The sequence below is a fragment of the Equus asinus genome, chromosome 21, assembly GCF_041296235.1.
Source record: "Equus asinus isolate D_3611 breed Donkey chromosome 21, EquAss-T2T_v2, whole genome shotgun sequence".
NCBI classification, from domain to species: Eukaryota; Metazoa; Chordata; class Mammalia; order Perissodactyla; family Equidae; genus Equus; species Equus asinus.
Genome location: NC_091810.1, coordinates 98,183,517 through 98,255,605, shown reverse-complemented (window position 1 = coordinate 98,255,605; position 72,089 = coordinate 98,183,517). Strand labels below are relative to the sequence as shown.

The window sequence follows — 72,089 nt, the reverse complement described above, 5'->3', positions numbered from 1 at the left end:
AAAGATGAATAAATGAGTGAGTAGAGAAACAGTATGTGGAATGATGACAGAAACCAATACTAGCATTTTATTTTACCAAATTATTTAAACTAAGACTCTCCTTATTCATTTATAACAGTATTCCTTTCCAAAAATCTTTTAAAAACCCCATTGTGGCTGACTGGGTGTCTAGTGGTTAAGTTCATGTGCTCTGCTTTGGCAGCCTGGGGTTCGTGGGTTTGGATCCTGGGCACAGACCTACACACCGCTCATCAAGCCATGCTGTGCATAAGGAATAGAGGAAGATTGGCACAGATGTTATCTCAGGGCCCATCTTCCTCAAGTAAAAAGAAGAAGATTGGCAACAGGTGTTAGCTCAGGGCCTATCTTCCTCACCCCCCTAAAAACCCTCCAAAAAACCAACAACGTCATGGGATATTAAAAGACAATCGATCCTGCTGGAAGATAAAATAAGAGCTTTTGCTTGTCTTTTTAAAATATTTAGTGCTCAAAAGGTACAAACTTCCAGTTATAAGGGAAATTAGTCCTGGGGATGTAACATACAGCACAGTGACTAGAGTTAATAATACTGTGATGGTTATTGAAAGTTGCTGAGGGAGTAGATCTTAAAAGTTCTCATCACTAGAACAGAATTTGTAAATATGTGTGGTGATGGATGTTAGTTACGCTTATTGTGGTAATCATTTCGCAGTATATGCACACATCAAGTCATCATGTTGTACGCCTAAAACTAGTAGAATTTTATGTCAATTATGTCTCAGTTAAAATTTTTTTCAAAAAAATTTGAACTTCAAGGGACTAAAATTTTAAAAAATTGTGTTATTAAATTTATAGACATATTATGTATCATACTTAAGTCTAAAAATTAAGACATTATTAATTTTTGAGACCTAGATTGGCTCAGGAGCCCTCGCTTGGTCAATGTGTCAGGGTGTGTGGTCTTCTTGCCACAAGGACGAGCTCCTCTCTGTGATGGTTAATTTTATGTGCTAACTTGGCTGAGTCAAACTGCCAGATATTTGGTCAGACATCATTCTGGATGTTTCTGCGAAGGTGTTTTTTGGATGAGATTAACATTTAAATTGGGGGATTTTGAGCAAAGCAGATTACCCTCCATAATGTGGGTGAGACTCGTTTAATCAGTCAAAGACCTGGAAGGAACAGAGACTGACACCATACCACCCCACCCAGAGTGCATTCTGCCAGCAGACGGCCTTTGGACTCAAACCACAACTCTTCCCTGGCTCTCCAGCCTGACATCCTACCTTACAGATTTTGGATTTACCATCCCTACACAATTGTGTGAGTCAAATCCTTAAAATAATTCTCTCTCTCTCTCTCTCTATATATACACACATGTATATGTATAAGTATATGGTTGTATATATCTACATATCCTGTTGGTTCTGTTTCTCTGGAGAACCTTGACTAATACACACGCCATGAATGAACTGAGAATGGGGCTGTCACTCACTTGCTGTTGCCCAGAAAAAGGGGATCTATTGTAATTTATGTGTGCTCAGCTAAATGGACTTAAAACACATTGATCAGTTTTAACTAAAATCACTTTCACAAAATGGACAGGTAGCCTAAAGAAGATTCTCTCTCATATAGAAAACTCAAACTGAGCTTCTATTAAAATAAACATCAAGATGCTTCAAAGATATGGTTTAAGGAAAAAAGTAGTCATGATCCAATTAGATATGAGACATCTGTTATAGAAGTTCAGTTAACATGAAGTCTGAACTTTTCCCTGAGTATATATCATGTTGGGAAATAATAATGCATGATTTTTTTTAAATGATTTGTGTAGTTTGTAAATAAGTAGTAGGGGACATATACAAAATATATTTCAATGAAATGGATGGTTATTCAAAAAAGTCTGGAGACTAATTGCAGATGACCGTCACACAGAATAAGCTTTTTAAAAGTTGACCGTTGATGCCTTAAAACCAATCTTTGTTCTTAGAAGTGAGAACAGCGGTGACCATTAGAGGGGGTAGGTAGTGACTGTGCATGAAGGGGCTTCTGGCGCTGATGTTGTTTCTGGGTCTGGATCTGGTTCCCTGGCTGCGTGCAGTGGTAAACGGTCAGTGAGCTGTGCTCAGTGAACATGCACTTTTTCCTGTATTGGCTAAACTTCATTAAAAATGTTAACAAAAAATGCCTTCAAACCTGGAAGATGTCTCCCTATACCAGTTCTAAAAGCAGAAATGAGACTAACTGGGATATAAACCAATTGTGACTATGAAAGGAAAACATAAGGAGCAGCTGCTTTATAACCATCAAGGAAATGGGCCAGCGCTTCCCACTGTTTGGAAATTTTGCATGTGCAGCCGTGAAGGATGTTAGTACGCCACTTTCCTGGAATTCCTTTTCAGATTTTGGTTTTAGGGTAGTGCTGACATTATAGAATGAGTAGGGAAGTATTTCTTTCTTTTGAATTTTCTCAAAGACTTTGTTTAGGGTTTGTAATATTTCTTTCTTGGATATTTGGTAGAATTCCCTTTCATGGGAAGATTTTAGACTACAAGTTCAATTTTTAATAGATATTGGGCAATTCTGGTTATCTCCTTCTTGACTGAGAGCTGGTAGACATTCAATGATTTTTTCCCTTTCATCTAAGTTGAGTTCATTAGCATCAAGTTGTCTATGCTAGTAACATTCCTTTATCACCCTTTTTAGTTTGTGTAGCATGTGTAGTGATGTCACTGAAGAGTTAGTCTGTGCGTCTTCTTGATTCTTCCCTCAAGTCTAATTTCCTGAGCTTGAGATTTAGGTCTCATCCTATCAATGTAATGGATGGTCCCACTTCTCCTTAAACCTAATCCTCAAATCTAGGCACACAGTTCCCCTTCCTAGTCCTTGCTTGTTCCCTCCCTTTCTCTGTTACGTCACCTCCACTTTTAGCTCTGTCTCCTTCACCCTTCAGGTTCTCTCAAAAGTGTCAAGCCTGCCTTTGCCTTCCCTTCTCCAAGAAGCCTTTCCTTCCACATTACTTCAGCTTCCCTCCATCACCATCCTCTTTTATAGCTCTTGGACTATCAGAATTTTCATCCTTAATTATATATGGCTTTTGTTGTGTTGCTCCTTGTCTAATCTTGCCTATTGGATGAAGACTCTTTGAGGAAACGAGTAATTTACACTCTTTATGCCTCTGTGTTATCACTTCCTGTACGTCCTGCCCCAGTCAAGGGACCAGATAATTCACTGACCTGGGTAACTAGGTATCACCTTTGGGAAAGTGACAGTAATTTATTAACAGCATCAGAAGTTATATCTGAAGGGCCAACTTCCCCAACTCTAACCCCAGCAAAAGATTTGCATCCCAAATAGAAATACTGAGGTTAAGGAAAAAAATTGCTATGTTAAAGCTATAGTATAGTTTTTGATTTTCATGATTTTCATAACGATCAGAGTGTTTAAGTGACGAGACTCATTTCCAGCAGGGACGTGACCCTCATTTGCCCAGAATGTTCTTTACACGCAGAGGAAGACAGGTAGTCATTATTCTTGCATAGTGTGGGTCACACTAGACTCCCTCAGGTGTCCTACCGAGCCAGTTTACCAAAAGGAAGATAGAGATCTGAATGTTGACACTTTCATTACATTCTCAATTTCCAGGTCTAGAAATGGTATTCTTTTTTAGCTATGGATGTTCCACATTAATTTTATGTGCAATCATGCCAAGACTTGTCAGATAGCAAATATGTATGTGTCAAACTGAATAAATAAGAATACAATTATAACAAAATGACCATTTTGGGTTTTCTGAGCATCCTCTTAGTTTCCTAGCTATAATGTCCATGAACAAAGACTCCTAGTAACAATCAAAATATTTACGAATACTTTAAAATTTATCATCAGTGTCAGTTGGCAGGTTTAGACACTTTTGCCCCTAAGTTAGAATCAACAATCACGTCTTCTGCATTTTATATCAATAGTTTTCTGATTCAAGTCGTGTAAGGTGCCCACTCAACTACTGCACTATAAATCGCAACAGAATGATTCATTATGTTAAAAAATACTGGGTGTACACCAATTTATCTGAGCGATTTTTAATATATAAATATTGTGCTGCATTATAATATGAGATGTACTTTCCCCCTGGTGTTAAAAGTAGAACAAGGTAAGAACCCAACCCCTTGATGTCAAAATTACAATTCAAGGCTGTCCAGGGCATTGAACCATTATATTTAGATTTTACGTGGAAAATTCCTCTGCAGACAGCATTCAGTTAGTGTTCAAATAGCCTGGGTTGCTCCACTGAGAAATAGTTAAATATGTTTGGGAAATATTTCATACTAAATCTCTCTCTTGAAGATTCTTAGTGAGCATTTGTATATTAAAGATCTTAGATATTTGCATGAAAGGAACCTGTTTTATGGTATTAAACTTTGCATTTTCCAAATATCTGAGTAAGCACAGACTCTCTGTGCTCTAGGATCAGTGTTTTATAGGACTTGTCTGGGGAACCTTGAGCTAGCATATTCACCTGAATATTTATTTCTCATCAAATGAATACAAGGATCTAACTCTCTTCTACTCTGACCCGAGTAGTGTGTGTTTATCTGAGACCTGAACGCATGAGAAATATGCCAGTAAGTAAGTTTGGGGCTTTGCAGTCTATGACACGCATTTTACACGTGTTTTGTCTGTTGGGATAATAGTCATCCTGTTCAGTTTGCCAGGTTTCTCCCTCTACCCTAGACCTTGTGAAGGGTCCACCTCGTCCCTTCCTCCATGAGCTCATGCTCACAGTTGCACCAGGCTCTCAGTGGCTAGTTTGCTCTACCTGACTCTAATGCCAGCAGAGCTGCTAAGAGCAGAATTAGACATCAGACCCAACCCAGACCCATCCTCTCCTATGGGAGCTGGGAATCGGGCTTCTAGGAGGTTCACTTAGTCTCTGTGTGGGACTGGGGCTGCACCACGGTGACAATATGTCATGTGAATGAAGCAGAGAAAGCTAGTTTGAGAGGGAGTGTGTTGAGGCGGACTCTTGTTAGGATCCTGAAGTTTTTCATTTCCTGACTCCTGACCCTTTCTGTTTTCCAGCTACACTACCCTTGAGTTTTAGAAGACACCATCTATGTATTTACGTATCTATCCAAATATTTGTCTATCTTCTATCCACATCTCTCCCTATCTATCTATAAATACCCATATACAAATTGATGGTTCCTTCGTTCATACATTTTTTTGGTGAAGCTAACTCAAGTTGTTTAAATTTCTTAGCCCCTGAACCATGACATCACATAACTCAAATCCTATTCCTCTCACTCCTCAGTTTATAAACTCAAGTCAATCCAACATTTCCAACCATTTTCACTTTTACTCAATTCTCATTAAATTTTATGCGCCACTCTTTAGAAAATGTCCTTAACTAGATTTAGCTTCCTGAGATGTGACCAGAGTAAATGCACCCGGGGCCATATTCGTATTTGTTCTTGAGGTGGAAGATAGGACTGAAGTAGCTATAGTGCTTTACCAGGAATCCTGGGTCAAGGCAGGTGCAAGAAGACTGAGGTCAGGAGCTGTGAAGGGTCAGAGACCCTACCTGACAACTAAAAGGTTAATCTGCCACAGCTTCATGGATGCTGGTAGAAGAGACAAGCCTCCTGGGTTTGAGACTAAAGATTTTATCACTGTCAGCAACATCAGTAGCCAGAGTATCAAAATTATTTTGTGTCAGTACTTTGAGCCCCAAATCCCACAATATAACATGAAAAGGGTCAGGTGACACCTGCGTACATAGTGGGTTGTATTATCAGGGAGAATTCCTGAGCTTAGAGAAAACTTCTGTTATGGTCAATAAGCATTTCTGCTTTTCACTCTGCTGGGAAACACTATCCCTATCTCCCAAGACTGTTTGCTACACAAATATCCTGGAAGTGATAGTCCAGAACCAAGGCACTCTTTGCTTGGAGGATGTGCAGTCACACGAGACCTATGGAGAGCTGTCCTCAATACAGAGGACTGTTGGTTTGGGATTTCTCCTTTGAAATAAACTCTTACAGAATAAACAGGCAGATCAATGAGGCAGAAATAAATTCTTCCCTATATAAGGATATAATTCATTTTTACTGCCTGAACTAAAAGTTTTATTTGCTATTGTTTCTGCAATGCAATTCTGACACTGACTACCCAGAATTAGCACGGATTTCACTGGTTAAGGGCTCAGTTCTCCATGATCCTCCCCTCACTTCAGACACCAGCTTCGGGATTCTCAGGCCACCGGCATTTCCGACCAACTACAAATTCATGGGTTCCCACCACCACTTCAGGTTCAGTAATTCAACAGAATGACTCACAGAATTCAGGAAAGCACTATACTTACAATTGCAGTTTTATTGTAAAGGATACAAATGAGGACCCGGCAAAGGGAGAGATCCATAGGGTAGAGTCTGGGAGGGTCCCAAACGTGAAGCTTCTGTCTGTTTGGGGCTTGCGGCTCTCTTGGCACATCAGTGTATGACAACCAACCAGGGAAGCTCGCTCAAGCTTCAAGCGTCCAGAGTATTTTTTGGGTTTTCATTAGATGGGAATGGTTGATTGAGTCCTTGGCCACTCCTTTCCTTCTCAGAGGTCAGGAGATGGAGTTGGTATCACGTGGATGAAGTCTCAGTCCTCTAATCCTGTGGTTGGTCTTGGCATGACCAACTGCCATTCTGAAGTTAAGGAGGGGTCCTCCAAGAGTTGCCTCATTAGCATAATTCACGTGTGGTCAATGGCTCCGCCATGAATAACAAAGAGGCTCCCATCACTCAGGAAATTCCAAGCCTTAGGAGAGTCCCTCCCAGGAACCAGAGACCAAGATCAGACTAATTCTTCACTGTAGAACAGTTTACAACGTATTTTCTCAGATATATGCAACAATAATATTGTAAAGTAAAAGAAAAAAAGGAAAAGAATATGGATTGGAAATTCAATAAACCAATAAATCACCTGGTAAAGAGCACAGGGCTTTTCAATCACTTATTTTTCCAACCTGGACAATGAAGTCTTTCCAACCTGGACAATGAAGTCTTCAAATTTCCCCTCTGCTGTTTCTTCAAAGAGCTCCTCCTTGTCCAATCAATGCTATTCTTAGGCATTTCGTATGTTTACTGTTATTGTGAGTTATACTGTCATTTGATTTTTCTATTATTGTTAGTGCATGGGGCTCCTATTAACTGAGCATATGTTCTCTATCTAGGAATTTCAATAAATTTCTAACAATTTTTAAGAAATTCTTTTTTCTGCTCCTTATCCTTGAACACAGTCAGAATTTCAGGAACAGTGTTTAATAATAATGGGTGATAGTGAGCCACCTTGTTTTCTTTGTGATTTTTATAAGCATTCCACCAAATTTCGTTATTTCTTTCCTGGGCTTTGCTCTTACGCATTTTACATCTTGAGCTTCCGTGTAACATTTCATTTAATGACTCATGCTCCAGACCTGGGCTTCTCAGCAGAAGCACTCTTGGCGTTTGGAGTAGAGTAGTTTTCATTGTGCTGGACAGTAGTGCACACATTTAGCACCCTCATTTCTCATACAGAATAGCAGTAGCGTCTCTATGTAGTGGTGGCAACCCCCAGAGCTCCCACACCCCCGTCCGTCCCCAGAGGGGCAGTATTGCCTCTTTGAAAATACCTGCTTTGGGAAATGCGGAAAGGCATCCATGTCTAGTCCTGGGAGAAAACCCTCCTGCAGGGGCATCAGTGCAGGGTGTGGGGACAAAAGATCTTGAAGGAATAGCAACTATTCTGAGGCTTATTATGCCACTAACAGGATAGTGAAGGTTCTGGCATCTAGATTTTCACATTTTTGACAATTGAAAGACAGTGACCCTTTAGAGAAGCACCTCTGTCTGGACACACCAGCGGGTCAACCCCGGGGTGTCTTGACGGCAGCCTTTCCCCCACCTCACCCTCACCTCTCAGCCCTGCTGCACTGTCTGCTTGGGGAGGAAGGTCTGCGACCTGGTACCTGGAAGGTACCGTTTGTGCGCCTCCTGGTTTCACAGGCAAAAAGAACTTTGAGCAATGGTTTCCAACAGTTCCAATTTTCCTCCACATCAATGCACTTTCATTGTCCCTGAGCTGAGGACTGCAGGGGGCCTCAACCTGGTATCAGCTCCATTACTTAACTGAGCAAAACACTAGTTCCTAGTAAACGGTTGTCCTTTATTTGATTTCATTTTCTGGTGCTGCTCTGATCTCTCCCTCTGCTTTCGTGCTCCCCTTTAACCGTATAGGGAGGAGGGCTTTTCTTCTCCCTCTACCCATCTTAGGCTCATGGACCAGGCCCTGCAAATAGACTGACCAAGACAGATGAACCAGTTTATGAACAGGTGCCCTGCACATGCACATGGGGGTGCTCAGTGATGAGGAACTCAGAGAGGTGGCTGGAACCTGGGCTTATTCAGCATCTTAGGAAAGGAACAATACCTTCTTAGAGAAGTAACAAGACAAAGGAGAAGGACTTTGAGTTTCTAGATGGCAAGTTGTGGGAGGGTAAGTGCCTGGAGGGCTAATGGAAGATAAGGGCTGGTTAGTAAGGTCTGTTACATGGATTCCTCTGGAGCTGTGTCTGAGCTGATCAGGGTGGAGAGCTGTCTCTGGTGATTAACTTCTGTCCTTCCCGGTAGAGGTGGAGGACAGGCATCTGCAAATTTATGTCCTGCTTTCAGGCAAATGGGGGAGGGCAGAGGGCCTTTCTTGTACCTGCTTCTTCTCAATGGCCTTTAGCCCAAAGTAATCTTTATGCTAAAGTGGCATATTTTGGGATGGCCCATTCTGCTGCCCTTCAATAAGGGTTGAGCAAGAAACTCAAGTTCCTGCGTTGTCGAGTTCAAGGAAAACACACTCTGCCTGCTTTCCTGCTCTAGGGGTCAGTTCATTTACTCATTCGCGCAGGAAATATTGGGGGAATACCTACTGTAAGCAGCATTTTTCTAAAAGCTGGGTTCACAGCTCTGAGGCAACCTCCTCGTGGATGGATTAGAGGAGGATTAATCTGCTAAGATAGAAACAGTCTTCTTCACATGTTGATTATTTATTTATTTATTTTTTAAGGAAGTTTAACCCTGAGCTAACATCTGTTGCCAATCCTCTTTTTGCTGAGGAAGACTGGCCCTGAGCTCACATCAATGCCCATCTTCCTCTACTTTATATGTGGGACGCCTACCACAGCATGGTTTGCCAAGCGGTGCCCTGTCCACACCCGGATCCGAAACAGCAAACCCCAGGCCGCCGAAGGGGAACACGCAAACTTAACCACTACGCATAGGCTCTTAAATATATTAGATCAGCAATGATATAGTATAATATTCTTATATTTATTCACTGTATCCTCAAGCCCAGTGCTGTCAGTTTCAGCTGCAGGGCGCGTCATAATAACCTGTTTATACCCATATTACATGAGGGATCCCACTAGGCCTTGCCTTGTCTGACTGTTGAATGAATGTGTTTTTAAAAATCAACATGTGGGGCTGGCCCGTTGGCTAAGTGGTTAACTGCGAACGTTCCGCTTTGGTGGCCCGGGGTTCGCGGGTTCGCATCCTGGGTGTGGACACGGCATTGCTTGGCAAAAAGCCATGCTGTGTAGGCATCCCACATATAAAGTAGAAGAAGATGGGCGTGGATGTTAGCTCAGGGCCAGTCTTCCTCAGCAAAAAGAGGATTGGCAGCAGATGTTGGCTCAGGGCTAATCTTCCTCAAAAAAACCCCAAAGTATTGTATGTGTTAGAAAATGATGTCTTTGCTAGGACAGACGTATCTGCGGTGACTGAATGATACGGCGTCTATGTTCTGCAGGCCTAAGTCAGATATCTGAGACTGATCTTTCAACAAGCCACGTCAGCTGGCGCCTTCAGTAAATTTATTTTTTTCTTGCATCATGAGGACCCTGACTTCTAAGACCTTCACCAGAAAGCTAAAGCCAGTTGTTTTCCTCCATTGATGTTTTTCCCATAAGAATTACACTTTAATATTTGGCTGATTATTATTTCTGGCTCTGTTTAATGTTTAGTTGTTAATGATAATTTTAAAGTTGTTTTTTATTTTGATCAGCTCTTCTGCTTGCTGGCTGTGTTTTGAGCTCTCCTAGCCCAGCGCTGCTTATCGGCTCTACTTGTTCTCACTTATCGATCTGGTGAGTCAACGTTAACTGAAGAAACGTCTTGTTCTAGTTCCACTCGGAGATATCAGACCTGAACTTTGTGCTCCTGGACACAGAGGAGCACGAGGGAAGCACGGAGAGACAGCATGGCCTGCTCTGGAGCCGGACTCCTGGGTGAAGTCTGTCTCTCTGTGACTGGAAGCTGGTTTCTGGACTTTGGTTCCACATCTGAAAAATGGAATTAACAGTAAAACTCAACTCATGGACTTCTTGGGCAGATTAAATGTGTTAAAATACACGCAGTGTTGGGAAGATTGGTGACCATAGTAAATGCTATGTGAGTGTTTATTATTACATAGCTTTAAATTCAGTTTTATCTTCTTCCTTAATGTACTTTGAATTCTTTCCCTGTATCTTGACTTGTATCTGTATAGTCATTCTGGGTCCCAAGACAGTTAAAAACAATTGCGGTTTTGTTAAGAAAGATCAGCTTCTATTGAACTAATAGAATATATTTTAGAACCCTGCAATGTTGGGAATTACTAGAGAGACTCTGTTTAAATACCTCCAACATTTTCTTTCTCGTACAAGTTCAGGAATGAAGGCTCCACTTACCAACAAGGTATGTTTTTCCTGAAGCCGTTCCTTGTGAGTGACTGTTACGGGGTCTGCCTTTTCTCAGCGAGGAAGCAGGTCACACCTAGTTCATGGCTGGATGCCCATTACAACCTGTAGATAGACTGGCTGTAAATTTCTCCAACACTCAGTGTTCTGGTGACTTCTACAGGGTCATCCGACCACAGCACATTAGCTAATTGGGGTCGTTCTGTGAGACCTTAAAATATTTCTGACACACCAATGAAATACATTTTCACTATGAAAAACATTTTCTGTGCATCCGTGGTAGAAGATAGGCAAGAACAGGCTTTTGAACTGAAGACAAAATCTAAGGGAGAAAGTTTTCAGAACAAAAACAGGTTCTTAAGGAATTCTTGGGGAGAGTTCAATTCCATTACTTAATTATGATTTTTGAAGGGCATACCACTGCCAAGATATGAAACAACCAGGAGGAATATTCCCGAGGTGATGACAGACTGTTCCAGTAATAGCTGCAAATGATATCATTTTCTTCCAAACCAAACTTCGCAATATTTTTAAAGGGAGGCCTGGTAACACTTCAATATCTAGAAGAAAATAAACAGGTAGGGCGGCCTCCTGCCTGGTGACGGATTACAGCCCAGGGGCTGCAGGAGACTGCGAGCTGTCTAGATAGGCCATTCGAGGTGCGATGTTTCAGATGTGGAAGGAGTGTCAGGGTGTAGGATAAACAAAACACGTTGGAATTGTGGTAGGTAATTAGAGCTTTAAAAATTAATGTATCTCCTTATGTTCATTTAGCTAAAAATACGAAATGTTTAAAATTATAAGACATTAAACAAAACAATAATCTGGGATTAAAGTGATAATGAGACATGTTCAAGGTGAAGAATGTGAGAACGTAGTTGATTTTACAACGAAACTAAAGATTCTCGCAATATGAGATTGTGTGTTAGAAGTTTCCAGTCAATGACAGCGTTTATATTATTATATTAACTAACATTTTTGAGCTATTCGATGCTGATTCCGTCTTCCAAAGTGCAGTTAAAAGAACCGTGTCTAACTCAGCTTTGAACATCGGAAGTCTTATCCTCAATGAATGATAGTAAACATTTCCCGAAGGCTTTGCATCCACGTTATTTGGGAAAAAAATACAGATTTGACTTGATTAGGCAGAAAAAATTGTTTATCCAAATCAGGTGAAATAGAATCTGAGTCATGAGTTTCTTTATCAGTGTAATGGCTGGTTCTGCTGCCAGCATGACATAAAGTCGGTCACGTGCTTGTCCCTGCCGGCGGGGGCTGGAAATCTTGGCTCCAGGTCACTGAGGAGGGTGCTGTCCCCTCACACAGGTGTCTCTTGTGGTCAGGACAATGGTGACAGCAGCCAGTTACGGGGGCACAGAGGAGCAGCCTGGGTTTCCTCTGTCAGCTCCCAGCTCTAGTCCGCAGACCCAAGAAGCAACCCAAGCACGGAAGGCAAAGAAGGGGCAGAAGGCTGAGCCTTGTGGCTTTTCATTTTGAGAACTATAATTGGCTTCATTTGACTGTGATGAGCTTTGAATTTGCATCATCATTTTAATGGAGCAAACACAAGACACACACACATGCACACATGTGCCCCTATTTGGTTTATGTTCTCCTATTACCTACTCTATTAAATAACAGGTTATATCGTAACAATATTATTAATTTACTTAAATCTGTTGGCTTCCCGTTTAATGATGCAAAATCTCTTTTGTCTTTTCTTACTAATTTGTCCAAGCTTTTTTTTTTTTTTTGAGGAAGATTAGCCCTGAGTGAACATCTGCCACCAATCCTCCTCTTTTTGCTGAGGAAGACTGGCTCTGAGCTAACATCTGTGCCCATCTTCCTCTACTTTACATGTGGGATGCCTGCCACAGCATGGCGTGATGATCGGTGTGTAGGTCCACACCTGGGATGCGAACCAGTGAACCCCGGGCTGCCGAAGCAGAAAGTGTGAACTTAACTGCTGCACCACCGGGCCAGCCCCTATACAATCATTTTAATCTATTTTTTTCTTAACCTATATTTGTGCATTTCATTTAGTTTTCTTTCATACTGTTTGTTTTCTCTCTGTCTTGTCTATTTTTATTGTGGTTTCTTGTTTGCCTTTTTATCTGGTAGTATCTTCTTTCAGCTTATTTCATTTCAAAAATTACCAGCTAATGTATCATATCCCCTCCCTTAGACAATTTTTTTATTACCCTCTTAGTTTAATAACTATCTTCAGGAGACATGGCCCTTGCTGTGAAGTGGGGGCTAGAAAGTTAGTTTGTGCCCTAAGCAGGGAGGCTGATGACTTTGCCTGTGTCTTCCTGACCCTTTAACACAGCCAACCTCCTGCCTGGTTTCAACTGACAAAACATTTTTTGGGGACGTGAATTCAATAGGGAAACTGTGACTTTCACTTATAAGAAGTATTTAATTCAACCTTAGGCTTCAAATCATCACGTGTGCAAATTCAGACCTTGCTTTTTATATTGCTAGTAGTGAAATTTCTCTGTGAATTCTGCCTGGGGCCTCCATGTGCTTGTCCTATCCCGTACAGAGGGCTTGTTGGAACATGTTTTATATATATGAATTATGCTTTCATGTGTTTCTTTTATTTATTTTTAATTATCTACTTTTTCTTGAGGTAGAATTGACATATAACATTATATTAGTTTCAGGCATACAGCATAATGACTCGATATTTGTATGTATTGCAAAATGACCACCACGATGAGTCTAGTTAACATCCGTCACCACACATAGTTACAAAATGTTTTCCTTGGGATGAGAATCATGTATCTATTTTAGAACTGAAGGAACAATGCACAGGATCAAGAGGAAAATGGAGAGGGCGTCCTCTGCAGCTTTCAATAAACCAAACAGCCAGCAAACAAACAAACAGGAAAAAGAAGAACTGACGACTGAGTCCCACACTTCCTTCCAACTGTGAAGTCAAATGACAGTTTCTTCTAATTGAGGTTGTCTTTGTCTCAGCATAACCAACCTTCGACCTCTGAGCACAGCACAGGAGGACAAGCTGTTCATGAGGCCACAGGGGAGTCGCCAGTGCTAAGAGAAGATGGTCTGAAGGAGCCCAAAGCAAAAGCACAAACATGTGTAGAAGCTGCACACCGAGAAGGAGAATACGGTTGGGATCGACGAGAACTGACCCTGGATTTTCTCCCGTTCATATATAATGGTTTTTGCAGATGTTAGTTAATGGTTTTCACTTCTGCATTTGTTGCGATCCCTGGAATTCTTCAGCTCTGGAAGCAAATGTTGCAACAGTTCCCAGAGAATTTCTGGCCTACCCACATCCAGGAAGTGAGGAGTCTCCTGAGGAATCCTGTTCTTGTAATAGCTTCGGTCCATTGTGCAAATTTCCGAGAGTTGAACTAGGGTCAGCAGCAGCTACTGTCTATCTGTTGCCCACTAGGTACCAGACGCTGTGCTAAGCACGCTATATATACCATGCCATCTACGTCCTCCAGCAACCTGTTTAATGGATGCTATTTACCCATTTTCTGATGAGAGCTCTGATGCTCAGTTAATGTACTTCAGGGTCACACAGCCTGTAAGTGACAGAGCTGGCAGTGGAATCCAGGTCTTAAGGACCATATTCGTAACTATCAGTCAACACTGCCCCCAGCAAATGCAGCAAGATTCTGAATACTTATTTAAACTCTGAGAAGAGCAGGCATATAAAGTTGACAAATGTTTTCAAGTTCACTTTGAATCGATTGGGAGATAAGCCAATGCATTTGGAAGAAGTTCTTCATTATCAGAATTGTGATCTTAGCATCACTTACAACTGAGTGACACATGGGACCTTTTTAAGATCTACAGGTATGAATAGCACAGAAGTCATAGCTGCCAACTGAAAAGGATGCAAGATATCAAGTGATAAAGCCAAAATGTTGATCTATGAGAATTGCACCCTGTGTGAAGTATGAAAGTTGCACAAACACAGGGGTTAAATGTCCACACACATGAGTGCTCCTTCAGATTCCAGGCCTGCCCTGGTGTAAGCATCCTGGGGACCTCGCTCCTTTTCTTTGGCCTTTTCCTTACTCTCTTGCTGGCAGTCCTTTCCCTTCTATTTTAATGACAATTTGCTCAAGAAATATTTCTTAAGTAGGAATTTAAAATGTTAGTATAGCTCTGATTAAAATATCTGAATTCATAAACAGAATGAAAACATTTCTGTGTAAAAATCTTGGATTCAAGGGCAGGGTAGAAGATTCTGTTAGCCTCCGGTTTTCAAGTAGTAATTTACCAAATTCCAGCACCTTTTTTCTTTCATCTCTGAAACAGGAAATTATCTCTTTTATTTAGGCCCTTGTTTCTTCCAATCTGTGCGCGGCTTCAACTGTCACTCACCCTTCCTGCAGGTCCAATATCCTTCAACAAACCATTCCTTCAGCCTCACGCTGCTCACGTCTCAGTGGGATGGAGGGCTGAGCTCCGCGGCTCTCTGGCAGGTGGCACCGCTCATGTCGCCCAGCAGCCATTTACTGAAGGCTTCTGTGTGCCCGCAGCGTGTTAAGCACTGGGGTATAATTGCAGGAAAGACACGTGTCCTTTCCTAGGGCACTTACAGGTCAGTGGGTGAGCTTTTCCTGCTTGGCTAACTCTTACTTCCTGGTTCCCACACTCCATCCAAAGCAAACTTTCCTCTGTTGGCCTTTATGTTCGGTTACCCCTGGTTAAACCTGGAGAAGTCAGTGGAGAGCAGTGTGGAGTACTCTGAACAGACTTCCCTCCACCACGCCCTCTGGGGTTTTCCTCTGAAACTTCCTTCTAATGAGCATCCGCCCCTTCAGCAGCATCCTAACCAGCCTGCCTGGCCAGCGTGCTGTGTAATTGCTCTAATTTTACCATGCTGGCATCTGAGGGAGATTATCCTCTTGTATGGAAGGCAGCAGATAATAAATAGTGAATTCATATCTGCATAGGGACGGTTTGCTACTTTTCTTTTCTGCTTTGAGAGCTGAACAATTTCTCTCTTATTGGTGGGAGGTGGTGGTGAAGCAGGGAGGTCCTGGGGTCAGGTTGCAGGGGTCCTGACTCTGACCCTCCCTAGCTGTAACCTTGGGCCAGTTATTGCCACTCTCTGGGCCTCACTGTCCTCTTCTGTTAAGTTGGGTTAGCAAAAGTGCTTACCTGTCAGGGTTGTGGGGAGGGTTAAGTGGGATCCAGCATGTACTGGATCCAGGAAAACACAGATAAGATGGTAAATAATGCTAACTATTATTAAAAATAATTCCTAGGGGGCTTGCCCAATGGCTCAGTGGTTAAGTTCTCACGTTCCACTCCGGTGGCCTGGGGTTCACTGGTTTGGATCCCGGGTGCGGACATGGCACCGCTTGGCAAGCCATGCTGTGGGAGGCGTCCCACATATAAAGTAGAGGAAGATGGGCACAGATGTTAGCTCAGGGCCTATCTTCCTCAGCAAAAAGAGGAGGATTGGCAGCAGATGTTAGCTCAGGGCTAATCTTCCTCAAAATAATAATATAATAATAATTCCTATTCCTTCATGGCTGTTGAGGATTTTTAGGCTGCTTAATTTTAAAATGGTTTATGATGAGGATTTTTAGGCTGGTTACTTTTAAAACTGCAGGTGAGAAGCAGGCTCTGAGGACTGGAATTTTGCTTGCCCTTTTGAGAGACATTTGCGTTTGTGAAGGAAAGGGGGATGACCTTGTAGGGACCTGAAATTGGCCACCACAGGATGTGTCTCTTTGGCATCGGGACTGTTTGGGGCTGATTGCTTTTGATAACAGGGACAGGGAAGGAGGCTCTGAGGAATGGAACTTGCCCTTGTTGGGACACATTTACATTTGTAAGGTAAATCTCTATCTGTAAAGGTGCCTCCCTCTCTGTACCAGGAAGAAGAAGAGAGATGACCTTATCCCTAGAAACTCTTAATGGGGAAGGCAAGAACTTAAGTTGGCTGCTGTCTGGCAATCTCATGTAACTAATTTAGGGTGGTGGCTTCTGACCTTTACTTAATCCGATTTCATTCTTGTCTAAAAGTCATGGGATCACCCAACGACCAGACCCCACCTGCACTCATACCATTTTAACTTTTTTTCATGTTCTTTCCTTTGTCTTGTAAAGAAATGACTCACATATCCATGCCTTATAAAATTGGCCCTGGCCCTCAACTCGAGGCAGCAGCAGGAGCTCTGACTGCCCGTGGGCCCTGTCCCCACGCACCAGCTCTGCCTGCCCATGAGTCCTGTCCCCATGCCAGCGGGGGCAGCAGCAGGAGCTCTGACTGCCCGTGGGTCCTGTCCCCATGCTATTCCATACTATTCTCTAAATAAAAGAGCACTACTGCCAGATCTTGAGAGTCCAAGAAATCTTTCTTTCGACTCCTCAGCTCACCGACCCCGCATCAATGGCCTCAGTGAATCTTGATGTGAAAATAGCCTAGGATTTAAAATTTTCTCTGGTTCCATGTATCAAGATCCCTAAGTAATTATAACAGAAAAAATAAATTCTAATGATTTGATCTAGTATTTCCATTTGGGAAACAATCCTAAGGAAATAGTCCAAGATGCAGGCAAACTCAGGCACAGAAGTATTCATATCAATGATTTGCAAGCATATAAAGCCACTCCCAGGTGGACCTTTCACTGAGACATAAATATATATTAATGTACTAGCAAATATTAAAATAAAAAATCATATATAAAATATAAATAAATATATATAAATAAAATCATATATATTAATTATATATGATTAATTAGAAAATTTTACATGAAGAGTTATAATGACTGTCTATTATTTCATTTACCAATATGCCATCATTTACTATTTATTTAATAGACATTCATTAAAACTCTACGCACAAATGGATGGATCTATACATAAATTCTCTAATGGATGAGAAATGCTCATAACATAATAAGTGAAAAAAGAGATTAGAAAGCTGCATATGTAATACAGGCAGAACCTGAAAGGCAGTGCGCATAGAAAGAGAAATAGCGAATTTATTTGAAGAGTTAACTCTCGGTGCTAAGAGTACGAGTGGTCTCTATATTTACCTGCATTAAAACCAATTTTTTTCCTCCACTGAGCTTATCAATTTACAATCTGAATCAAAAATATTTTTAAAAATTGACATGGATAACCCTGTAGTTTTGTAAAATGCCGTTTGAAAATCGAAATCCAGTGGGAATTTTAATGGTTGTAAGTCCTGTGGGAGATTCTAAAACGTTTGAGTGAGGGGACGGCCTGTTTTTAATAAGCTTCTTATGCACTTTGTACTCTGTGAACATTTGTTTTGTGATGGTTGACATACCAACAGACTGGTTGACAAAATATTCAGACTTTTAAATTTTAGCAAGCAGGGCAAATGGAAAATTTAGAAGATAGCAATCTTTTTCTGATTCCTTCTTTCTCTCTCTTTTTTTCTGAGGCTGTTGGGCCTGATATCAATCAGCACACTACATGCTGTGTATTTTTACAGACCTAGCAGCAGATTTAAAGGAAACAGGAGAGAAACCTTGAAGGACTGTGGGAGGAAATGTGCAGAAGAGGCCATCGGAAGCCATGGTGGAGCCCTGAGCGTGACCGCAGGCAGTGTCTGGGACAGCCGGGAGCTGGGGCGCCTCCGAGGCCACAGAGAGCTTCCTTGGAGAGTGCTGTTGGGCCTAAAAGGAGAGGTAAAGTTTGCTTGGCCCCTCCCCGCATCACCTTCTCAGTCTTAAGCTCACCAGCCTTGTCCTCACCAGCTGAGAGGAGGCTCCAAGATGGCGCCTGGAGTTCTGGAACAACCAAAATGGGTAGAGTCGGAAGATAGTGAAGAAGCTGAAGAACCATTGCTGGCTGTAATTTCTCCAGGGGCCCAGAGCCCTCCTTCTGTTTCTCCTCTTCCTTCCAGGAGCAGGGACCGTCACGTTCAGAGGGCAGTTTTCCTGACCTGGGACCAGGGCACTCTCTCTCAGTTCTTCCATTCTCACTTCCTGTGCAGGAGCTTCCAGCCCTGACCCAGAAGGTGTGAGAAGACAAACAAAGAAAGGAGAATAATAGAGGAAAACTCCAATGTGGCAGGAAATGTCACAACAAAGATTCTCAGCCAAGACAGCAGAGTTCTCTAGAAACTTCCGTGGTGTGAGTCCTTTGCCTGATTTGTGAAGATGTCTCTGCTTCTAAAGTGATTTTCTGCTCCTTTTTGCTTATCATCATCATCATCTGCTATACAGTATCTTACAGTGGGCAAAATACTCCATTTAATCCTCATAAGAATCCTGTAAAAATTACTATTATCTTTGGGATGAAGAACCCAAAACTCAAAGGTTAAATGATTTTAACTGGTAACCAAAAAGCAACTGAAGCTTGCGTCTTCTGACTGTTGTTCATCCATTTGGTCCTAGAATTGATACACACAATGACATCATTTGTCCCAAATGACAAAACCTTGGTACTGACTTTATTCACAATAAAGTATGTCCCAAATTATCTACAATGTCCTTTGGGCAGCGTGGAACTCTAATTGCCAATCTTAAAACACCCAGAATTCTAAGCAGAGTAGGACGGATTCTGACAGACAGCTTTACTTGGGTTCAGGGTACCATTTTAGTCTATTTGTACTAACGTAGCAGACTGTTGGCTATATTCTACCCCGAAGTCTCCTTGATATATTTTCCATAAATACACTGTTTTCCTAATGCTTCACCTTTGGTAGGAAAAGAAGTAAAAATGTTATTTTAGGCCCAGAAGCGAAAACTAAGAAGGTTATGGGCAAAAAATACATTGCCACAGTTCTCCAAACCTTACACGGGCCCAGTAAACATTTCCAGTTCCCAGAGCTCCCTCTGGCTCTCTTCAAAGGACTTCAAGCCCTGTGTGTCACTCAAAAAGACCTCCTTTCCCTGATAAGACCTGGGTGTCAGACTCTGCAAACAGAGAGCTGTTCAGTGTCAGCATTTTGTGGAAGGGGTCACGTTAGCATTTCCTCCTGAGAGTTTTCGCCAGCTTTTCCTGTTACAGCTCCGGCACTCGGCACTCGGAGAAAGGCAGGGCTGTTTGCTATTCCTCAGACCTGGATGAGAAGGAACCCAGCTCCATTGTTCTCAGTGGACAGTAATGCTGCTCGTAGCAACAGTGCAAGGAGGTGAAGATCCCCAGCTTTGGTAGGATTTCCCATTTTCCCATCTATGTTGGGTTACCCAGTACAACGAATCTTAGAAGATTGTAAGATTGTATCACTTTTAGTTTCTACTGGAACACATTTTTATAGGATTTCATGTTTTTGACCCAAACATCTATTGGACACCTTCGGTGCACAAGACACCGTGGGAGCATTTACCTTGATCACGCAGTCGTTCAACAAATACTTATCGAAGGCCACTAAGTGATAGGCAGCGTGCTAGGTCTTAAAATACAGCATCTCCCTATATATAAGCTGAGGGCAACCTGAGGGCTGAGATGTACCAGAAAACACAGGAATTAAGACGATATTGGCTGGCTCTGAGGAACAAGAGGGGAGGGTGTGGGAACTGGGAGTCCAGGCGGCAGGAAATGTGGGCGGTCTCTTCCATCCTGGGATTAAACACCTCTACAGGTGCCAGGTCTTTGCATTTTGACTCAGGATTGAAAGTCCTTCAAAGGAGAATCAAATTGGCTTAGCCTGAGCCGTGGGCCTGCCACCGGACCGGAGGTACTGGGACAGACTGTCTCGGCACACGAGTCAATGAGGCGGAAACTCACCCACAGGGTTGAGAATGTGTTCCTGAATCAAGAGGAGCAGATGCAGACAACCAAAACCCAACACATACACATGGTGCAGGGCAACACAACGCAAAACCTTGCATGTCTAGGTTCTGGAACTTTGAGGGGAAATCTTCACTTTGGATTTTCTCTGGAAGGATTAACCCCCTTCTGCCACCCAGCTCCTCTCATTTGCCCCAGTCTTCATCGAGAAGGAACCTGGAAATAAATGCCCACAAACCCCTTACTGACACACAGCACTAGACAAGGAGGATCAAGAATAGGTATGCCATAGAACTCTCAAACAGCAATGAACACTTTGGCTCCGTGGTCATGTAAATATCATTCGCTTTTCGTCTGTACCTCTGTGCCGAGTTATGCATGTTTTCTAAGTAAGTACTTTTCTTTCTCCATGTAATTCAGAAAAGTGACTTCCCTCACTTGGAGTCCTCATTCTTTTAGGACCTATGAGAGCCACGTTACTTAGTATCCCTCAGCCTCGATTTCCCACTTATTAAATAAGGTCCAGGTGCTCTCTTCTGGTCTAAAAACTTATGATATTCAGACATATAGGTCCTTGCTTCCCATTCAGGAATCTTAACTTTCAATCAGATCGGCCCAAAGGAGTGAAATTGGAACCAGGTCAAGTTGAACCCGCTTCTCTCTCATGGCTCTGTCTGTCTCTCCTGTTTCTTCACGGCCATTTCCATGTTTCCTGTTCTCCGTTATTGAGCTAAAAAAGTGTAAAACGTGAGGGGACACATCTTCCAGGATTGTAAGTCTTGGGGACACAGACATTACCTCCTGAGCCCACTTTTATGAAAGTTGCTCGAATTTCCCTGTAAATGGAGCCACATTTTTCCAGGGCCCGTAATGGTCTGGCCTTCCACCACGAGAAAACGGCCTCTTGCACGTGGGATCTGATGACCTCAGGAGTGTATACTGCCCCTTCTCAGTTCCTAGGATCCAGTCGTTCATTCCTCAGCAAGAGGGGGATTCCGGAGCTGTTCACACCACATGGTACAAACCACGTCTGGTTATGGGTACATCCTGAATTCTTCTGACCACGGGGCAAATCAGGATTCCAGGCTATTGCATTCATTTTTTTTATGACTCATAGAAATTTTTCTTCTTGTAAATTCAAATATAAGTGATTTAGAAATTTTCCTAAATGGATGCTGGCTGCTCCTAGACATCTTCTGTGCCTTGTCTTTCTGTCTTGAAAAACAACGGCAACGGCCTCCTCCTTCCTTAGCATGTCCTTCAGGTCTGCATTTCTCCTTCACTCTCTTATCACTTGAGTAGCTTAGCTTTCTCCACTCAATACCCAAATCCTCACGTCTGAGTAAAATAATTTTCAGAGGAGCTGTGGGAATCCTTGGTGATCAATAAGACTTTTTCAGATTGGCATTTCATAATATTTATGATGCTTGATAACAAATTATGAATGTGACTATCTCTAGCTTCACCTGGCTTCAGTGAATTATGAAAAGATTGCTTGCGTAAATACTCTGGCACCCAACGTCGGTATTAAACTGCCTTTGTTAATAGTGTAAGACTCTAACAGACTTCGGAGGACCAAAACACAGCTATCTCATAAAGATTTCATAACCATGAATATTGTTGAGCCAGGCTTAGGAAAAATGTTAATAACAGTTGCTGAGAATCTAGTCTTTTTTAAAAAAACTTTTTATATAGAAATTATTTCAAACTTAAAAAAGTAAAACAAAATAATAAAACTAGTAAAAGGAACACTAGCGTATCCTTTGACCCAGCCTCACCTGTTGTCACGTTTACCCCTTCGCTGTGTCATTCGTCACTCACTCTCTTGCTGAGTACCCCCTCTCTACCTGCTTGCCATTTCTGACCCCCAACCTAACCTTATGCACACCATCCGCATGTCAGGCGTAAGGGAACTAAGCTTTAAGAGACGACGTGGACACCTGTTATCTTCTGCCTCCTCTCCTCCTAAGTACAGCCTAGTTTTCTTTGGAGAACTCTTACTGTCCATCCCTATGGCTCGGATGGTTAGATCCTCCTCTGGCTTCGGGTGGGTTCCTGACCCAGGCTTAGCAAATGAGGGCCATGTGTGTTCTTTGCTACACCGACTGCTTCAGAGACGGACATATGACCTGACTCAGGCAGTTAGAACCAATCAGCTTTGCCTCAGGATATTTCTCTGGAGCAACTGGCAAAACAATTCTCTTCCCCTGGGAGTTGTTAAGCCGTAGAATGTAAATTTGGAGCTGTTCAACAGAGAGAGCCGTAGAGTCCTGGAATCTGTATTTACAGATAGTGACTCGCTCATGTGAGCCTGCAATTTTCCTTTTTGCTCAAACTGGGTTGATTTGGGATTCTGTCACTTTCCACTAAAAACGTTCTGACTAGTCAGAAGCTATGCCCTTCTCCAAGGTTACAAGACTAGTAATAGTCAGGTGTGGGATTTGAACTCAGTTCTGTCTCAGGTCAAAGCCCTCCCTCTTTCAAGCAGAGAATGTGCCTTTCCGTCGTCACTGAGAGCTGGAGAATAAGGGGAGAGAATCGCACACGTGTGACTTTTTAAGATGCATGTTTTAGTAAACCAGTTCCTTTTTTGACATGTCTGGCACATGTGTCCTTGCAGAATACTAACACTGGGGACTGTGGCAAATGAAGAAGGAAATAGAAATCAAAATAACTCCTGTGTAGTGGTTATAAATTAATAGAGGAAAAAAGACGTAAAAGTCATAAAAAGTAAAACAGGAAAAAAGACAAATTGAGAAGTTTTGTAATAGATGAAAAATTGATGAAAAATTTCAGTGTGAAAAGTAAAAGGCCAGGTCACAGACTCAAATCATTACCCATTTCTGGTGTTTCCAACACTGTCCACAGAGTGAGTGGCCTCAGATCCGTTAGGTACAAAACACTTGAGTCATCTTCCGTTCTCTTTCTTGCCTCCATCAAGGAGTCTCTGCGTAACTCCTGAAAATTCTGTTTCTAGACCATTATTTTGCCTTTTTTATTGCCATGGGCCTGGGCATTTGTCCGTGAGGCCAGGACTGCTCCAATAATATATTTGCTGTACTGCTGCTTTTAGACTAAGAATGTACCAAACTAGTGATTTTTAAACTATAACCCACTACCATGAGTGCGTCATAGAGCTGATTTACCAGGTCGTGGCCAGGAATTCTTTTTATATGGAATAGAATAGAATAGGACAGGAATGTAGCAAGGCCAGGCGTGGCAGCACAACAATTTACTTTCATATGGATATGGCTATAGATAGAGATATGGATATAGACAGAAATATGGATATGGATGTAGGCAGAGATTTGGGTGTTGATATAGATAGAGATATGAATCTGGATATAGATAGAGATATGGGTATAGACAGAAATACGGATATGGATATAGGTAGAGATAAGGATCTGGATATAGATAGAGAGATAAATATCGAGACAGAGATACAGATATGGATATAGATATGGATATTAATATAGACAGAAATATGGATATTGACATAGATTGAGATAGAGACATGTATATTGATAGAGATACAGATATTGACATAGATAGAGAAGGGGCTCTGGATATAGACAGAGATATTTATATGGATATAGACATAGGCATTAAAGTAGATCTAGGTATATGGTGTGAATGTGTGTGTGTGTGTACTGAGTTGCCATATAAAATATATTTCTTACAGTGGGTTATGAACAAAAAAAGTTCAAAACCTAATGAACTGGGCAGAGCAGTAATCAGCAATCAATCAAAGAGAATATATTAGCAAAGTGCTTAGCTCCTGCAGCCTTTACTGTAGGAATCATCACTATAAAATACAAATGTCTCTTGCACCGTCCTTGCTGGAAAATTACAGTGAATACGAATTTCCCTAAGTTCTAAGCACTTTCAAATGTGCTTCAAGGTTGGTCACCAGATGATGCTTCCTGTGAAACATCCTTTATCTGTCATCGCCCTCTGAGCATTTCTCCTCTCCTCTCCTCTCTGCCAAGTGACAACACTGTCCCCATCCAGAATCTTGTTCAGAACACACCTCCCCCACAACACTGTGACGAGCTTTGTCCTTGAGGAAAGCTGGCTTATACTTTGTTTGATCAAAATATTTTAACCTGTTACTAAAACAGTACATGCTTGCTGTAAAAAATTTAGAAAATACAGGGGAAAAAAGAGCTATGCAGAAAGAAAGAAATAACAAGTCACCTATACAAATCTGGAAGTGTCACTATTAACATTCCAGGTAGCTAGAAATCACCTCTAGATGACCACAGAAAAGTTTTCATTTTGTGATGTTGAAGGAGAATCATAATAATTCCCCCCAATTTTTCCCAGTTAAGAATTAAAGAAAATATAACCAATGTGGACACACATCTTTGATAATTAAGCAACTAGCAATTATCACTCCTGAGTTTTAAGTACAAGAAGAATAGGGATTTAATCAAGATTGCCTATGATTAAGGACATTTCTAAGAACTGACATAACTTACTAGTTTCATCAATAGTCTGTGCCAATTTTGCTTTGATTCAGAAAAGCCAATTCTCAGAGAGCCATAATAATGTTTTGGGTTGGCAAAAATATGACACACACAGTGGTTACACCTCATGAGGAAGCATTGAAAAATCTGTGAAAACAAAACATGGGAAACGTTAGACTAAGTAAGCCCTTTGGAGAAAAACAGGATGGATCTGTAACTCTAGTTTAAATTTCAGTCTCTCCCCCATCTCTGCCAAACACTGTTGTAAATAAATTAATGATGAAGCTGGCAAGAATAGTAAGAGTTTTGCTGAAATGCTGATTTATTTTTATTCCTCTACTTGAGCATCACGGGAAGTAAACCTGGGGTGATGAATGTTAACCTCTACGGCCGGGTTTACAGTCCCATCCCTCTGTCTTGTCTCCATCCTTCTGGGCCAGATTTGGAGCTCCGGTTCGTGTCAAATGGCACTTTGCCCTGAGGCAGGGACCTGATGGGTTGTAGGAACAGAATGAGGATTTACCCCACTGGGAACAAGTAAACAAAAAGAAAGTTAGCTTTTGTTAAAGAAAGCAAAAAAGTCTGTCTAGAAGTTGGACAAAAATAAAACTTTTTCGGATACCTTTGTTGTTTGATGTAGAAACCGAGGCAATATTTGAAGTTGGCGATTCAGCAGTTCTTATTCACTTGCTTTTCAGAAACAGTAGTGTCTGTAACAGTCATGTCTTGTGGTCTCTGTGGTCTTTTCTGAAAGTCTTTTCTTATCATGGGTCATGAAAACTTGTGATAGGAATTTAACAAAACATTTAGTGTTTAAGAAATAAGATTCCATCTTGGGGCTTTCTTATGGGGAAAAAGAGAAAAAAAAGTTACTGTATACAGCAAATATGACCCTTGGGGAATTGGAAAATGACCAAAGAAATGGACAGAAAATCATTTTATATCTCTCTAAGAAAGTTCTGTAAAAGATAAGACGGAGCCAGCTTTTGGTTGAATTTCTACCAAAACTAACAAGCCAAAAGGGCAAAGAATCCACCGTCTCAGGCAGCCATAAAGGTTGGTACCTGTGCCCGTTGCTCCTCGTGTTTTCTAAGGACTTTGCAGGAGATACATTGCATTGCGCGTTGGGCAAGTCGATTATACGGGAAGTCCCTGCTCAGCCAGCCTCGGCCCAGGGGAAGGATGGACGCTGGCATCTGTGGACTCTTACTATGCGGCTGAACCGTTTGGAATTGCTGTAATAGGTAGGCACCTTGGGCATGTTGTTGCTTTAACCCCCTGGTTCTGCTTTGAGGCAGGCACTGCTATCCACATGAAGCTGAGGAGAAGGTCAGAGGAGATGCGATTGGTCTCCACTAGGGTCACTTGGCTTGGCCGTGTTGGAGCTGGAGTTCAAAGTCTGACTCTGAAGCCAGTGATGAGTTAGTTTATCAGGAAAAAAAGTTATTAAGACATTCCTGAAATGTTTTGTTGAAGGCCCCCAATTAAAAATGATTCACTAAGTGTGTTAAGGTGGAAAGGAAAGAAAAAGGGGGAAAAATGCAGGGACACTAAAAGGAGAAGATCAACATTAATTACTGCAACAAAGGACAGAGTCAACTGTGCACAGCAAGCCGTTCGCAAGGACGAAATAAAGCAACGATCTGCCTGTTAACGAAGACAGCAAGACGGCCTGTGTGAATGCGACTGTACTTTGCAATACAAAAGGAAATCAGAAACCTGGGTGAGCACAGACTGTTGATTTTGAAAACAAATCTTAAACTCTTTACTGTGGACAGTGTTAGAATCCTCTGACTGTGTCTAACTCGTCGGACCTACATTATGGTTCTAGGACGTGAGTTTTTGTCAGCTGTAAGAGACGAATGCATGGAGTGAGTGTTCTGAGCTTGTTGGTCAAGGGCAGGGGGACCCTGTCCCACTCTTTGCAGCCCCGAATGTGTGCTCTGCTCACTAAAGGACTTGGAAGGACTCATTCAGACAGATGGTTTATTATGGGCGGTTCCTTCCCTCTGAGATTTAGACCAAATGCTTATCTGTGTTTGAGTAAGCCTATTATAGATGTAAATAATCAGCATTCAACTTTTTTTTAAGAAACATTCACTGAAAGGCAAACTTCCACTATATCTCTGCATAATCCATCCAGGCCACATTACTTGAGTAAAATGTGTTCAGTTAGTCACTCAAGAGGCGGTATATTCCACTTGGAACAATCTAGAAGTGAGGTTAACCAGGATTCCTGTATTACTCATGGCTCTAAATTTATAGCGACAAAGATTCCGCAAAATTCTATTCTTTTCTAATTTTTAATGACTCAATATTTTTCTTTTGAAGATTTTATTTCCCTTAAATCTACACGAGGGATCTAGTATACATAGTTGGGCTATAAACAAAACAATAGCGACAAAAGTATCTCTGAATATTTGAAAGAGTTGTAATACCACTAAACAGCAAACTCTTAAATATCCATCAAAATAAGATTAAACCATTTCTAACGCCACAAGTGAAAAGCTGTTAGGGACATACAGTTAACTCTTAAATATTAACACATTGCTTTTTTGTTATTTTGTTTCACATTATCTACGTTCATTTTTTAAACTCATTTTTCATCCATTGCCTGACTTTTTAATCACCTGGCAGTTCCCCGAGAAAGGTACCAGAGGCTCCGTTTAACGGACAGGCTGGATGGGAAAGAAACTGAAACTGTAGTCAACCTTAGACCAACTACGACAAAACCTTAGACCAACTACGACAAAGGACAGGGCAGGGCTGGGATTACTGTCACTTGCCCTGAGCAAAATTTAAGGGGCACCAAAAACCTCAGTAATTAAAATAATATTTTAATGAAATATTTTAAAAATAAGTAAAAATTAATGCAAAAAAATCCTTAATGAGCAAATGAAATTTTAAGTGAAGACAGGTTGTTGCTCGTTTGCTTAATTGCCCTGCATTATTGCACAACTGGAACAGTTGTTTGCCATCAGCCCGTGTTCCCAGCCAGTGTGTCCCTCAGCCTCTGCCAGGCGGCCTGTGAGGGCTGACAGGGGAGTGTGAACAGTGCTTTGACTGTAGAACTTTTATGAACTTTTTCCACTTGGTTCAAAATATGGGAGGATATTTTGCACACAGATGCATGCATATTTTTTCTTTTACCTCACCTCCAACGTGGCTCTGCCCAGCACTGATAATGGCGTGAGCCCCAAGCAGCCGATAATTCAGAATTCATCAGCATTTACCTTTGAGTTTGAAGACAAGTGTGTTTAACGTTCTGGGGAATTTGTTTCAGATAAAGCTAGACGTTATTTCCTGGGGATCTCAGGGAATTAAAACAAGTTCTAGCTTTCTGATCAACATTTTGGAATGCTAAGGTTACTCTTAGCTCTACTTTAAGCAAAAGATGTCTGTCTAATCCCTTGGATAGCCTGAGGTGGATTAGTTGCCCAATACACGTTAGTTCTCTGATTTCTCAAATTCTAACCCGGGAAAGAACACTGTGGTTTTAGTTATTAAGTAGAAAGTGATAGTGATAATAAATAGTAATCATTGAGATTTATTAAGAGCACTTGAAGGTTTTGAATTATTGTACTTGGTAACATCAAAAGTTATGTTTTTTTTGCTGGGTCTTTTTTTTTTGCTGAGGAAGATTCTCCCTGAGCTAACATCTGTGCAAATCTTCCTCTATTTTTTAGTATGTGGACTGCCAGCACAGCATGGCCACTAACAAAACAGTGTAGGTCCACGGCCGGGAACTGAACCCACGCCACTGAAGCAGAGTGTGCTGAACTTAACCACTAGGCCACTGGGGCTGACCCATGATGGGTCTTTTATATGTCCTTTAAAGGCTGTGTTGACCCGGCTACCATTCCTAAACTCAAAATTAAGTGCAACCAAGAATCCACTTCCAGCTTCTTTCCCCTACAGGCAAAAACTAAAAGATATGGCATCCAGATTTCTATGGGATTCTTATCTCAATGTGTGAAACTCCTTGAGTTCGTATTCTGTGTCTTGAACATCATAATTTTTTTGATAAATGCATATTGAATTAAATGCTATGAATCTGAATTGCAGCAACAGTCTGACCACCAATTTTTGCCTTCTTGTTTTCCAGGTTTCAAGGGGACAGAGGCTTTCACGTGCCCAGCCCACTCCAGCCCGGAGCAGGGCAATGTTTCATGTGGGGACCACCAAACACACCTGGTCAGAGCCCAGCGCCCAGGAAACTCTACCTGCCCTGGTGGTGTGGGATCCAGGGAGAGTCCAAACGTCTCTAGACAAAGTCACCTTGCTGTCTGCTTACAAAGGTTCAGAGGAGCCTGGATTCCTTTCTGACACCTTGTGAAGATCTTTTTCCTGCAAACAATACCAAAATCCTCAGAAAACCCCTTCAGAAACAGCAGGTAACAGATGTGGTAATTCAATTTCACTGAGTGGAAGGTTAGAGAGAATTTGCTGTTAGGATAATTTGAAGATCTCCTACAAATGAATTCTAAGTTTCTAGTATTTCTCCTTTTTCCTTCAGTTTGTCAAATTTATCTCTGCTGTGAAAAAACAATCACATAACCTAAAAGGATAATAATAATGGCAGGAATTTTAGATCTCGCTGTCAGGCTGGTAGATCAGAGACGAGGGGGTGGGAGACTTCCAGGCACACCCCATGACCAGCAACCTCAAGTGTGTGCAGCCTTAGAAACAAGTCAAGGAGTTGATCAAGTAATGCAGAATGTTCTCATATGGCGCATTCACTTTGGTTGTAAAGGCAGCCCAAGGAAACAGATCTAGAGGGACTTGTTGAGGGTATACAGCTATGGTCATTTTCACACAATCTCCAAAATATGCAGCTAGGCTCCGGGAAAACAAAAGTCAACCATACGATGCTGCTTAAAACTTAGTGGGATGATGTGCCCACAGCAGGAATCTGATCTTTTGACGTTAGATTTTGATGTTGGTTATGCTTATATGCAAACTTCTTAAATCGATATGCTATTTGGTGTTGAGTTTTGCTCAGTAGAGAAATGTATTTTTTTTCAGATCAAAATTTCTTTTCTTTTTACTACATGGTCATTAGTAATCCCATTACATTTAAAACGTATTCATTGATTTACTAGTTACAATATAAATAATGAATTTTCTACTGTTGTTTGGTTATGGGATGCAAAATTTGAAATGTCTGCTGGCCAAAACAATAACTACAAACCTTATAAAATAGTGTTAATTATACAGGATGAAAATTCGGTCATGTACTATTGATTTTACAGAGGTAATCTTGAAGAGTATAAAACTATCTTAGAATGTCCTAACATATAAAATTATTGGAGGAAGTATTTTTGATGCCTTGAGCACAGAACAATTTGACCTGGATTTTGAAAGCTGTGGAGCCTGGTTTAAAAGTGATAGGTAGTGGCATAGCCGGTATTACTGCTGCTCTAAACGGAAGAAGAATTTCAGTAGCCTTTTTCACCTGAAATCCACTGACTGAAATGGAAGGAGGGTCTGTGAGGAAGACGGTAATAGCTAAGGCTCAGTTGCATTTTCTTTCAGTCTTGCCGTCTGGCACGATAATAGTTCAAAAACCTCAACGTACAGCATTTGAAAATAGAAACTTGCACGACTTTCGGATTCTTTCAGTGTATTCACAAAAGAGATGTCCGTGTTGTCAATCCAGTGGGAGAGATGTGGTCAGGCTCACTCAGGCCAGCACATTGCTCAACGAGAGGAGCGAGAGCAGAGCCTTTCCCATGTTATGGAAGGAGTCTCTGTGAAAATACTGACATTTAGCTTGGAATTCAGCTGGATGTTGAGAAGTTGTCAACTCCCCAGATCAATCTGAGTCATGTTAAAAATACTTTGGAATGCGTGGTCGGTTAACTGCAGGTGTTTGGCTGTGAAAGCTGAGGAAGCACAAACATGCAGATAGAACATTGTGGTGACATGACGGGTTCACAACGGTTTGAATGGAAGCTGAGAGAAAACATCGCTTCTTACCAATTAATTTATTTCCTTTTCAGAAGTGTCTCCGTGATGCCAAACATCTGGGTGAAAAACACAAAGTTTTAGTGAATTCTTTGTGAAGACTTTTCTTCGTCCATCCCGTCATTCATTTATTCAACAAATGTTTACTGGGTGTTTATTGTAGACAAGATCTTACTGCCAAAGAACTTAGAAGGAGAGAAAGTTATGCACACATGTTAATATTATTACAGAAGAAAGAAACTGGAGAGTGCCACAAGAGAGATGTAAAGAGACTATCACACGTGAGCAGCTTACTCGTGCATAGCTGGGAGATTGGGGTTGCCTTCTGGACCAGATGGCGTTTGGCTGAGCTTTAAACTGAGTGTTTTCATTCTACCTTGAGTTTGAGGCTATGGAACAGAGACACTTTGGGTTGCTCTGTACGACTGGGAAGAGGAGCGGTGCGCTCACTCCAGAGTGAGAAGAGATCGGCTTATTAAACAATAGCCTAAGATGTGAGGCTGTAAAGGTAGATGCAGATGTAAATGTCAGAATAAAGATTTACCAGTACACAGAAGAAAGAGAAGTAGCGCGGAGAATGCTATGGCAGCAGGAAAGGTGGGGAAGCAAGAAGAGGCTTGGATTATGACCGTGAGGGTGAAGTTCAGGGGTGGGTGTGCATTTCAGATCTGCCGGCTGTAGAACCAATACCACTTCTGTGCTATTTGAATGTGAATATTGATGCTTTTCCTGGTGCCATAAACCAAATTAGCGTGTACATGAGAAGGAGTGTGTGTGTGAGGGATAAGAATATATTCAATTTGGTGCACACTGAGCTTGAAGTGTAGACAGGATATCCAAGTAGAAATGTGGATGTCAGTGCTGGAGACATGTCAGGGTGGGGCCGTGGATCTGGGAGTTCTGAAGAGGAGATAACAGAAGCCCAGTGATTGTCAGGCGAGTGTGTGTTGAGAGAGAAGAGAGAAGATGGTCAAAATGTTTGATGACTTAAACACCAGGACACTTGGAAAAGTATGGAGGTTCTATGTGTCTAAACCATCTGAATATCTACTTGAATTTTCACTTTTCATCTACATGGTTTAATAGATGGGAATATTTATATTTAAACTTTTTGGTTATTTTAAAATTTATTATTATATGTGGGAAGCTGTGGTGATTTCTAAAGTATGAGTTTGGTGCCAGGGTCTATATGTAATAATCATATCCTTCCTCAATCTTTATTCTTTTAGTTTGAAAAGTCCAAACAAAGGGGATTTCTTTAACTGGTCTCTTCAATTATGGACATAATTCATTCAGTCCCCTGTGCTTTGGTTATATCTGAGCATATTTTGATGTCTTGTGTCTTGGTCTTCAAGTATGCTCATTAAAACTCTACCTGACTTCTTTATTGGAGGTTTTTGCAAGCAGCTCTGAAAATTCTTTTTTGGTGAACATTAGTTAATATTGATCACAGGAAACATTTTACAACAGATTTTTATATCATTTCTGTTGGTTAGCTCTTGGACTATAGGACATTTCAAAATCCAAAGTCAGAAAAGAATTTGGACTTCTTGTGCAAATCTTCACATAAGCCTACACTTCCTTTGTTGTGCATTGATGTCCTCCATAAAGATGTAGTAAATAGTCTTATTATGTAAAGCAATCTCATTCAAGAGAGTTTATATGATTTTGTGTGTGTGTGAAAGCAGAAAGCAGGGTGCTTCATATATAGTTGGCATTTAGTAAGTGCTAATTCAAGTTAAATTTAAAGTGAGCTTAAAAGGAGGTTGGCACCATCAATACTTAGAAATCTAAGTCCTGTCCATCTTGGTAAACAGAGCAGCAGGTCGCTGCTGAGGAATGGACCAGTGGGATGAATAATTTCCCTGGTTAGAAAACCATTTTCATAATGATAGGTCATCTCTGCAAGGAAATGTGCCTGTGTAAACAAGATAATTCTAGTCAAAACGATAAGTAATATGACATTTGTGTTTGAAGCCCTGGAAATAATACTAAAGAGATTCACTTACAGGTTTTCAACACGTTTCATAGATGGCAAGATAAAAGGGAATACTACATATGTGAGTACACTTTATCTCCTAGGATGTGTTAATGAACAAGGCTCTACAAATTATACTTTTGGGAGAATACCTGTAATTTTGAGAGGCTAAGAAAGTCATTCAGCCTAGGAACTGGGAGATAGGCTAAAGGAGCATTTGCAGTGAACCCCTCTAGCCCTGTGCATCTACAAAGCATATCTGGGACAATTTAGAACCTTTCCTGCCAGAAATGATAAAAAATTAAAGCAATTTTATTTATGCAGAATTGAGATAAAATTGGCTTTTTTGAGAACTTATTGCCCTCTCAGTTTACTATGTTGCTTTAATAAGACAAGTATAATTTTGAACTTTTTGTCAGTAACTTTAAAAAAGAAAAGAATCCTTCAATGATACAATGATAGTGTTTTCCCATCTACATGTCCTCAGCTCAACTTACAGATCTGAGGGCGTTTATACAAAACACAAAAGAACGTAAACATTTGAGAGGCCTTGTTAATGACGGTATAGAAACAAGTAAGTTTCACCAAAAATTGCACAGTATATATATTTTTATGACTCCAGTCTCTCTGCCTCCATCTTCACAGGGTCGTCTTTTCTGTGTCTCTGCGGACAATAATTTTAAACCACTTGTCTGCTCTCAAGGAATGAATGAACCCTTTATATGACTAAACTCTCTTCCCTTTCTCTGTACGTAAATCCTTAAGACAAACCATAATTCATTTTCAGAAAGAACCAATTTGGGGTAAAGGTTTTAATTCTTTTTTTTTCTTGACACATCTCACTCTTAAAAATTTGGAGAACTAACTCCATGTTTAGGAAATGTTCCTCCTCTAATTAAAAACAAAGGAGCTGAAAGAATGTTTATTTTAAGGGAAATTTAATTACATATTTTTGGATTACCTAATTCCTTACTCACACACATGTTGTTTTGTAAAAACTCAAAATAGCTCTTTGAGCCTTTTGTCTTAAGAGTGAGAAGTTCAATTTCGCCAAGTGTAAGCGAGTGTAGGTGCCAGGAGTTGCAAATTTTACTTAAAATTAAACTACAACTCATATTTGAGGAGACTTGGCAGGAACCTGGCAACATGTCATCCTTGGAACACACAAAGCAGCTTATGAACGATGGATTTCTTGGTACCTAACAAAATAATCAAGAGGACGGCACAGGAGTCGCAGATGGAGACCGGGTGCTTTGTGACTGACAGCTGAGCCATCACGAATCTCTGAAAAAACTTGTAAATTGGGGAAAATTATTTTTTAAAGGTCACATTCTGTCACAGCTATACGATCATAACCAAACAACTCATGTTTCTTAGGTGCCCGGTGCTTTGATAAGGGCTCCGTAAACCTGACGTAATTTAATCCTCTCAGCCATCGGAGGTAGGAGCTATTGTTGGGCTCGTTTTGCCGATGGGAGGACTGAGCGGGAGAGGGGTGTGGTCGCTCCTCCTGGTTTATGCAGCTAGACAGAGGTGGCGCTGGGATGTGAACCTCAGGATGTGGTGTCAGGGCCCGGCTCTACCCAGTGAGGACGCATCTCACTCAAACACGAATGTGTGTTTTCTGAGGAAAGAGCATAAACGGCAATGATCAGTTAATCTCTCTGGTGAAAACGCTTTTTTATATCCCTTCAGTTCAGTGTGGGAAGTTCAGGAGATGGAGTAAATTATGGAAATTTTCTTAATTCTAACTTATTATCTTTTTTGTTTTAAATGATAATACTTTTTTCCTTTTTTTAAAGATTGGCACCTGAGCTAACAACTGTTGCCAATCTTTTTTTTTCCCCCTGCTATTTCTCCCCAAACCCCCCAGTACATAGTTGTATATTCTAGTTGTGGGTCCTTCTAGTTGTGGCATGTGGGACTCCGCCTCAGCATGGCCTGAGGAGCGGTGCCGTGTCCGCACCCAGGATCTGAACCAGGGAAACCCTGGGCCACCGAAGCGGAGTGCGAGAAGTTAACCGCTCTGCCTTGGGGCCGGCCCCTAACTTATTGTGTTTATACTTGTGATTCTTAATCTTTCCTGGGTTCCTGACTTCAGCAGTTAAACAAAAGCTAAAGGCCTTCCTTCTATAGAAGAAACACATGCACATAAACCATTGCTAGGAGTTTCAGAAGATTCACAGGTTCCATATAACTTAGAAGGTTAAAACCTCATCTTCTCTTGCCCCTGTAGCATCACCTTCCTGGAAAATTAGATTTTGGTTAATTCTTGGGATGGAGGAGTCCCTTACCCTGTCACAGCCATCACCTATATATTAGGTGTGTTACTTACTAGGTCAGTAAAACTGTAGTGCTTAATTACTCTTGCTCTTTCTAGATACAGAGAAAGCTTGTTGACTTGAGCAGGTGCTCCCGGTAGAGGGAAGATGTCTGCATTGAACTGGGTAATCTCATACGCCACGTGAAAAGTTGACCTGAATTTCAATGATGCATTAGAAATGTCTCTGTATAACTGCCTGGGTCTCAAGCTCCAAAAGGGATTAAATGTGTGACTTGAAGTAGTTTAAATTGGCCTCGTGTCACTCAGCCCTTGCTTGGGGTCATCCTGTCCCTGCGAGTTTTAGATCCACCCCAGCACTCTGTAGGCTGCAATGCCAAATCTCAGAACTGAAGAGCTGTCGACTTGACAAGATGTTGATAGTTTTCTTCCCTCCATCAAATGGAGTGGTTCCCAAAGGTTATAGCACTTGGGATGTAGTGATGAAGCCTGACTTCTGTACACAGAATCGTGACCTTTCTGAACTGCTACCATCGTGGTGGTCTACGGCCTCTGACACTAGGGGACCCAGCCTTGATGCTGACGGTTCGCACTGCATCCCAGGAAGATTACCAGCACCTGCATCTGACACACTCTTACTCTGTTCCATACCCCCACTCTTGGTCCCTCATGTTCGGGCCATCTCTGACTATTAATGGTCCATCGTCTCTGTGACGTGGTACCTGTGAGCAGCCGGGTCTTCCTCAATAAGAGTTTGCGGAGTTTGGGGGAACTATTATCTTTGTCTTCATGTTTCTCTCATCCCTGTCTCTCTCTCTGTGCCTCAGTTTCCTCTTCTGGGATATTAATTGGGATAATAATAATAGTTATCCATAGGATTATTAGAGAGGACTAAAAGAGTTAATGCCTGTGAAGAATCTAGAACAGTGTCTGGCACTGTTGAAACGTTGGTGGTGGTTGTTATAACAGTGTTGATGGTGTTTTTACTGCCCTGGCTTGAGCTCAGATGGGAGTGGCTGGCAGCGAGTTTTCAGCCAACAGTTTGAGAGGGAAAATTCAAATAAATTTATTCAATGATTTCTGTGATCACCACTGTGTGCCAGGCACAGTGTTATTTGCTGACAACTTCCCAGGACCTAACAAAGTCAAAGGAACTGTGTTCAAAAGATGATGGAAAGTGTCGCAAAGATAACCCCAGAGTTTCAGGTGGAGCGTGCCTAGAAAGGTGTCCTTGGTCAGTGGAGTAAATGGCACTTGCTCGTGCACAACGGCTGAAGGTGGGGTCCCCTTCCCAGTGGAGCTCCCACTCTTTGCACTGACAGCACTTGCTCTCGCTCTCTTTCCTGCTTGAGGAGAGAACGTCCTCTCCTCAGGGTGCCCTGCTTCATCTTACTTCTTCTCTGGGCTTCCCATGGACAACCACAGTGCCCCACCTGTTCAGACTGGCTTGATCCTTTCCCAGGGATGGTGAATGTTACGCCATGCTCTTTTTACCCTGTTCATCACAGTTCTGGACATCTCCTGTTGGTTTTGTAACCTGATTCAGCCTAATGGAATTGTTTGGGGTTCAAGTTGTGTCGGGTGTGGAGGCAGAAAGGTGCATAGGAAGCTGTTCTTGTCCTTGAGGAGCTCCATAGGTGTGTGTGGAGGAGACAGGCCCCAAAGTGGGACGTCTCCATGTGTTGTGGGGAGTCTGAGGATGTGGAATGCCACGGTGCCCTCCACGTTACAACTTTCCCTCCACCCCCAATTTCTTGTGACAGTGGGCACCACCCATTATGTGAGGACCTGGTCTCCTTGACTCATAGTCCGTAGGAATCACTCTGAGTTTTACACTCTGGGTTTTTCCAGTTGGTCATGGGTCGTACTGAGTCATTTATTTAAACTTTCTCAGCCAGTTTATTTTGACAGACGCCGGGTGTGTTTTAATGGAGAAAGCACACGCAATTTGTGAGTGTGGTGCCATGTTTCTCCTCTGGAAATAGAAGCAAGAGAGACTTCATTTATGTTTCACTGGCTCAGTGGTTACCTTGATGTTCTCCTTCTGCAAAGTAGCACTTTCTGCATTATCCCTTGTGTGTGTGTATCTACGAGCACACATGTGTGTTGTGAAGGATGGGAAGGCTATAGGAACATCGACACAACGTAGTATTTGAATAGTATTGGAGGCAAAGAAAAACAAATGACGCATAACTAATTTGGACCCTTTTACATGTTTTTGATAGATTCATTTGTCTGGACCGAGTATCCCTACCTTCGTTAATCCGTAGTGCTTGCTATAAGGTGATTTCTTGTTTCCTCATTTTTCAAATCAATCCGGATCTAAGTTCAGCCAATATTTAATATAGTGCAGGAATTGCCGTCACTTTTTTGACTTTGCATTGCTCTTCCGGTACCAGAATGACTGTTGTTTCCTTTTAGCTATTTGCCTGCAATTCTGGTTATTTCCGCAGGAGAGCAGCAGTATCTAGGTATGACTTTGTGGGACCACAGATTAGATATGTCCCATGTTTGGATACTTAACAGTAACTTAATGGCGCATGATCCGATTTCTCACGTGATACTTTAGCCAAAATAAGGGTCCCTTAGTTTTCCTCCCAGCTCTCCGAGCATCTCATGTGATTTTGTTGTCTTTGGGCCTCTACCAGGTCACCAGCACCCCCCCAGGATTCTCCCCCGGCCCTTTTCTATCCATCTTTTTCCTCCACATGCTCCACTGGTCATCTCATTCACTCTCATGACTGTTAAATAACATCCATAAGCTATTGAACCCCCGATCTATTTCTCCAGTCTGGATCTCTTGGCTTCCCAAAGAAATCACCAGGATTTCCCACTGGCACTACAGGCTTACCCAACTCTCTCGAAACCCATCACTTGCTCCTCTTCCTCATCCCCCTTCATGATGTAGCATCGTTTCTCCAGACAGAGACCAAGGTCACCTGATGCTCTTTCTCCTTTGCCTTCCACGTGACGTCCTATCGTTCAAGCCCCCAGTGGACCACTCCATTGTCTCTACTTCCCTGACACTGCTTTAGTCGAAGCCTCTATCATTTCTCACCTGCATGATTGAAAGACCCTCTCAACTGCCCCATCTTTAGTCTCTTTTTTCTGCTGTCCACATTGTCACTAGTGCCATCTCTCAAAAACACACATCCTTCACTGTGACTTGCCCCCATTGCTCGCAGGATGAAGCTCACACCCTTCAGCAGGACCTACAAAGCTTCCACAATCTGGCCCAGCAAGCAGCCTTGCCTCCTGCTCAGGTCTCCTCACCATGCTCCCAGCAGGTCCTTCATCCCAGAGCCTTCACCTTTCCCCACAGAGTCTCTGCCCTTTTGCTCACGCTGTTCATTCTGTGAGGGACGTCCTCTCTCTCCCCTCTTCTCCGCTTAGAAAACTCTGTATCTTTCAAGGCCCATCTCAGATCTCACCCGCTTGAGATGTCTTCTCCAGCTTTCTCACGTGTGTGGGCTGCCCCCGGCACTGTGCTTCCCTGAATGGTACTTGCCTAGGATACGCGCATCACCCACCACTCAGTGCTATAGTAATTTCTTGGGTTTTATTTAAATCTGCAAAATCTTGAGCTCCATTTGGATAGGAAACTTCAAGTTTCCTGTCATTTTTCTGTTACCCAATGCAGTGCCTCTCCTGCACAAGACTTTCTCAACTGTGAATCAAATGGGCAAGCTTTATAGTAATATTTAAGGAAATATTAAGAAAAGCGTTAAGTGGCTCTTTTCTCATACACAAACTCAACTATTTCGATCACTGATTAGTCCATCTTCGGGCTTCATTCTCTGTTAATGCTGATCTTCATCCTTCTTTCACGTATTGGCTTTCAGTATTGCAAGGCCTTAGAACTTGATGTGTTTATGGTTTCCCGGTGGTTGGAGGCATTAATATTTTAAGCACTTTTGAGGCTAACAGCCTGTCTTTCTCTGAAGCAGACCCACCAGGGAGCGAGTGCTGAGCGCCTTCGCAGGGCTCCCTCCTCTGATGCTCCAGCTGTTCAACCCTTCTCGGACCCGTTTTAAAGGCAGAAGTGGCTGTTTGTTGCTCCACCTTTTTGTTAAGCTGAGGAATAGTTTTGACTCACATTCGTCTGCCTTAGTGGCTGCACATCTTCATTTTTGGGGGACCAAAATTCATAAATAAAGATGAGGACACCTAATTTTTCTCAAATCGCCCTAAACTGTCAGAATCCTCTCTTTCCAGCGAGAACAGGATTTTTCCTGTATGTTGTGATTCTCGCTCCACCAGCTCCTCCCTCGAGATGGAAACGTCACACACACTGAAGGGGCTTCATCGATCTGTTGGTATTTTTAAAGCTAGATCTTGCCAGACACCAGCTTTCTGTTCACAAAGAAGCATGGTCATTTTCCTCTGGATGTGATGGGGTCGGGGGGATGGGAATACCCTCTTAAACCGAAACATAAAACGACTTTTTTTTTTTTAACATATGCAGATAAGGAATGTAGTCCCAAGATATTTTCTGTTGTGATAAGTCAAATGCTAATTCATGAACTTTTAAAATTATTTCTTCCTGCTGTGGAGTTGAATTTCCAAAGTGTGTGTGTCTGTGTGTAGACACTAATTACTGTCAGAGCGGGGAATAGAACATATCATGGCAAAAAATTCCTTTCAATAATAATTTCTGTATCCCTGTCTCCTTCCTTTTCCCAATGCCATGTCCTTATTATTTTAATGGTTTCTACCGTTACCACTAATGCATGAATGTGCCTTTGCCAAATCACCTTTTTACATGGAAAGTAAAACCTACGAAATGCAAACACACTTTCCAGTTAATGGTAATAAACTCATATTTATTGAACACTTACCATGGACCAGGCACTCTAGTAAGCACTTTACAGGGATTATCTCCTTCGATCACGAATTGCAATCAAAATGGAAACACGAAATGAGATACTTAGAAGCAATCCATTTATAAAACGTAGAAACATGGGCCAGCCTGGTGCAGCAGTGGTTAAGTTCATGTGCTCTGCTTCGGCTGCCCAGGGTTCACCAGTTCACATCCCGGGTGTCACTCATCAAGCCATGCTGTGGCATGTGTCCCACATATAAAATAGAGGAAGGTGGGCATGGATATTAGCTCAGGGCTGATCTTCCTCAAAAAATTAAAAACAATAAGAAAACATATAAATACGCTGAATAATTTCTTTTGTCCTCATGTAAGCACAGCCCTCCATCTGCGCTAGAGCCACCGTCACCACAGACGCATTTATCTCACTCTTCTCTTGCCTCCATTTCAGGCAGAACGTTAAGGAAATAGTGAGTGTTTCTGGGACACGGGTCCACAGTCAAGCGTTCTCCGTGTTCTGGTACCCCACACACACTTGGGAATTAGGTGTAGTGAAACACTCACCCAGCTTCCTGGTTAACTAGTCTAACCCTGAAAGCAGGCAGGGTTGATGTAGCATTTGTGCCTTCAGTCAGTCTAAAGTACCAAGTTCATCACTGGTAATCTGTCAGCAGGAAACAACACCAAAGAAGAAACAAAGAGATGCAACTCTGTCTTCTCAAAGAATTCGACAAATGGAAGTGATATTACTCTTTCAAGGCAAAAGCGATTTTACAGAATTGGAATTGAAACCCAGAAAGATGCCATACCCTGAGGAAAGTCCCACGACCCATTAGCAGCGGGTGAGGCTGGCCTGTGTCCTGTCGTCTGGGCATCTCTCTCTTGACCCCAGAAACACCTTGTTCTGGCTTCTCTCTCTCCCTTTGAATTCCTTACACCACTGGTTTCATTTCATTTACTAATTTGTGTAAAACAGGATGACTTTTATTACTTGTTTCTTCCACTTCACACTTGTCTTGCTGGTTTCTCTGCATCCATTGCCTTTGGCTTCTTTTCTGAGTTTATAAAAGGTTTTGTTTCTCCTGCAGAATTTCTTTACTTCCGTTATTTAAATATTTTTGAATTGCCTCTTACTTTTTCTGTTTCCACTCAGAGCCTCTCAGGGGATTTAGAAATTTGAAATGTTAAGTGTCAATTGTCCAAACCAAATCAGCCAAAATAGCAACTGCCAAAAGCCAACAATGAAGAAAAATGCTGTTTAGCCAAGTATGTTCATCTTAGGGTCGAATTTCCTATTTTTTCAGTGGTACAGCTGTTGCAGCTGAATCCTGTATGTTGAAATTTGGATGGTTTTCATTTTGGAAGACAGCAATAAATCTGAGAGTAGAATAGTTACCCAACAAAATTGTTTTTAAAAAGTATGTATTTACCTAAGAGAGAAAATAAATATGATATTTTTGGTTATTTGTTGCTTTTAATTCACAACTTAGCAGTTAATTACTGCACGATCTTGTATTTATTCTCTGGCTTTTTATGTTGGTTCTGTGTTTTCCATCTCGAGTGCAATGGGGCACTGCTGTACCCAGTATATACGCTAATTTTAAGTTTTAAATGCACTGGTATTGTATATACACATTAAAAAAAAAGACATACATCTAATCACATAAATTCTATTTCCTGTCTTGTCTGAGTCACTTCTCAGGATCATGTTTAAGTAGGGGAGCACAGATTGACCCATATGCCCCCTTGACTGAAGAAGTGTAAAGTGTTTCCACACACAGAGCTGAGAAATGATAAGATTCCCTTTATCCTTCTCTATTTCCCCCAGCGGTCTCCTTTGACCTACACCTGTGACCTGCTTTCTGGAGGTAACACAGAAGGGAGAGCAGGAGAAGGAAAAAGGGAGGCTGGGAGAGACCTGGTATGAATGCAGGCATCTCAGTGTTATAGTGTTCACACTATCACTGTTAAAATGCAGTGGTTTGTTAAAACTGCCTTGGAAAAATTTTAGAAAACAAAACACAAAAACTGAGGCATTTAAAGGTACTTCAGCTGTGTGTGCATGTGTGTTTGGCTGTTCTGTTTGGTCCAGAGAGGATTGAAGAGACCACGGAATGTTCACTCCCCCATCCAACTTTGCGTTTTGCAGCGAAGTGTCACTTCTGATCACTGGTCTAGTTAAACATGTGCACTGAGCACATAATTGTTGTCTGGGTTGATCTGAACAACACTTCCTCAGATTTCTGGCAAGACTTATGACCAGAACACAGCATCCACGAGAAATTAGCCTTGGCCCACAGCATGCTCAGTGCAGAAAGGAATCCAAGCAGTGGTTCAGTGAAAATGGGGAAGAGGCTCTGAAAGAAATGCCACGTGTTCATCTCTCCTTCACAGTCCTTTCAATGGTAACTTTTATAGAAATTTCATTTTGTTTCCTATCCACCTGCCTTTAACAATGTCTTCCCTCCTCCTAACTTTTCATTCTAATCTACACTAAAACTGAGTTAAAGAATGATGTTGAAGCATCTGAAGGACCTCTCTGGGAAAATAGAATTAAAAAAAGTACAGTAAACAGAGAACAAGGCATTATAACTCAAGGAAACTTGTCCTATGACTCCAGTGCACGTTGGTTTTGCCCTCTCTGTCTTCTGTACAAATTAGTCTGGCCCCCGTGTTAGTCCTGATTGCTCTATTGTATTTATGCCAGCTCAAAAGAGAGAAGAGTATACAATCGAGTAAGGTGATGTTCATGGCTATGTTTCGTAAACTATTAAGTATTGTGTAGTATATGTAAGTTTATTCTGTATGTTACTTCTGGTTCTCAGTTTATGTCATAATTACTTTCAAAATTCTCTCTTATTTAGACCCATGCTGCACAAAAGGAGGGTCTATATTAAGGAGTACTTAATATTGATGTTAAGTACAATATATTGATACTTAATAATTAATCATTAATCATAATTTTTGAAAATTTTTCTCAACCATTGAAAAGCATACTGACCCAAGGCCAGCATTCTTCAAAGATGACTGAATTAAAACTAGATAAAGCTTCTGAAAGAAGAACTCAATTTGAAAGGCAAGGGTTCTGTTTCCCTTAATCTAAATTCGTGTTTCTTTCTTGCCTTAAAATTCGGTAGGTTTTCCCATTTGAAAATGATGAGTATTTCTATATTGCTACATAGGTTCTAGAAGTACCAGAAGACTTTAATAAAAGGAAAGCAATTTAAAAAAATTGATTCTAACGACTATTAAAAATCCCTGAGCAGTAATCTCCTTGAAGATAGAAACTCTCTGATATCCTTCAGTTGCTTTCAGCACCTGGCCAACTACGTTACGGAGGCTTAATTAAGGTATGCCGAGTGGCTGTGTGCAGGTCTGACAGAGAGAAGGCACTCGTGACCAGCAGACCTTGGCTGCAGCTGTTGCTACCAATGGAGAATTAACAGCATGATAGGTATCTAGTCACCTAATGAAATACCTTTTAATTTAGGAGTCAGACTCCTGGCCTAATCACTGTGCATTAATTTGTCTAGAATAAAGGAACATTTCCTATGAAAATGATTTGTTAACTTTCCTTCCACGATGGAGGTTTTATATTGCACAATACTGTACTCAGGTTTGCTCTGATAAAGTTATCCAGCTGGAATCGCCACCTTTTGAGTATGTTATCTTCATAATGGAAGTGTGCCGAAATTAACTGGGAAAGACAGATCACATACAAAGCAGAGAATGGGAAGATCAGTGGCGGCAGGGAGACTGTGGCCTGAGATAAAGGATTTCTTGATATTAAACTCAACAAAAATACTTGAAATGAAACATTGTTGTATGACACTCCATCAGTGTCTTTCTATCTCCTCTGCTGAATCCAGAGGATTTATTTATCTCTATTTACCCCATTTCTCATTGAAGCTGGCCCTGGAGTTCACGTGCAAGTCCATATTTGCAGCTATATGCAGGAGACTTCTATTTTAACATTTTATTTTTATCTCAAACTCATGAACAGAAGATCTGAACCCATTCACTTTCACATAACTCTTGTGCCTCCCTTCCTAATTTTCCTCTTCGTTTAGTTATTATTAACTAAATTTATTAACTATTAGGGGAACTTGGTCTCATTTTTCCCCTTTCTTTGCTATAGCCAAATTCTCTCCGAACCATTTATTCTTTCTAACATGTGTGGGCAATTTGCAGACATAGGTCACATTTACAAGAGCTCCCCTCCCTGATAGCAGTAAAGCTAGCCAAAAGAACCAAAAAGTAGAGCCACAAAAATGACTGATGCTGACCTTTAGAAAGGTCTTAACCTCATACTACAAACCTAATGATTGCCATCAAGACACAAGTTTGATCTAATTTATACAGGGCACTAGTTTCTCAATGCAGTACAACAAGCACCATTAGTAAGAGAAGAAAGTAAAGACATTGCAGAAGTAAACCAACAAATATGAAGGCCCCCAGCAATATCCACCAGGTGGAGAGGCATGGGCTGTGGGCATGAATGGACTGGGAAAAGAATAGAAACATTCTGTCTCGAGCCAAACCCCCAGTGCAGCTCAGCCAGAACTGAAGAGAAAACGCCAAGCTAAGCAACTTCTTACTTGGGAGGACTACGACCTGGAAGCAGGTCTGCTGTGAAACAAACTTTAGACAACAGAGGACAAAATACTCAAGGGCCCCAAACAGAAGCATAGAATGTCAGTCTGTGTAGATTTTCACCCAGGGGCTGACTCACAGAACTAACCAGTGCCCAGCAACACTGTCTATCCTATTGTGGCACCAATCGGACCCTCAACTTGCTTTGCTGGATGTGGAGGATGGTCTTCCAACAAATTCTGAGAGAAAGTGTGGAGAAATCTCTTCAACCACACTACCTAAGTCCCCACCTCCCTGCCTTTGGTCCTCAGGAAAATGGACGAGGACGTCTTCCAACAACACTCAAGGCTCCATCTTGCTTGTGAAGAAGACGTCTGAAGGGAGTCAAGGAAATGTCTCCTCCACTATTTTAGGGAAAACAGCAGAACGTGCAGATCTGCCCCCAGGCAAAGGTGAGGAAGTTGCATGAGGGGGAGTATCATGTTGGTTTTGTCCATTGTTCTCTGGACAATACCTCTGGCTATGCCTGCATTTAAGGGCCTCTACAGGATTTGATGGACAAACTGTGGTTGCAGAGGTAGGAGCAGGGACTTTGCACTCAGAGAGACGGTTAAGAGGGCTAGATCTGCAGCTTTTGAGCTGTGTCCTTGGAAAGTTATATAACTGTTTGTGCCCTCATATGTAAAATGCAGGCAATAGTAACACGTATCTTGTGGGATATTTAGAGTGTTGAGCACATGACTCTACTGACTGTCCTCTCGTTGATCCCCAGTGTGGTTCTGCAGTAATTTCAGGTCCTCCTCTTCCATCTTCAGGCCTGTGGAGTGGTCACAGTTTCCCATCACTGCTGATCTCTGGGCCCCTCGACATCCCTATCAGCTTCCTTAATCCCAACCACAGCTCTGTGAGTACCACTTACATTAAAGTTTCTTGAATCTTCTGAATTGGATTTTGTTTCCTGCCAGGATTTTGAGTGATACGGGGGCCTGGAAAGGAGCAAATGAAAAAGGATTAACTTTTGGTGGTGGTGTTGGCAGGAGCAGTCTATTAGAGGTCATGGCAGTGGTCATCAGAGTAGGAGAAGACATAAGAAGAGCGTTAACTGCTACTGTGACTGCTATGAGCCAAAACACTCAAACAGAAAAGAAAAACTGCTACAGCAAAAACAAAACAAAACACCTAAAATGAATACAGTACAGCATAAGATGGCCAACAAATTCAGACTATAACAGTATTGCATCATCAAGAAAGTACGGAATTTTTTATAAAAAATATAATTTTTTGATATAAAATGATTAGTTGTATCAACTAAAAATAGCAGTACTAATAAAAGAAATAATGGGGAAAATTAATGTTGTTACAAAATATAAAAATGAATTTCAAACCAGGACACATATCAGCAATCTAAAAAATGGAATCAGTAACAGACTTGAGATGTTAACTGAAAAAATACCAAAGAAAACTTTATTAAATGGGAGTTGTGAACTAGACATTAGAACCCAACACATGGACAGCTGAATTTCTGAAAAACAGAACAAGGAAAAATATATTCATAGAAATGTTAGAATGAAAATACTTTAATGAAATGACTTGGTTGCATAATTCAGAAACTCTCACTGCCCATATGAGAGAGAGAGAGATTATCCTGGTGAATTATTGGTCCTTGATGATTTAAAAAGATCACACATCAACCACACAGGAGAAGCAGATCACCACGAAGGTAAACAAATAGGTTTATATCAAACTTCTCTTTGATAATTTTGGATAAGACAAAGCAATAGAACAGCATTATTAACAAATATTGAATAGAAAATTGTGAACCAAGAATTAAATATTCAATCAAGTTCTTCACATGTCAAAGTTTAGAAAATAGACTCAACTAGTCTATTTGTGTCTGATTCAAAAAGGCCTATATGTGTCTGATCTAAACAAATTTATTTGAAGAGGTACTCTAGCCACACAAAAAATCCATCAAAATAAGGAATTCACAGCAGTCATGTCAGCAACATGGCAGAGTGAACTGTTCCCTTTATCTCTCCCACTCTGAACTACAACTAAATGGACATTCATTGGCCAATGGAGGATACCACACAGCACAACAGGACACTTGAGACACCCATGCAGCCATGCCTCTGAAGGTGGATGGACTGGCTCCCAGGAAGTGGAGGAGACAGGTGAGCACTCCTGTAACCTTTCCTGGCATCTGTGTGCACACATCCAAATGCTTTCTTGGCCAGCACGAGTTTCCACAGTACCACAGTGGCCCTGAAAGTGCCTCAGTGTGACTGCGGGAAGGGGTGGCAGCAGCACTGGGCCTGCACGCTAATGCCTTCCCAACCAGTAGGAGAGCCCACCCTGCCACTGTGGTCCCAACATGTGGCTTACACTCAGACCCTGGGAAGAAGCCCTACCCACAAAGCCCAGTGGCTGGTGCAACTGTGAGAGGTGGCAGCAGATATACGTGCACATGCGGACACTTTCCTGTCTGGCACAAGTGCCTGGAGTCCTGCTGTGGCCCCACAAGTGAGAATGTGCCTTGGTGTGGTGGCAGACCTGAGCCAGCGTGTGAATGCTTTCTCAGCCGGTAGGAGCACACACTGTACCCAAACAACTTTCAGCAGATGGGGTGGGATCAGAACACAGCTCCTGCTTCTCCCCAGTGGTAGTAGGTGGAATCTGAAACTGGATACTACCACAGATGTGCCAGCAAAAGATTAGTTATCAAACATGACGAGAAACTACAGCAAAAATTCAGAGCAGCAGGAGAACGACAAGTTTCCAGAAACCAACCCTGAAGTCACATAAATTTACAAGCTAAATGAGAGAGAATTCAAAATAGCTGTCATAAGGCAACTCAACAAGTTACAAGAAAACTCAGAAAGACAGTTAAATGAGCCCAGGAATAAAATTAATGAGAAGAAGGAATATTTCACCAAAGAGATTGAAACTATAAAAAAAAAAAAGCAGAATTTCTGGATATGAAGAACACAATTAATGAGATAAAAAATAATCTAGAATCCATAAAAACAGAGCTAATGTTCTGGAGGGCAGAATTAGTGATTTAGAGTATATAAATATAGAAATGCTTCAGGAGGAGAAGAGAGAAGTAAGATTTTTAAAAAATAAAGGAATTCTTCAAGAAATATCTGACTCAATTAGGAAAAGCAACATAAGGATTACAGGTATTCCAAAGGGAGAAGAGAGGGAGCAAGGAGCAGAGAGCTTGTTCAAAGAAATAGTAGCTGAGAACTTCCCAAACCTGGGGAAAGATCTGAACTTACAAGTATATGAAGCCCATAGAACTCCTAATTACATCAGTGCAAAAAGACTTCTCCAAGTCATATCATAGGAAAATTGGTAAAAGTCAATGACAAAGAAAAAACATTAAGGGCAGCAAGGTAGGAAAAAATAATCTAAAAAAGTATCCCTATTAGGCTTTCAGCAGATTTCTTGGCAGAAACCTTACAGGCTAGGAGAGAATGGAATGATACATTCAAAATACTGAAAGACAAAAACTTTCAGTCAAGAATACTCTATCCAGTGAAACTCTCTTTCACATAGGATGGTGAAATAAAAGCTTTACCAGACCAAAAAAAGCTGGGGGAGTTCATTGCTGAAAGAGCCATGTCACCCCCCCACCCAAGAAATGATTGAGGAAGCCCTCATACCAGAAACAAAAAGGCAAAGGTCTACAAAGAATTGAGCAAGGAGACAAATAGACAGAAAAACTAGAAAACTTCAGCTCTCTTTAAGAACAGAGTAGCAAATACTTAATTATACCTTGAAAGATAAAGGGGAGGAAAGCATCAAAAGTAACTATAATGCTTCAACTTAGTCACAAACTCACAACACAAAATGGAATAATTTGTGATAACAATAACTCAGAAGGGGAAGAGGAAAGGAATGGAACCTGCATAGGCTAATGAAGATAAGAAGCTATCAGGAAAACGGACTATCTCATCTACAAGATCTTTTATACAAGCCTCATGGTAACCACTAAACAAAAAATCAGAGCAGAACCACAATTCATAAAAAATGAGAAAAGCTCCAAAGAAAACTGCCAAAATGAAATGGCAGACAGAAATCAAAAAAAGACGAAGTATGGAAACATAGAACAACTGGAGAACAGAGGTAAAATTGCAGTATTGAGCCCTCATATATTGATAATCACTGTGAATGTAAATGGATTGAATCCTCCAATCAAAAGACAAAGAAGAGCTGGATGCATTAGGAAACAAGACCCAACAATATGCTGCCTCCAGGAAACACACCTCAGCCATAAAGACAAACACAGGCTCAGAGTGAAGGGTTTGAGGATGATACTCCAAGTAAACGGCAAACAAAAGAAAGCAGGTGTTGCTATACTTATATCATACAAAGCAGACTTCAAGATGAAAAAGACAATAAGAGACAAACAGGGGCAGTATATAATGATAAAAGGGACACTCTACCAAGAAGACATAACACATATGAATATATATGCACCTAACAGGAGTGCTAAAGAACATATAGAGACCTAAAGGGAGAAATTAAAAGCAACACTGTAATAGTAGGGGACCTCAGCATCCTACTTTCATCAATGGGTAGATCATCTAGACAGAAAATCAACAAAGAAATAGTAGATTTAAATGAAACGCTTGATCAGATGGACTTAATAGATATATAAAGGACATTCCACTTAAAAACAGCAGAATACACATTCTTCTCAAGTGCACATAGAATATTCACAAAGACCATATGTTGGGAAACAAGGCAAGCCTCAATAAATTTAGTAAGATTGAAATCAGGGGCCAGCCCCATGGATGAGTGGTTGAGTTCACACACTCCGCTTCGGCGGCCTGGGGTTTCACCAGTTTGGATCCCGAGCACGGATGTGGCGCTGCTCATCAAGCCATGCTTGGGTGGCATCCCGCATGCCACGGCTGGAGGGACCCACAGTTGAAGATATACAACTATGTACTGGGGGGTTCTGGGGAGAAAGAGGAAAAATAAAATCTTTAAAAAAAAAAGATGGAAATCATATCAAGCATCTTTTCTGACCACAATGCTACGGAACTAGAAAGCAAGTACAAGAAAAAAGCTGGGAAAGAAACAAATATCTGGAAACTAAACAATATGCTACTGAACCTCCATTGGTTCAATGAAAAAATAAAAGTAAAAATTTAAAAATACCTGGAGACAAATGAAAATGAAAACACAACATACTAACTCTTATGGAATGCAGTAAAAGTGGTACTAAGAGGGGAATTCATAGTAATATAGGCCCACCTCAACAAAGAAGAAAAATCTGAAGTAAGTGATCTTAAATTATACTGAAAGAACTAGAAAAAGAATTTAAAAAGCTCAAAGTCAGCAGAAGGAAGGAAATAATAAAAATTAGAACAGAAATAAATGAAATAGAAACAAACAAACAAAAAGACAAAACAGCAGAAAGGATCAATGAAACTCTGAGCTGGTTCTTTGAGAAGATAATAAAAATTGACAAACCGTCAGCCAGATTCACTAAGAACAAAAGACAGAAGGCTCAAATAAATAAAATTTAAAATGAGAGAGAAGAAATGGATACTACAGATATACAAAGGATATAAGAGAGTATTATGAAAAACTATATACCAAGAAACTGGACAACCTAGAAGAAATGGATAAATCTTAGACTCACACAACCTCCCAAAACTGAATCAAGAATAAATGGAGAATCTGAATAGACCAATCACAAGTGAAGAGACAGAAACAAGAAACAATAATAACACCCGCCCCTCCCCCCCCCTCCCCCCAGCCAAAATAAAAATCTGGAACCAGATGGCTTCTTTGGAGACGTCTACCTAACATTTAAGGAAGATTTAACACCTATCCTTCTCAAACTATTCCAAAAAATTGAAGAAGACAGAATACTTCCTAACTCATTCTACAAGGCCAACACCACCCCGATCCCAGGGGCAGCCAAGGACAGCACAAAGAAGTAGAATTACAGGCCTATATCACTGATGAACATAGATGCAAAATCCTCAACAAAGTATTGGCCAACTGAATACGGCAATACATTAAAAGGATCATACACCAGGATCAAGCAGGATTTATACCAGGGACCCAGGGATGATTCAACATACACATATGAATAAATATGATACACCACATTAACAAGATGAGGAATAAAAACTACAGGATCATCTCAATAGATGCAGAAAAAACATTTGACAAGATCCAACATCCATTTATAATTAAAAACTCTCAATTAAATGGGTATAGAAGGAAAGTACCTCAACATTAGAAACCCACAGCCAATGTCATACTCAATGGGGAAAACCTGAAAGCCATTCCTTTGAGAACAGGAACAAGACCAGGGTGCCCACTCTCAACACTCCTATTCAGCATAGTACTGGAGGTTTTGGCCAAAGCAAATAGGCAAGAAAAACAAATAAAAGGAATCCAAATTGGACAGGAAGAACAAACTTTTGCTGTTTGCAGACAACATGGTTCTATATATAGAAAACCCTAAAGAATCCATCAGAAAAGTATTAGAAATAAATAACAACTACAACAAAGTTGCAGGGTACAAATTCAACTTGCAAAAATCAGCTGCATTTCTATACTCTAATAAAGAACTAATAGAAAGAGAACTGAAGAATACAATCCCATTTACAATCATAACGAAAAGATTAAAATATATAGGAATCAATTTTACAAAAGAGGCAAAAGACCTATACAATTAAAACTAAAAGATATTATTGAAAGAAATTGAAGAAGATGCAAAGAAATGGAAAAATATTCCATGCACATGGATTGGAAGAATAAACATAGTTAAAATGTCCATATCACCTAAAGCAATCTACAGATTCAATGCAATCCCAATCAGAATCCCAATGACATTCTTCACAGAGGCAGAACAAAGAATCCTAAAATTTATATGGAAAAACCAAAGACCTCAAATAGCTAAAGGAATCCTTAGAAAAAAGAACAAAGCTGGAGGCATCACAATCCCTGACTTCAAAATATACTACAAAGCTGTAGTAATCAAAACAGCATGGTACTGGCACAAAAACAGACACATAGACCAAGGGAGCAGAATTGAAATTTCAGAAATAAAATCACAACTATGGTCAATTAATCTTCAACAAAGGAGCTAAGAACATACAATGGAGAAAGGAAAGTCTCTTCAATAAATGATGTTGGGAAAACTGGACAGCCACATGCAAAAGAACAAAAGCAGACCATTATCTTGCACCATATACAAAAATTAACTCAAAATTGGGGGCTGGCCCGGTGGCGCAGCGGTTAAGTTCGCACGTTCCACTTCTGCGGCCGGGGTTCGCCGGTTCAGATCCCGGGTGTGGATGTGGCACTGCTTGTCATGCCATGCTGTGGTAGGCGTCCCACATTAAAGTAGAGGAAGATGGGCACGGATGTTAGCTCAGGGCCAGTCTTCCTCAGCGAAAAGAGGAGGATTGGTGGCAGATGTTAGCTCAGGGCTAATCTTCCTCAAAAAAAAAAAAAATTTAACTCAAAATGGATTAATGACTTGAATGTAAGACCCAAAATCATAAAACTCCTAGAAGAAATATAGGTAGTACACTCTTTGACATTGGTCTTAGAAACATCTTTTCAAATACCATGTCTACTCAGGCAAGGGAAACAAAAGAAAAAATTAACAAATGGGACTACATCAGACTAAAAAGCTTCGCACAACAAAGGAAACCATGAATAAAACAAAAAGATACCCCACTACTGGGAGAAAATATTTGCAAATCATATGTCTGACAGGACATTAATTTCCAAAACATATAAAGAACTCACACAATTCAACAACAACAAAAAAGACAACCCAATCAAAAAATGGGCAGAGGACATGAACAGACATTTTTCCAAAGAAGATATACAGATGACCAGCAGACACATGAAAAGATATTCAACATCACTAATTATCAGGGAAATGCAAATCAAAACTACACTAAGATACTACCTTACACTTGTCAGAAGGGCTGTAATTAACAAGATGAGAAATAATAAGTTTTGGAGAGGATGTGGAGAAAAGGGAACCCTCATACACTACTGGTGGGAATGCAAACTGATGCAGCCACTATGGAAAACAGTATAGACATTTCTCAAACGATTAAAATAGAAATACCATACAACCCAGGTATCTCATTACTGCATATTTATCCAAAGAACCTTAAATCAACAATACAAGCTTTATGCATCCCTATGTTCACTGCAGCATTATTCACAATAGCCAAGAGGTGGAAGCAACCCAAATGCCCTGCTATGGATGAATGGATAAAGAAGATGTGGTATACACACACACACACACACACAATAGAATACTACTCAGCCATAAAAAGATAAAATCGTCCGATTTGTAACAATATGGATGGACTTTGAGGGTATGATTTTAAGTGAAATAAGCCAGATAGAGAAAGGCAAATATAGCATGAGTTCACTCATTATGTGGACGGTAAACAAGCACATGGACAAAGAGAATAGATTAGTAGTTACCAGAGGGTAAGTGGGCTGAGGGGTGGGCGAAAAGGATAAGGGGGCACATATGTATGGTAATGGTAAAAATTAGACTACCGCTGGTGAGCATGATGCACTCTATACAGAAAATGATAAATAATAATGTACACCTGAAATTACACAATGTTATAAATCTTTATGATTTCAGTAAAGTAATTGAAAACAAAAATAAAGAATTCACACATGGGCAAGCTAAGGGACAAAACAAATGACCAATGATGAGTCCCAGGTGATAAAATTGCTTTAATTTGTCTTTACAGTAAGAAACCATAAATATATCTTTCTCTCGTGTTTATTAAAGGTTGTAAAGGCAGCCACAAGTGGAAAGCATTAGAGAGTTTCTATCTTGCAGATTGCTGAGGGGACCCTGTGCGGATGTGGTCAGTGCTGCAGTCACAGTGGTAGAAAAATAAATAAACACAAATTATACACCAAACTACAGAAAACAAAGGGCACAGAAGACGGAGGGTATAAAACCAAATGCACCTATATAAAAATAGCTATGAATGAAATAATCATCTTTTAAAAGAAAGTGATTCTCATTCAAAAAATAAAACTTAATTACATGCAATCTGCAAAGGAGATACCAGAAAATTTGAAAGTGAAAGAATGGGTCAAACAAAATCAAACAAAAAATGAGTAGGATTCATGTTAATGTGACAGTTTCTCATAACAATCCTAGATGTGGTGTTCTTCATGCTGCTTCTGCTTGGTGTTCATTGAGCTTCTCCAATCTTGGGTTTGCAGTTTTCATCAAATTTGGGACTTTTCTGGCCATTATTTCACCAAATGATTTATTCTGTTTCCCTTTTTCCAGGACTGAGAATACACATATGTTGGGCTGTATCATACTGACCCACACAGCTCACTGAGGCTCTCATTTTGTTGACTCTTTTTCTCTGTTTCATTTTGGTGCTTTCTATTGCCATGTCTTCAAGTCTTTCCTTCTGCGGCGTCTAACCTGTGATCACAGCATAGTTTTCATCTCTAGAATTTTTATTTGAGTCCTTTTTATACTCTTAATTTCTCTCCTCATCATGTTCATGCTTGTCTCTACCTTCTTAAACATATGGAGAATTTTAAAAATATCTGTTTTGATGCCCTTATTTGGTTTTATTTCCTGTGTCATTTGGGGGCCCATTTCTATTGATTTTTCCCCCCTGATTAGAAGCATATTTTCTTGCCTCTTTGCATGCCTGGTGTGTTTGGATTGGATGCTGGGTGTTTCCTTTCTGTCTCCTGTGCTAAGTGTCATTTTTGTTTTTTTTACACCATTTGGTGTTGGATTTTTTGCGCTCCTTTAACTATTTTTGACCTTCTTCTGGGACATAATAAGTTACCTGGAAACAATTTGATCCTTTCAAATCTCGCTTTTAAGATTTGTTAGGTCAGCCTCGAGTCTAGGGCTAACCCAGCCTCCCCGCTGAGGCAAAGCTCTCTTGAGGACTGACGACTGCTCTGTGTATCAGGAGGCCTGTCCGCGCTGGCTGGTGGGAGCACAGACTGCGCTTGGCCTGTGTGAGCTCTGGGGATAGTCCTCAGCCTGGGCTGTTTCCCTGCACACAGGTGCAGACCAACAGTGAGCCAAAGCCTGAGGACCCTTCAGCAGACCTCCCAGGCTCTCTGAGCAGCTCTTTCCTCCTTGGTCTTCTGCCCTGCAAATTCCGTTCGTCTTGGCTTTCCTGAACTTCTGTCTCTGTTTCTCCAACTCTGCAACACTGCCAGGCTCTGGATTTCCGTTCTTTCTGGCTCTGAGGCCGGAGCGCTCTCAGGTCTAAATTCACTTACATTCCTTTTCTGAGGAATCAGTCCTGTGCTGGCTGCCGTTCAATGACTGAAAACCATTGTTTCATTTATCTCGTACAGTTTCCTAGTTGTGTAACCTGGGAGAAAATCCCCATGCCTATTATTCCAACATGTACACAAGCAGATGTCCTCATGTTAAAATCAGACAAATTTGAATTCACAGCAAAAAGCATTCCAGTGGAGAGTTATTTTTTATTGATTATCATTATAATCCACAATGAAAATGTAACTGTCTTATACATTTTGCACAAAATTAATTCTTTCATCCATCTCACAAAATGTGACAGTCTACCATGTGACAGGAACTTTTCTGTTACTGGACAATTTAAAAAGAGAGTAAATTTTCCTGCTCTCAAAAAGCTTCTAATGGAACAAAGACAAGCATTAATAAAATAAATGTCCAAAATAAAAGGATCGATAATGAGTGCAGCAGAGAAAAGTAGAGTGACATAACAAGACTCTATCAGATCAGAGATTTCTGAAACATTGCCATTTCAGCTAAGATCTGAAGAAGGAAGCCACCAGGCACAAACAGGAGGAGGAGTGTTTGGGAAAGTGGGAACAGCCAGTGCAGACACTCTCATGAGAGAATGAGCTTGTCCTGTCTGAGGAGGAGACAGAAGGCACTGTGGCCAGGGGTGTGGGAAGGCAAGGATGAGGTCAGCGAGGGGCAGGCAGCAGCCACATCTGTGTACTGTGTGAGCAGGGCTAAAGTACGCAGTTATTCCTAGGCGGTTGGGACGGGAAGCTGTTGGGAGGTTTTAAGAAGGGGAGCAGTTTTAAGACCATTCTGACTTCTGTGTGAGGATCAAGAATGGAGTCAGATAACTTGAGAGCTGACTTCAGGAATCCAGGCAGGATGGCTGGCCCGACCGGGCTGGTGTTGCAGAGTGGGAAGTGGGCGGATTTGACACTTGTGTAGAGCTAGAGTCAACGAGACTTACTCTCGGATTGGAGCTTCTGTTCTTGAATTTCTTTCACACTCCCAAGCCACAGATAGCTGCTAAGTGGCTTAAACTGTTCCAGAGCGTAAAGAAAGCAATCTCCATAATGCTTTAAATGAAGTCAGCTAAAATCTAAAATTTTGCAATGAAAACAAAAAATGGTAAAATTTCAGTCCAGCCCCACTTATAAATATACATACATAAGTGTCCTAAATAAAATATTAGCAATTGGAATACAGGAACACAGTTGTCCCTCAGCATCCGCGGAGGGCTGGTTCCAACATCCGCAGATGCTCCTCTCTCAGTCAGTCCCCCATGATTATGTTTACCGTTCGCGGTTGGCTGAATCCGCGGACTCATAACCCGCGGATACGGAAGGCTGACTGCAAAATGGAGTCTTCCAGATCTACGATCAACAAGGACTCATTCCGAGAAGGGTAGGTGATTCATTATTAGACAATCTATTGCTATAGATAGCCATTATTATAATGCGTAAAGGAGGAACTCTTACTGCGCTCATAGATTTCCCAGGAAGTATTTGGTAAAACTATTCATTTCTGTTTTTTTGTTTTAAAGGATTATGTGGGTTGTACATCCACACATGCACACACACACACACACACACACGCGTAGCACATATTCTATGCATAAAATTAAAAGTGTTTGTTGGGCTTAATTGCATATCTGAAAAGGCAAATCCTGGTAAAGATGGTTAAATAAGCTTAGGAATTTCTCCATTAAAAAAGTCCTTCTTAAAAGTTCATAAAGTATAAAAAACATAATAAAAGGTCTAAGACACTGTATAAAAGAAATTTAAGTTTATTTAATGGATAAACTAACAAATCTGAGACCTTTTCTCTCAGTGCACCTATTAATATGCTCTGGAAGACTTTCTCTTGTTATCAGGTTTCAATTTCTGTGCTGGAAAAGTTCCATTAAAGTCAAGAGCATCATTACCGTGCTAGTCGTTGCAATTAGGTAATAGAATAAAATACAATATCTTGATATCAAAAAGAGAGAGGTGAAATTACCATGTTTTGTAGGTAATATAATTTTCTGTGTGGCATTTTCAAGAAAACATTGAAAAATATGAGGTAAAATAAGAATCTATAAAGGTGTCCAATAACAAAATTAACATACAAAAATTAGGTTTCTCTATAAACGATTAATTAGAAAATATAATACAAATAAAGATATAATTTATGATATAAAAAAAGAAAATATTAAATTATCTAGATAATAAATTTAGAAAGAAATATGTAGAACTCATATGAGGAAAAGTCTAAAACTACCAAAGACCATAAAAGAAGATTTAAATAAATAAAAAGACAGTTCTTGCGCTTATAGTTAATGCTAAATATTTGTTAAATGTCAATTCTCCCTAAAAGAATCTATAAATGTATTAAATCTCAATTAAAATACTAATTGGATTTTTTCTTGATTTAAAAAAATGATTCTACATTTTTACTGGAAGTATAAATGTGGGAAAACACCCATGGAATTCTGATGAAAAAGAGAAGTACAGAGATATATGCTTTCCTTTAGGAAAGTATATTACAAAATAACAGTTACAAATATAGCTGTAGGGTGTAGGAATAGACTGACATTAATGGGAAAGATCAGAGAAATCGTGGAATAAACCTGCATGCATGAGAATTTAGTGTGATAAACATGACTCCTGACGTCAGGTGGAGGGGAAAGATTCATTATGCAAAAGCGATGGTGGTATGATGACTGAGTAGCCATTTAGAAAAACAAAACATCCAAAACAAATTCTAGGTTGATCAAATATTTGTAGACATTAAATCCTAAAATTATTAGAATAATGCATAAGTCCAATTTTCTACAATATCTTGTTGAAGTTCTTTCTAAGCTTCCAAGCATATTGCACACACACAAAAAAAGAGAGAGAGAGAGAAAGAAGGAAAACAGAAAGGGAAGATAAGTACGCTAGGATGGAGAACTTTTGACCTGCAGAAATACAATAAATGAGTTTGAAGATAACCTCAGGAGCTAGGAAAGACACCTGCAACATCTGTGACGGATGGAGTGTTAATTTCCCTAATTCTAACAGATAGATTAAAAATAGACACACCATGATTAGAGAAAGGGCAGAGGAGTTGAAAGGCATTTCAGAGAGGAAAGTGCAAATGAGCAACGAACATTGAAAGGATATTCCACCTCGTCAGTAGTGAGAGAAATGAAAATAGCAGTGAGTATTTTGAGGAGTGAAACATGACAACACAGTATTTAGGAGGTGCTGGAGACCGAGGGACGCTCTTAGCCGAAATATACATCTGAGTAACTTTTCCAACAGCATTTAAAATAGTTACCAAAATGTAAAACACATCTTTTCTGGTCTAGCCACCCAACTACTACGGATGACACCAAGGAAATAATTCTGCAAATTGGCCAACGCTCATAAGCGAGGGCAGTGTGGTTTTGCCTGGCGTGCTCTGTCGGTTTTGACATTCATGTTCTGATATCTTCAAAGAATTCAGATTTCCTTCTTTCTTTATGTTCTGAAGCATTTTAGTAAAGAAGTAGAAGCAACTGAAATGTTTATCAAGAGAAGCAAATGAAAGCTACTCTATCGTTAAAATCGATGGTGTCAATATTCACTGACATTGTTGAATGAAAACAAAAGCATGTTAGAGACGCAGTACATACAGCGTATTTACATGGAGCTGTGTCTCTTCTCCAGGCCTGAGTGCATCTCCATGAAGAGAGAAACACCAGGAAGCATGCTCATCTAACAATGTGCAGGTTTTTGCCCTAAACTGTGGAATTTGAAGTGATTTTTATTTCTTCTTTGTATTATTTGATTTCTTTAAATTTACAATTACTGTTTATTACTTATAGTTAGTAAAATAATGAGGTATTTAAATTTGGGGAAAAGAGGTATACCTGTCTAGCTTCATTTTTAAGCAGAGCAGACAGAAAATAATTATGGAAAAGGCCTTTCTATTGAGAAATCGGGAGGTCACCAGAGCCTAGACTCGTTTCAGAAAACAGAGAGAGGAAGCCAGGTTGTAGGACTTTGAGAAAAGAGTAAGTGAGGAGAGAGGAGAGAGGGATTTGGGAGTGGTCAGATGGTTTCCTTCCCTGCTCTGGCGTGACCTCCTTGTCTTGCTCCAGTTTGCTCCTGTCTGCTCCGTGCTTCCATGCCAATCTCCCCTCGTCCTCGCCTCAGAGATGGCGCGTGTGGTTTGAGCTCCCTGTGTCCTCGCTCACATCTCACTCAGCGATCACAGGCAGGAGGCAGGCAGAGGAGGTGCTTCCCATGGAACTTAAACGTGCTGACAGACAGGGTCTTGGACAGAAGCACCTGCACTGGGGCGGGAAATGTGCTCATTTCAATGCTGCTTTTCGGTCCCTTTTCGAAACCCAGCCCTGGCTCATCAGCCTTTATGTCGTCCTTCTGCTGGTTTTGGCCGCGTTCGCTGACTCCTCTCTGACCCGCAGTCTCATCCATCTGTACACTCACCCAGCTGTTTTCACTCTTCCCATCGTTGCTTCCTTCTTTTGCACCTACGTTACATAGTAAAACTGGAACCTAGAGTTGTTCTTCTGAGTGCAAAGGGTGTTCGGTACAATACAGTAATTACTTTTTATTTGTAGTAAACACAGCACATCAGAAACAGAACGCAAAGGATGAACTAAAGAAACAAGCCCACACAGAGTCAATGCACCTGATAAACAAATGGCGGGCGTACACTGGGAATCCAGCCAGGGGCTTGTCCTTCTACAGTAACAGTGATGTCAGAGTGACCGTGCTGGGGGGATTGCGTTTGCATTATATGGCAGTAATTCCTTCTTGTCTGTAGTAAACCCAGTGATGCTTTGGATCTTTTCACTTTGTTCCGTCTCCACCATCACCACTCACTGGGTCTATCAGAAGCCTTCCAACAGCCTCCCCATCTTTAATCGGATCCCCTCTAAAGTCCATTCTACACACAGCAGCCAGAATGATCTGTAAAAATATTAACACAGTCATAGTAATCCTCAGCTTAAAACCCTTAAATGGCTTCCAGCATTACTTAGGAGAACATTTAGATTGTTAACACTGTGAACATGGCCTCTGAGGTCATGCAGGACCTGGCCTGGGTCAGCTTCCGTGGCTCCCCCTCCACACTGCGTCCTCACTTTCTGACCTCCAGACTCCCTGGCTTTCTTTTAAGGTCTAGATGGCCAAGTACTTTCTGCCTCAGGACCCTCATGGATGCCGATCTCTACCTGTGGCTGTCTTCTTCCTACTCCTCACCTGGCCAGACACTCTGCCTCCCATCTCCCCTGCTTCCCCAGCAAGGCTTCCCCTACCATGTGCTCTCAGACACAGCAGTTCTCTTGCTCATTGCTCTTCCAACCTCCTTTGCTGTCGCCCCCTGAACCGGTGGGACCGAAAAGCCCAAAATTGCATTACCCATGCTCCCTTGCTGCCTGAGTTCTGAATGTGACTTTTGTTGACCAAATAGAAGCTCTTGTGGAAGGCTTGAACTCAGAACTGAGTTAACTAGAGACAGAAGCAGGTGCGGGGCCTCTGTTTTATGTGCAGATCTTAGCAGAGGGGATGTGGTTCTGGGGTCGGCCGGCAGCAAAAACATCAGCTCTGATCCTGGCAGCAGTGGTGGCTCCTCCCACGGTCCACTTTGGTGCTGTAGTTTGGGGATGGTTCACAGCAGCTCACTCTAGGGGCTATGGCTTCACCACTCTTTCTGGAAGCTGTTTAATACTCTGCAGTGAGTAGCTTTCCGCTTAAGCTGCCGGCATCGATCCTCTATCTGTGGCTGAACCCAGACTGGCACACAGCCCCTCCTCTGTCTGAACCCCGCCCTCTGTTACAGTCTTTATAACACTTGAAGTTTCTTTCAGAGAACTGTTCTAATTTGCAGTTATGTAGTTGCTCGTGTGTCTGTCTGTCTCAGACTCACGAGAATCTAGTAGGTGCTAACACTTCATTGTTGAAGAAACTAATAAAAAAGCAAAATTATTAAGATTCTTTTTTATTTACTTCCTGATTACTACTTTCCTGAGGTTCCAGAACTGCAGATATATCAGTTGTCCGGATATAACTACTGTTAGTTAGTGACTGTCCTCATCATTCATTCTGCATCCATCCAAGGCAATCGAGCACAGTTTTGCCTTAGCAATACGGGCCCCACTGAAGTTCCTTCTTGAATCTGATCTCATTACAATGACAGGTTGAACCAAGTTTCCCCATCATCTGCTTGCATCTAAGAGAATGTACATTCCAGAGGAAGCGTGTAAATAGTTGAGCAGAAGGAATGTGGTATGAGATTTGGGCAATTAGACTAACGTGTCTCTGCTCCACAAAGTCTTCTTTGGGTTTTCTGAAATCCAACTAGACAAAGGAAGAAAGGTTAATGTCAGGAAAGAGCAGAATTATTACTGAAACGTGTTTTCCTCCATGGTATCATATGCCTTTCATATTGGACAAATTTGGACAGATGTTTTATGTTAAAGGATAAAACGTATTTAGATTTAGAGAATTATCCGTTATGTTCTATCCCATATGAAGATCAGTGGATAGAGACCGCGAAATAAGATGAAAGGAGCGGAAATAAGGCAGCTAGATGGTGGGAGGAATGAGCTGGCAGGCTCTGAAGGCTTACCCCGTAATTGGCGATTGCAAGTGCTCCCACGTGCGGATGTAACGCGTCTGTTAGTGACCGTTGAAGACTGCAAGCCTGCTCTTCTGCCCGGGCTCCTTCCATCCATGAACAAAACCATCCACCCAGGAACCTGGACACCAACGTTGACTCCTCCCTTTTCCTCATGGATTCATCTTCTCCATCCAATTTGACCAACAACCATATTCTTAAAATTTCCCTTTTCTTAATCTTTTAATTTTTATTTTTGCTCTACTTTTATTATTAAAACAGCCTCCTAATTGGTTTCCATCACTTCAATTTAGAATGAAATGTCTAAAATCCCAGTATTATCATGTTACTCTCCTGCTTAAAATCCTTTTGTGGCCGCCCCTTTCAGCCGGACAAGATGCTTTATGATCCTTCTCAGGCCTTAACACCACCCCCGCCCCCTCCTCCCATGCACTCTTTGCTCTTTCTTCTTTGAAATGCTCTAAATTCCCAGAATGCATGGGGTCGTCTCCCTTCTCCCCTCCCCCCCGGGTCTCTGCACACACTCTCTGCATCCCTGAAGCCCTTCCCACACTCTCTGCTTGGCTAGTTCCAACTCCTTACAGGGCTCAGTCTGGACATCACTTCTTCTAAGAAACCTTCCCTAACCCCAGTGCCTGAGTTACATTCGAGCCTCATAGTTCCCTAAAAATTCTATCCCCACCCTAATTTACTGTCCTCCTGAATTTGCCTCTTTACTTGTCTGTACCCGTTAGGATTGGGTTTGACCTGATACTAAAAAATAATATTAACAGCAACTTAAAGAAGTTGGAGGCTTATTTTTATCTTATGTAAAGGAAATCCAGAAGTGAGCAGTCCTGGGCTGGGGTGGCAACTTCAAGGTCACCAGTTTCTAGGATGCTTCTGTTTTTCTGAACTGACATGCTTAGCACATGGTTTCCATCCCTGAGGTTGCCACAGATCCAGGAGAACTCCAGCAATCAGGCCTGCACATCAGACAGCAGGAAGGAAGAGAGAGCAACAGATCAAAGGTGCATGGAAGCTGTTCGGGCCCTGTCTAAGGTGCTTCCCTGAGAGTCTCACCCAACATCTTAGCTTACTTTCTATTGGCGACCCCAAGCTACAGGGGGGCGGGGAAATGTTCTCTTTTCACTGGGCACATTGATGCGTGCCTTTACGTTGTGGTTCTGTTAGAAATGAGGGAGGGAGGGGGATGTTGAGTAGACGGCCAGCAGTCACGGCTACCCTGGGTTCCCTCCTCTTACAGGGCAGGACGGTCTCCTTATAGCATCCTCAGGCCTGAGCACCACACCACAGGCTGAGTGGATGTTCAGTATTTGCTGAGCTAAACACAGAAATGGTTTAAAGATGAAGAGTGTAGTGTTGGGCACACTGATAGACGAGATTGTGATTCCTCACTTACGAAATAGAGTCCCTAAAGTTGGTTTGTTGTTTTTCAAGCTGTGTAATTTGTTTTTATTTTCTAAATAAAGTCTTATCTAGAACCTAGTATGAAGCAATCGAAGGGGAATGCTCAGGTTGGACCCAAGAGGCCTGCATTCTGACTTGGGCTCCCAGATTCCTTGGGAGGAGCCCTGGGATATCTCCTCGGAACTTCAAGGCTCCACCAATCCCAATTTGAAAACAACTGGACTCATGATCCCACCAGCTCAGGAGCCTCTGAACCTGGCAATCAAACCACGTTTTAATGTGCTATCACATCATCAGCAAATGGTCAAGCCAGCTGGTTATCAATAAAAATTCAGCCAACTTCTTTTGTCCCTGACAATGATGTCATCCCTTCTTGGGACACTGAAATGCTGTATCAATGCTGAAGCCAGGAGGAACAGCGTTGTAGCAGTAAATGCACAAGAGAACCTGGTGGTCTATGTGGAATATTAAAAGGCAGACGTACGGTCTTCAGTTTTAGTTGTGCCTGTCCTCTGGGGTGAAGCTCATACCTGGTTCACTGTAGGGTCCTCACCGGTGCCCCTGACTGCCCGCTTCCACACTAGATGCAGGCACTGGGTGGGACTTGCCCACCAGGTGCAGATCACGGAGTCAAGGGGAGACTCAGTTTACAGCACTGAGCGGTGAAGCTGGGGAGAAAACACCAAGCAGACAACTGAGCCCAGTTATTCAGATGGTGAGAAGTAAAAACTAAGTACAAGAAAAAAGGTAGACTGGAAGATTAGGACAGAACCGACAGGCTTAGAAGGAAAGGTGAGAGAGCACAGAGTGGCTGGAAGATGGGGACTTTTGTGGCACACCTGTGACTGCTATTGTAATGGCTGCAATTTATTGTGACTCTAAGATGTGCTGGAACTTTGTTATGAATTTACATATGCTGTTCTTAATTCTCATAGCAACCTTGGTAGAATGCCATTATTATCCCCATTTTATCAATATAGAAATGGTCACTTAATAAAGATTCATGCACCCCTCACATCTTTGGTGGCAAAGCGCGGACTGTGAGGCTGCAGCCCAGCACGTCTCGTTCCAGGGCTGCCCCACGTCCATCGCACCAGGACGCTGCCGCGGCTGCTGGATTGTGGTGCTGGCAGAGAGCGTCCTCCTCTTCGGTCGATTTGGCTAATGGCTCTTCAGAGAGGTGCTTACGACTGCTTCTGTAAACACAGACGTCAGGGTGAGGCCTGCAAAGCTCGTATCGAATGGTCGTTATTTCTGTTCCCTCTGACCCTGTGAACTCAGAAGTCTGCACGAACATTGACTTCAAGTGCTGTGAGGTGATGGGTGCTACACACTGTTGGCATTTATTATTCTCATGGTGCAGCTTGTCTGCCTCCTTGATTGTCTCCAAAATACACCATCAAGTTGCTATCGGAAGAACCTCTTTTGTTGCTCAGAAACGGCCCTGTCTCAGTGGGTGAGAACTCTCTACTTGGACCCCCTACTGGGGACCAAATTAAGAATTTAAATAGCAGTTAGTCAAGGAAAAAAGATGCTGGAAAAGTCCTTTTCCCTGTGTCCTCGTGTCATTACTTCTTTCTCGTCTTACAGTGCCCCGTTTCCTCATGGCCTAGACCTCCTCCTCCATCCATCGCCAGAAACCTGCTGGAACCCGGGGTGATGAAACCTCTGAGCCATCTCAGCTCCCACTAACTCACTGGTGCTGATTGACCGGAAAGGCCGGCTTCTCCCTTTGAGGCTATTTCTGTAAAGTTCACCAATGAATCACACATATCAAACAAATGGCCGCGGAGTCTCCTCGACAGGGAGACAAAAGCTACCCAGGCAGGAGCAGACGTGCTGTTCCCTGAGAAGTCGGTAGAAAGTTGCACAAAGCTTTCCATGCTGTGCAGGGCTGCTCCTGGAGTGGTGCACGGAAGGCTCTAGTTTACCAAACTGTCTGAGGTGGCCTTCTGGTCTGAGCTCCTCCCAAGGGAGCGCCTGTGTTGCTCCCCTCCACCCTCCCTCCCCTTCCTCCCAGCCCTCTGGGCTCAGAGGCCTCCAAGAGCAAGAGGCATGTAGAATAAGAAACAACTACCTCAAGATTTTGTAATTAAATAATTAGACCAATTACTCATATAAAGTGAATAATTTACTTTCATCCGAATTATCCAAATGCTTTGCATTCAATGTTTTTTTTTTAATTTTTGTTTTTATGGCAGTAACATTGGATTATAACATTATTTAACTTTCAGAAGTACATCATAATATATTTTGAATTCTGTGTAGATTACGTCATGTTCACCACCCAAAGACTAATTATAATCCATCACCACACGTGTGAGCCTAATCACCCCTTTTGCCCTCCACCCTCCCCCCTTCCCCTCTGGTAACCATCAATCCAATCTCTGTTGCTATGTGTGTGTTTGTTGTTGTTTTTATCTTCTACTTGTGAGTGAGATCATATGGTATTTGACTTTCTCCCTCTGACTTATTCCACTTAGCATAGTACCCTCAAGTGGTATGCATAATTCCCTCAAGGTCCATCCATGTTGTCACAAATGGCTGGATTTCATCCTTTCTTATGGCTGAGTAGTATTCCATTGTGTATAAATACCACATCTTCTTTATCCATTCCTCCCTCGATGGGCACCTAGGTTTTCTTTTTATAACTTCAATTATATGAATCCTTGGCTCAAGTAATTTTGGGTGAGTAGGGATTGCCTAAATTTTTAAATGTAATAGGTCCAACATAGAAGTATTTGATCTGACATCCTGCACTAAGTGAATTTCAAGCTCCTCCCGGGAATATATGGAATGAAGAGAAAAGGGCTCGCTGTCGTCTGGAGCAGTTCAGCCCGTCCTCACTGGACTGTGTTAGCACGTGTTTTTGCATAAGATCAGCTAATATCCTTCTATGCCTGTAATGACTTATGTTTTTAGACATGATCATTTCTTTGATTATTGTTATCTTCTTAGCACAGTGGTGGGCATGTCTGTGGCACTCAGTCAAAATGTACTGGAGATTGGTTTAAAAAGTATGATATTCTACTAGGTGGATTAAATAAATACCAGCTTCTCTTACTGCCTACTAGTAATAATAGCATGATGTATGATCATGGAACAGTAACAGTAAGACTTGGTTTGTGATGGGCTTTCTCAAAAATAAGCAAATAATGGGCCATTTTAAAAGCCTCAAACACATTAAAGGCATCTGTTTCTTAATTGCCCTGAAAATCCCTCTCAGTCCGGGTGTTGTAAGTGGGGCTTCCCTAAAAATGTGCAAGAGTTCAAAACTGACCACAAATGAGCCAAAGCAGAGTAAAGTAGAAATGTGGCTTCACTCCAGCTTACAGTGCTCTTACAGTAAATGGGAAGTGCTGGGTCTCTCCCTTAACGATTCACTGGCTGATGGCTTTTCTTGGGGATATGTTTTCCTACAGAAATCACAAGAACATTTCTTTCCTTGAAAGGATGTGTGCTTTTGCTGGTGAAGGAGGATTTAGGAGGAAGATGAAAGGCCTGTGAAGGACTAGAAGGCCCTGTGTTCCGTACAGGGGAGGGAGCAGGGAGGGCTCACGCTTGTTAGGTCCCTATTTTGGCCACGTGCTGACATCTGACAGGACTTTAGTCTATTAGGTGTACTATTGCCCATTTTGTAGTTGAAGAAATCACTGAAAGGTTAAGTAAATGGCCTAAATTCACATTTGTTTTAATCAAAAGGAAGAGCTTGAGGTTAACAGATTGAAACAGAAACGTCAGTCTGTTGAGAAGCAGGGCTGTTTGCTTCTCTTCATCAACCTGCAGAGCAGCTCACCGAGCGGCATTCCTCCGGGCCAGGCCTGCACTCCATCTTCATCTCCCTTAGCTGCTGTCTAATTAATAAGGGATTATATCATTAGTACCACATTCAGAGAGAAAGCTCCACATGGAAATACCCCCGGAAAGGCAGCACACAGCTCTCAATTGACATTCAAATATTGACAACAATTATGTTGCTACAGTTATAAAATAAATGTCAAGCACTTTACATATAATTTCTATTTGATCCACAATAACCTTAAAAATATTATTGTTTCCATTTAAAATATGAAACAATTATAACTTTGGAGGGTAAATAATGATCACATAGTGAATAGAAGGGCCAGTATTTGGTATAAAGTCTCTATTTTTAAATCTAGTAGGAACCATGTATCAGTGTCACATGTGAAATTAAAAATAATTATAATTGGGAAGTGACATCAGCATCATGGTTGAGTGAGCTCTTCCCTTAGTCTCTCCCCACTATGACACAATGAAAGGGACATTTGTAAACCGACAGAGAACATTCTCACTACACAATAGACATCTGAGAGATCCACACAGCCATACGTCTGAAGGTGGGGGTGCTGGATCCCCCCGAGAGGCAGTGGAAGGAGGTGAGTGGATCTCTTCACCCCCCTCAGTGACAGCATCTAGGGTGCAGGACCTCACGTGCTGATTGGTGTGATTCTGAGAGGAGAAGTGTGAAAAGGCGGTCTTCTGTGGGAATGCTTTTGCTCTGGGAGTTTCCTCCCAAGCTGTGGGAACACTCCACACTGAGGCAGCTAAGCAATCACAGAGGGGTAGACACCAAGCTGAGCAGCCCAGGTGGGCAGTGACTGCAGAGTGGGGGCACATAGGATCACTCATGTGAAATAAACTGCCACTCCCCCACCTGGTGCACCAGCTCTGACGGTTGGCCAGAGCAGGGGCTCCCTGCCAGACACTTGCTTCTATGTGTGTAAAGCAAGAGCGACCAGTGGGCAAACACAGACAGACTTTGTAGGCACAGCTTCCAACAAGTAGGCACAGAAAACACTGCTCCTGCCCCAACAAGTGGCGGCAGATGGAATCTGCAACCAGATACTACGACTATGTGATGGCAAAAATCCACACCTTCAAATAGCATGAAGAGGTGTGTTAAAACTCCAGACCAGAAGGAAAATGACAAGTACCTAGATCAATCCTGAAATCACAAAAATTTACAATCTAAACAACAGAAAATTCAAAATAGTTATCATAAAGAAACTCAAAGAGTTACAAGTAAACTCAGAAAGAGAGTTTAATGATCTCAGGAATAAATTTAATGAACAGAGGGAATTCTTCACAAAAGAGATTGAAACTATAAAAAAACAAAACCAATCAGAAATGTTGGAGATGAACAACACAATGAATGAGATAAAGACAAATCTGGAGTCCTTAAAACAGAGCTGATATTGTGGAGGACAGGATTAGAAGTCTGGAGGACAGAAATATAGAAATGCTTCAAATGGAGGAGGAGAGAGAACTAAGACTAAAGAGAAATGAAGAACTTCTCTGAGAAATATTCAGCTATCAATTAGGAGAAGCGACATAACGATTATAAGTATTCCAGAGGGAGAAGAAGGGAGAAAAGAGCAGAGAGCTTGTTCAAAGAAATAGTAGCTGAAAATGCCCCAAACCTGGGGAATGAGCTGGAATTATATGTAAATGAAGCCAATAAAACTCCTAACTAAGCCGGCCCCATGGCGAAGTGGTTAAGTTCGCGCATTCCACTGTGACAGCCCAGGGTTTCGCCGGTTTGGATCCTGGGTGCGGACATGGCACCACTCATCAGGCCATGCTGAGGCAGCATGCCACATGCCACAAGTAGAAGGACCCACAACTAAAAATATACACAACTATGTATCAGGGGCCTTTGGGGAGAAAAAGGAAAAATAAAATCTAAAAAAAAAAAAAAACAAACCAAAAAAACTCCTAACTACATCAATGTAAAAAGACCTTCTCCAAGGCATATAATAGTAAAACTGGCAAAAGTCAACAACAAAGAAAAAACATTGAGGACAGCAAAGGCAGAAGAAAATAACCTACAAAGGAACTCCCATCAGGCTTTCAGCAAAAACCTTACAGATGAGGAGGGAGTGAAATGATATATTCAAAATGCTGAAAGACAAAATCTTTCAGTCAGCAATACTCTATCCAGTGAAACTATCTATCAGATAGGATGGAAGAGAAAAGCTTTCCCAGATAAATAAAAGCTGAAGGAGTTCATGGCCACAAGACTCCCCCTACAAGAAATGATCAAGGAGGCCCTCATACCTGAAATAAAAAGAGAAAGCGTTTACAAATCCTTGAGCAAGGAGATCAATAGACAGACAGAATCAGAAAATTTCAACTCTCTATCAGAACAGGTCAGCAAATAATTAATTATGACATTAAAGATGAAGGGAAAGAAAGCATCAAAAAAACTATAGTCATTTCACTTGAATTACATTTTCAAAACACAAAACGGAATAAGTTGTAACAACGGTAACTTAGATGGGGAAGAGGAGGGGGACGGAACCCGCTCAGACTAAGGAAATGAGGGGCTATCAGAAAATGGACTATCTCATCTAAGAGATCTATGAAACCTTACAGTAAATACTAAACAGAAAATCAGAACAGAGACACAAATGATAAATAAAGAGAAAACTGAGAAAATCATCATAGACAATCACCAAACAGAACTGGCAATCAGAAATACAGTGGACGAAGAACAAGGGAAATGCAGAACAACCAGAAAACAAGTGTTAAAATGGCAACATTAAGCCCTCATATATCAATAATCACTCTAAATGTAAGTGGACTGAATTCTCCGATCAAAAGACACAGAGTGGCTTGATGCATTAAGAAACAAGACCCCACAATATGCTGCCTCCAGGAAACACATCTCAGCCATAAAGACAAACACAGGCTCCAAGTGAAGAGATGGAAGACAATATGCCAAGCTAATGGAAAACAAAAGAAAGCAGGAGTTGCTTTACGTATATCAGACAAAGTAGACTTCAAGATAAAAAAGGCAATGAGAGACAAAGAGGAGCAATATATGATGATAAAAGAGACATTCCACCAAGAGGATATAACACTTATAAATATATGTGCACCTAACACGGAAACATCAAAGCACATAAAGCAACTATTAACAGACCTAAAGGGAGAAATTAACAGCAGCACAATAATAGTAGGGTACCTCAGCACCCACTTACATCAATGGATAGATCATCCAGACAGAAAGTCAACAAGCAAGTAGTGGAATTAAATGAAAAACTAGACTATATGGACTTAATACATATATATAGAGGGAACAGTCCATCCAAAAACAGTCACAATACACATTCTTCTCAAGTGCACATCGGACATTCTCAAAGATAGACCATATGTTGGGAAACAAGGCAAGCCTCAATAAATGTAAGAAAATTGAAATTATATCAAGCATCTTTTCTGACCACAATGCTATGAAACTAGAAATCAACCACAAGAAAAAATTTGGGAAAGAGACGAGTATGAGGATACTAAACAGCATGCTACTGAACAACCAATGAATCAATGAAGAAATTAAAGAAGAAATCAAAAAATATCTGGAGACAAATAGAAATGAAAATACCACATGGCAACTCATATGGGATGCAGCAAAAGGCATCCTAAGAGGGAAATTCATAGCAATACAGGCCCATCTTAACACACAAGAAAAATCTCAAGCAAGTAATCTTAAACTAGACCTAATGGAACTAGAAGAAGAAAAACAAACAAAGCCCAAAGTCAGCAGAAGGAAGGAAATAATAAAAATTAGAGCAGAAGTAAATGAAACAGAAACCAAAAAAAACAGTAGAAAGGATCAACGAAACTCAGAGCTGGTTCTTTGAGAAGATAAACAAAATTGACAAATCCTTAGCCAGGCTCACTAAGAAAAAAAAGAAAGAAGGCTCAAATAAATAAAATTACAAATGAGAGAGGAGAAATTACAATGGATACCATATAAATACAAAAGATTATAAGAGAACACTACAAAAAACTATATGCCAACAAATTGGACAATCTAGAAGAAATGGATAAATTCTTAGACTCATACAAACTCCCAAAACTGAAGCAGGAAGAAATAGAGAATCTGAATAGACCAATCACAAGTAAAGAGATTGAAACAGTAATCAAAAACCTCCCCCAAAATAAAAGTCCATCACCAGATGACTTCTCTGGAGAATTCTACCTAACACTGAAAGAAGATTTAATGCTTATCCTTCTCAAACTATTCCAAAGAATTGAAGAAGACAGAACACTTCCTAACTCAGACTACAAGGGCAACACCACCCTCATCCTACAGCCAGATAAGCAAAACATAAAGAAGGAAAATTACAGGCCAATATCACTGATGAACATAGATGCAAAAATCCTCAACCAAATATTGGCAAACTGAATACAGCAACACATTAAAAGGATCATACACCATGATCAAGTGGGATTTATACCAGGGACACAGGGATGGTTCAGCATCCACAAATGAATCAATGTGATACACTACATTAACAAAAATGAAGAATAAGAACCACATGATCATCTCAATAGATGCAGAGAAAGCATTTGACAAGACCCAACATCCATTTATGATAAAAACTCTCAATAAAATGGGTATAACATAATAAAGGCCATATATAAGAAACCTTCAGCCAACATCATACTTAATGGGGAAAAACTGAAAGCCATCCCTCTGAGAATGGGAACAAGACAAGAGTGTCCATTCTTGCCACTCTTATTCAACATAGTCGTAGAGGTTTTGGCGAGAGCAATTAGGCAAGAAAAAGAAATAAAAGGAATCCAAATAAACACTGAAGAAGTGAACTCTCTCTGTTTGCAGATGACATGATCTTATATATAGAAAACCCCAAACAATCCACCAGAAAACTATTAGAAATAATCAACAACTACAGCAAAGTTGCAGGGTACAAAATCAACTTAAAAATCAGATTCATTTCTATACTCTATTAATGAACTAACAGAAACAGAACTCAAGAATACAATCCTATTTAAAACTGCAACAAAAAGAACAAAACATTTAGGAATAAATTTAACCAAGGAGGTGAAAGACCTAGACAATGAAATCCGTAAGACATTACTGAAACAAATCAAGGACGACATAAAGAAATGGAATGATATTCCAGGCACATGGACTGGAAGAATAAATATAGTTAAAATGTCCATACTACCTAAAGCAATCTAAAGATTCAACACAATCTCAATTAGTATCCCAATGACATTCTTCACAGATATTGAACAAATAATCCTAAAATTCATCTGAGGCAAGAAAAGACCCTGAATAGCTAAAGCAATCCTGAGAAAAAAGAACATAGCTCGAGGCATCACAATCCCTGACTTCAAAACCTATTACAAACCTATAGTAATCAAAACAGCATGGTACTGGTAGAAAAACAGGCAC

The 72,089-nt window shown here is 41.2% G+C and overlaps 1 long non-coding RNA gene across 1 annotated transcript; it reads left to right on the top strand.

Moving 5' to 3' along the window:
- The first annotated feature begins 26,190 nt into the window (after nt 1–26,190).
- On the top strand, nt 26,191–42,751 carry LOC106836571 (uncharacterized). Its single transcript, XR_001399377.3, has 3 exons — nt 26,191–26,635; nt 29,018–29,306; nt 30,915–42,751. It is a non-coding gene; the product is annotated as an uncharacterized lncRNA (long non-coding RNA).
- Nucleotides 42,752–72,089: the final 29,338 nt, after the last annotated feature.